The sequence below is a fragment of the Vigna unguiculata genome, chromosome 2 (genome assembly GCF_037176805.1).
Source record: "Vigna unguiculata cultivar grain cowpea cultivar isolate G323 ecotype 2 chromosome 2, ASM3717680v1, whole genome shotgun sequence".
Taxonomy (NCBI): Eukaryota; Viridiplantae; Streptophyta; class Magnoliopsida; order Fabales; family Fabaceae; genus Vigna; species Vigna unguiculata.
The window spans coordinates 17,092,333-17,164,421 of record NC_140793.1 but is presented as its reverse complement, the minus strand read 5'-3'; the positions used below and the strand labels follow the sequence as shown (position 1 = coordinate 17,164,421).

The following is a 72,089-nucleotide window of genomic DNA, read 5'->3' as shown; positions in this document are numbered from 1 at the left end:
GGTTCAACCTGAACCTACGGCCTGCCACCTCCATAGGACACCCCACGCACATAGAAGTGGTGGATACCTCTCCAGATGCTGGCGTCGCCACTAAAAGCTCGCACCCCAGCTCTCGCATCGTGAGTCCGAGCCTCCTCACACATTCATTAGACACAAACGAACGAGTGGCTCCTGAGTCGAACAACACCACTACCTCATGGTCACACAACAAACATAGAAACTGCAAAAGATTACCTGACTGTTTCGCCTCTGTGGTCGTCAAAGCGAACACACGCCCCGGTGCTCTGGGTCGGTCTCCTACTGGCCTCGTAGCTGGCGCACCACCAGCTTGTCTTCTGTTAGGACACTGACGTGCAAAATGTCCTGTCTGCTGGCATGCGTAGCACCTACCAGTACTACTGCCTCCACCTGTACTGTTGGCAGGTTTAGTACAATCCCTCCTCAAGTATTCCCCGCCACAGTTATAACACCGTAATCTTCCCCAGGTAGTCGGCGGTCTGCTATAAGGTTTCCTCTGAGGTCTGACATCTGGGGTAGTCCTCTGCTGTTTCCCCCCCACTACTCGACCCAGTCTCCAACTGCTCCACAGTTTTGGCCTACTCGACCAAAACTGGAAACTCTCTAATCCGAAGTGGCACAATGAAGCGGTGTATCTCATGTTTTAATCCGCCCTCGAACCTCCTACACCTCCACTCCTCGGTGACTACTGGAGTGTAGAAACGCGCCAGATATTCGAACCTCTCTATGTAGGCCGCCACCGTCATGGTCCCCTGCTGAAGAGTAAGGAACTCTGCCTCCCGTTCGTGCCTCGCACTGTCGGGAAAGTACTTCTCCAGGAACCTCGTCCTGAAGGCAGCCCACGTCATCTGCTCCCCACGGGTCTGCATCAACTGCTGCATCCCCTGCCACCAATACTCTGCGTCTGCCACCAGAAGAAACGTGACAAACAACAGTCTCTGCTCATCTGTGCATCCCAGCACCCTACAGATCTTCTCACATTCCCGCATCCAGGCATCTGCCTCGTCAGGAGAGGCCTTGCCAGAAAACTTGGCCGGCCGGTGTTTAATGAAATCCTCCATAGCTACTGGCCGAGTAGCTGCCACTACAGCTCTGGGTGGCGCCGCTATGGGCTGCATCGCGTCCACCATACGATGGATCGCCTGAGCTATGTCATCAGCTCCAGCGGGGTTCCTCCTCCTCCTGTTAGCCATAGCTCGTGCACGCCACATATTATAGCTGGTTCACACACACAGCCCATATTAGGATTAGGATTTCATATTCAGAAATAAACTAATAACACAGATAATTAGTCACGCAAACGTAACACGGTATGCTCACTCCCCATAGACCCTAAAAATCATTTTGAAAACCATTGCTCTGATACCAAATGTAACATCCCGCCAGGATATTACTGATATATAATTAAATAAATGAAATAAATAAAATCTTGTATTTAATAATACCTCATTTTCCCAAGACGCGGGAAAATTTAAAACTTTATTAAATGGGCGAATAAAGTATACAACATTCATTACAACCCAAAATCCACAATATTATCAAGTCACCCGTCAGGGTTTACATATGTTTTCAAAAACAAGTAAATAAACACAATAGTTTCCCCAAGTCAATCCCCTCTCCGCGACTATGCTGCACCAGAGCCACCTGCATCACCAACATCTGCTCCCGTGTACCGCGTACACGATCATCGCCAAACACACGCAGATAGGGTGAACTTAACAATTAAATCACATGTATAAAGTTGCAGAAATATAAGCATATAAACACAAGATATCATACATAACATCAACATATCACATTGCCCAGTTCTTTAATTTCTACCATCTGACCCCCAATCAGATTATTCGGGTTCTACAACGTCTAAGGATTACTTCAAGGTGACTTGCTGCCATACCTATCAGCCACAACCGATAGAGCACGTGCGGGAAAAACATGCTACGGATCATACACCGTAACGCCAGGTAGAGTTCTCATATACGAACATAGTCCGTATCGTCCCAAGACTACCAAACTCGTCAGCCAACAACTGAGGAGGGCAATCTATCCGGACCCATCCGTACTGGCCACAACCAGCACACTCACACCGACAACACTCGCCAACCCGAGCCACAACTCAAGGGTTCCTCGTGTTCATCCGCCATCTCGAGCCACAACTCTAGAGATGCTATTCCGAGCCACAACTCAAGGAATACCACGTGCTTAACCCCTATCCCGAGCCACAACTCAAGAGATACGTTTCGAGCCACAACTCCAGGAACACCAGCAATCTCACCCTTAAAGCATCACTAGACGCACTGTAGATTACAAATTCATAATCAAAACTCAAGCTGCAACAGTATAAATCGCCTGGCGGGGGACACGTACCGCTAGGCGCTGCCAGCTTCCAGACCTCCTGGCGGAGGACACGTGCCGCCAGGCGCCAAGCGCCCCATAAATCACGAATTCTGCAACTACCGCCTGGCGGAACCGTTTCTATCGCCAGGCGGACGCTGTTCCAGAGACCACGAATTTCCTCGCCATCGCCTGGCGGAACCCCCCCTGCCGCCAGGCGCCTCCTGCACCAGAACCCCACTGTTGCCTCTCTACCGCCTGGCGGATCTAACTCTGTCGCCAGGCGCTGTATCAGTACTTATGCAGTACTTGTTTTGGTCAATTACTCTTCGCATCTTGCCCTCACAACCATCCTCAATCCATTATACTCCTAGCTCAGGGCATGGTACTGTTCACTTAGATGAAACTTTACCACTTTCCCTCTCTACTACAACTCTCCACAAAATAATCACAAGCCAAGGAACTCACCCATGGTTGGGTGTCATTCTTATTTTCCCCAATTCTAACTGTCCCTATTCTAAGACTTTATTTCAAGCAGTACCATGAACCCAAGTAACCAAATTACTAATACCCATATTAGAAAAATTAGTTCAACATCTCAGGCCTTTCTTAAGCTCGCTAATTCATAAAACATACCCAACATACATGACCATAATCAAGGCAGAAAAACAATTCGTGACCCATGGATTTCCCAACACTTATTCCACCATACTGAACCAATTCCTTCCAAAACAAACCCCCCCTCAAATCTCCAACATTGGTTTCATCCAACCTGGTTACAATGTCTGCGTCGACGCCTGGCGGCAATCCTCGTACCGCCAGGCGGTGCATACCATCTGGCATTTCCAGATTCTCCCCAACGGCACTGACTTCACCATTCTTCCTACTACACGACTCCTCATCAGCCCCCGCTCATATTCCAGCACAATCAAGATAATTCAGACTCAAATACAATGATCAATTAATCCCACTATACTCTACCAGTATCCAATTTCGAATCATAACTAATGGAATCCCAACATTTAACCCTAGAGTTCTTGTACACTGTTCCATCAAAGTCATCTGCTAAATATACGGAATCTCCATAAAATATGACGTTACATCATCTCTAACTCACCAACCCCTAATTTCCCTCCGATCAGAATCACGTTATAACACCCAGAATTGACGAAAACCATAACTCAGTCTCGCGTCGCCTGGCGGAAATTCATCACCGCCAGGCAGTTCATCACCAAAAACCCAGAATGCTCACGAACCTTGAGCCACCTGGCGGTTCAGGGATTCACCGCCAAGCGCTGCACCCAGAAATCCCCACAATACACATTCAAATGCATGAGCCGCCTGGCGGCTAAGTATAGCCCGCCAGGCGGTTTCTGGAAAAATTCCAGAATTCAACGAAATTATGATGCAGACACAGAACATGCTTAAATTACATAGTATTTCCATACAATTCATACCAAACAATCAAAATTAACGTAGAAAGCTCCCCTAACCTGGAATTTCCTTTGCTTAAATTGAGTTGTGTGAGATATTCCAATGATCTCTATGTCTTCCCCTTCTTGATGTGGTCACTCAAACCTCACCAGAACCTCACTCAAACCTCACCAATCTCTCTGATTTTTGTGCTCTAATTTAGGTTACTATTCCAGCTTGCCAAAACCTTGCCTAAACTCCAACTTTTTCCTTTTAAACTAGTACTTTAGGTTACTTAAAATATTAAAACGAATTAAATTTCATTTACCTTCTAATAACTCTCCATCTCTCATCATGAATGGGAATGCAGCCCCCCCCCCCTCCTTAGCCGTACTGCTTCCCATGGCCTCTGTTAACCTTTCCCATTTCCCTCTAAAGTCACCATTAGCAAAAAAAAAAAAACAAGCATAATTTCCATTTAGCATTTCCAAGGTTTGAACCCATGACCCCTTTGTTACCACTCAAGTGCATAACCATTTCAACCAATCATGTTTCATGCTAACCATCACAATTCAAGGATCATATCATAACAGAACATGTTTTCATAGATTGAAATAATAATAATAACACAAAAAGTATCATGCATAGGACTCGAACCCAAGTCCTATCACACAATTAAAGTACTCTCAACCACTTGAGCTAGTACTTTACCACATCATACCAACCATAATTTAATGTCATAATTATTACCCCTCCCGTATTTATTAATTAATTATTTATTTAATTAATTAAATTCTACGGGTCTTACAAATGTAGTGGTGATTTTACCAATCTATTGTGAGCCCAACTCACAAGACTTGGTGTTGCAATAATGAGGCACCTACGAATTCTACCTCCATCTTGAATGAAGGTTTGATGAATGCACCAACCTCCACGTTGCTCCGCTCTATGCCATTGTTGAGAAAAGTGAAGTGCAATGGTGATTTTTGTGTTGTTGTAGACGTGTTTCAACAATTTTTTTTTGTTATTGTTTGAATACTACATCAGTTTAAATAGAACTGATGTTAAGTATGTTCAACTTATTACATCAATGAAATCAACATCAGGTTCAAAACCGATGTAATATGTCCAAAATGATCAATGTAAAATGTCTTCTTTATAGTAGGCATATGTATAATCTCTCCCTGGTAAACCCTTAGAAAAAAGTCATAAGTAGTATCAAACAAAGTTAAATAGCATATAAGAAAAAGAAACAACCCATAAACCCAATACCTCGATGTTTTAGGTTAAATTTTTTGGATGTGTCAAATGTGTTTCATATTAGTATTTGAGTTATTTATATCATTGACACGTTTTCGTTTCAATGTCAATTGAAAAATACATTTAACACGTCAACAAAATTTAACAAAATTGAGTTAAAAGGACTATATTCATTTATTTTTAAAGTTTGGGGACCAAAATATATCAAAATTTTAAATGCGGATGAATTATAATTTTGTGTCAAAGTTCAGATACTAAAAACATCTTTAACTATATATAATACCTCCATAATGAACTTCTAGAAATAAAGGAAACCCATCAAGAATCGACATAGATAAGTTAATACATTTATACTTATTTGACATTTTTTTATTAATGAAAGAGTGAGGATATATATATATATATATATATATATATATATATATATATATATATATATATATATATATATATATATATATATATATATATATATATATATATATATATATATATATATATATATATATATATATATATATATATATATATATATATCAAATAAGGTTAAAATGTGTGAAAGTAATTTTTTCTAAAAAAGTAACAATTGGTTGATTATTCATGAATCTAACCTAATATAATAACATTAAAAAAATAACTAGTAATATAAAAGAATGATTTTAGGGTAAGTTGAGTCTGTCTTGTTTGATAGTTTCCACCATTACTTTACTATTCTAACTTCGGTCAATTGACAAATTCATACAGATTTTAGTGTCACAGAATCATCATAATATTGATTATTAAAGTTTGTTGTAACAATTTTAAAGTAATTTTGACCAAGAAATACAATTGTAATTGTTAAAAAAGACAAAGATTAATTTGAAAGTAAAATAAGTTTGTGACACTTTAAACAACTACAGACATTTTTGTTTCTAGTAGCATCTTTTTTAATTGTCATTATATTTATGTGATATTTAAAAAAAGGCGCTAGTGCAAAAATCATTTTTTATGATGACTTATTATGGTGATTATAAGCCACTTGTCATAATAAGTGACGCAGTGACAAAATTACAAATATGATGAGACTTTCTACACCGGTTGGACCTAGAACTGATACAGAAAGGGGTGTGGTGACAATTTTGTAATAAATTAAAAAGATTTTCTATACGGGTTGGACCTAGAACCGGTAGAGAAAGTGTCATTATGGCAATTTTGTAATAAATTACAAAGACTTTCTATTCCAGTTAGATCGAGAACTGTCATAATAAGTGATGTTTAATTTTTATCCCAATATAGACGAGCTTCACTCACACTCCCTTCTCTCTGCAGCTTTGCTTTCCTCCTCCCTACACTATTTTTGTTCTCTCCTCCTTGCACAATCCTCACGTCTTAGCTTAGGTGGCCTTTGTCTCCTCCCTTTGTCACTCTCGTGGTCATCGCTATTTCTTGAGTTCTAGTCGTGTTGTTGGTCGAGCTCTTACAGTCACTGTCGCTCTCGTTCGTGCTCCCATTGTCACTCTCGTAGTGCAAAATCTGGTAGGTACGATGTCGGCACCGTAGTAGGACAAAGACACAAACTTGTAGTGTTAGGGATCGGATTTTCCACGACACCATTCAATGTCATCATGTTTGATGCTGCATTTTTCAATGAGGTATCTTAGTTCCAGGTGTGGATTGCGATCACGTTTGCTTAGTCAGTGTTTTTGCATCGTATGGGTCGTGCGTAGTGGTACTCTCGCGACTAGCTTGGTTTGTCATGCGTAGGTGTGCGACTAGCGTTGTTTCTTCATGTGTGGGATGTGAAGCTCGTGATTTACTCGGATTTGACACACACAGTGGTTGACGTGGCACTTGGTCTTTATTGGTGAACATTGGTGAGTTACATGTTTGTGTCGTAGGTTGTTACTGGATCTATAGTAGACTAGCATGTTCATGGGGTGGTGGTCGCATTTCTACTATGATGGTTGCAATATTGTGGTGCCCAGAGCTCTTTGTGTGTGGTCATGTGATGGGGAAGAAAATACCCTTTGAAAAAATTGAAGGAGGAAGGATATGGGTAGTGAGATTAAAGCTTTGTTGGGTGAATGAGAGGTTGGATTCCTTCCTGTGCGTGATGAAGAAGTCGACACTTTCTATACCGGTTGTAGTTTTATCCATCATGACAATGGAAACTTGTTATACTACCTATATCTATGTTGGTTCTAAAGTTGGCATTAAAAACCTTTTTTAGTTGGTGTAAAAAGGCTTTCCTATACTAGTGAATAAACGTCTTGTAAATAGTAAGGTTATTAATATGTGTAAAGGAACACACATCAATATGGTTTATATACTCGTACCAATGCTTAACATCATCAAATGACTTAGATTATATAGCATTAGATGCATTAGATTTGAATGCTTGTAATTTTATTTGATTTTTTTTATCTTTTGATAATAGATGGTGAATATGTCAAGTGATTGTTTTGTTGATTCTTTGATACTTAAGAGGATAACACATAAAAGGTGATAAAACCTTACCTTTCCCACCACTAAATAACCAAAAATCCATCAAGCCATTACAAGTTTAATGACTAAAAGGTTTTCTTCTCTTCAAAGTTCTTACAAAATAACTTATATATTTTACTTGACATCATAATGCAGGGTTTTAATAAAATGCATGATTAAAGGAGAAATCCTATAATATATTAGGAAAATGGAATAACTAAAACTCTTGTCAGTTGTTCAACGGGTAATTTGTAGTAGTTTTATACTTCAAGGTCAAGTTTCATTAGAGAATAACTCATAATCAGTTCAATGTTGTCATGGTTATCTTTACATGTAGTATTGACACTACATTCATAATAAATTTTATCTAGATTTGAAATATACTTTTCTATACAAGTTTTTTTTTCTGGTTAATTATTTATATTTAATATCTAACTATTCTTTGGGCAATAACTAATTTGCATTAAACTTTATTAGGAGAGAAGAAAAAACCTTAAATATAAGAAAACAGTAACCTAAAATGTCAACCAAACAAAAACTTTTGTTAGAATATAATCCAATACACCATCAATTTTAAAGCATAAATAATAAAAACACTTTTTTTTTGTAAGGCATAAGTTTTATAAAAGATTGATCATGTGAAACGTAGTTTGCTTTGTTTGATAAAGACTACAACAATGTGTTCTCCTATGTGTTCTCGTTGCTTTATTTGATAAGTGAAAGTCAATAAATGAAATGCATGCAAACAACATTTCACGTAAAAGTTATACCTAACACAAATCTTTATCAACTTATTTGGTATCATAGAGAATGCTTTCATCTTCACATCTACAAAAAAGAAAAAATCTCACAATGTACAAGAAAATGTAAAAGATTTGTTGAAGGATGTGGTAAAGTTGTTTTATGCCAACACATATTCTCACACACCTTGTGTCAACTCTAAAAGGGTTGTTCACCTCACACAATCATATGATTTACTTCATTTTGGTTGAAAGCTCTCTAATTGAGTCTTGATAATTCATGCCAAATATCAAAATATTGCTTAAAGAAGAGATGAACATTTAATATTGCATGTAGCACATTCAATGCATCTCTACGTTCATGCATGAACAGACAAAGTCTTGAACATGAAAATTTGAAGTGAAGTCTCTCAATGAGTAGAAATAGATTTACAATAGGCCTTTTCTTAACTTTGTATTTAAAGAAATTTTCCAAATCGAAGACAAGAAGGACTAGTGATCAGCAATTGCAAAAATGATGTCACTTTTATCGTTCAAAGCTTTTAAAGATCAAAACATCACAAGAACATTGTTTGTGCTTCAATAACAAACTAGTAGATGTTAGGAAAATAGGGATGGCTTTGTTAAATCTAAATGTTAGCGAATTGCTTTTAAGAAAAAAATTCTTTAATGAATTTTATTCTTTTTAACTTGTAAAACAAAATGCAATTGTTTTGAGAATCTTATTGATACAAGAACAAAAAGGAATGTAAAGGGAGAGATAAAGAAAGATAAAGAGCACACAAGAATTTATACTGGATCCAATTCAAACAACCACTTGACACTGTTCAAATGAGAAGCCAAGGTGGTTTGCTTCTTGAAGATTTGATAAAGATTGAATGAAGCCCTTTTGAACTATATTGAAGTCATTACCATTGATATGAAGCCTACATTGATGAAGGAAAGGAGATTTGATGATATCCATGGTGATCAAGGCTGGAACATGTGCTCTCCATCTAGTTACATCATTTAGAAAGTGTATTTTAAGTTTGTAATTCATGTTGTAGACCTTATAGCATTAATTAGATGTAGTTTGGTCTTTATTGTGTTTTTAATTTGTTGAATGGTTTTTCAACAGGTTAAAATGTCTCTTTTAGTCTGTTGAATGGTTTTTCAACAGGTTAAAAGATTGGCTGCAGTAGTCTTAAACTGCAACAAATTCAATCAGTTGATTTAGTTTTTAATTGACTGATTTCACTTAAGTCAAGTGAAATCAACCGATTGATTTGAAAATCAACCTGTTGAATTTCGTAACAGTTTGACTATAAAAGCTATGATTTTGAAAGAGAGGTTTGTTGATCATTTTAGAGCACGATTTGGTTTTAGAAACTTGTGGAAACTTTCTCCTTCGTGATCATAGGTGTTGCAGCTGTTGAAGATTGATCTTGGATCAATTCTTGGAGCTTTTGGCTTGGTTTGAAGCTTGGAGAAAGTGGTTTGTGGTAGGCTAGGTTGTGCTACCACTGAGGTTTGATCTTTCTCAACATTTGTGTGTGTTCCTGGTGGTTTTTCAAGTCTGCAAGAGGGTTCTTGCTGTGCTGGTGTGATTCTTGTGTGATTCAAGAGTCTTTTGTGGTGTTTTTGCATATTTTGGAAGTGTAAGGGTGGATACGTTGTAAAACTTTTGAAATAGTGCAAAGTCAAGCTAAGGTTGCCTTGACAAACTGGATGTAGCTCAGGTTTGAGTGAACCAGTATAAAAATCTCGTGGTGTCCTCTCTCTAACCTTTCTCTCTTGCATTTTCATTTTAAAGTTTCAAGAACTTGTGTTTTAATCATCTTTTTCATGTTCTTGCATGTTTTCATGGCATCTGCAGGATTGAGCATGTTTGTATAATCATTTGGAACTGATCTTGATCATTTTTTAGCATTGTTTCTAGTTTAAAATTCAAATTCGCATTTCTGCATTTTTCCTAGTATTTCAGTCGACTGTTTTTCAGTTTCAATCGATTGATTATACCAAAGCAGAATCTGTTTAGTAAAATCAATCTGTTAACTCTGTTTTTGATCGATTGAAAGTGTATAGTTCAATACTGTTTGCATCCTAACTTGGTGATCTATTTGATTCAATTAAAGGTGGTTTTTAGCTTGCAAAGATAGCCTAAATTTTTTTAACTAGCAAATTCAACCCCCTCCCCCCCTTCTTGGCTTTTCAACCATTTCAAAACTAACAGAAACACTCTAACAAAACAACAACCAAGAAAAACTACAAGAACATTTTAGCAAAACAACAATCCGAAAAATTAGAAGCAACAATAAGACTTTGTAAAATTAGCAAAGTCCTTATTTACTTTGAAAGCTTTGAAAGTACTTCAAAATTGCATGCATAGCTAAGAAAATATTAGTGTGATTCACTATATATGTTTGCAAAATTTATTTAAGATATTTACAATGAATCTCTATTATATGGTTTCCAAACCACATATTTCAAACATTTTTGAATTCATTTAAAGCTTTTAATCGATTATTCTAACATAATTTTGAAAATATTTACAACATCTCTTTGTAATAATAAAGTACTACATATTTTAATCAATTAACCATACTCTTCATTAATTTTTTAAAACAAGTTTAATTGATTAAACAAGATTTTCATTGATTATTATACTGAGAGTTTGAAAACACTTAAAGCACTCTCTAGATTAATCAGTTATTTCACTAGATAGTTGATTATCTTGTTATGGAAACTCTCAAGAATAGTTAATTGGTTTAAAATGCTAAAATATTTTAAGATAGATTTTAGCTTTAGAAAAATGTTTCTTAATATAGGTTGTGTGTTGAATTAGAAAGTCCTAATGAGTACCTTGTGTGAAAGACAAAAACATATAAAAGAAAGTTAGACTCTAAAACTTAATCTTCATTGTTAGCATCTGCAAACATCATCAAAACATCTTCATCTTAACTTAGGTCTTTGAATCTCTTCCTCAACATCAACAATAGAGCTTTTGAACCTTGTATTTGTTGGAAGGTGTGTTTTCTCTACCTAATGAGCAAACCTTTGTATCTTTTAGATCACTCCCTTTATTCACCAACTCTTTAGTCAGAAGTGAGTGTTTTCCAAAGAATACTCGTGTTTTGTCAAAAGTGACTAAATTAAAAATAATATTTTAATTTGTTAGTTAGGAGTGATTAGTTTCCAAACTATGCTTGAATTTTTAGTCAATAGTGATTATGTGTTCAAATAATATTTGGCTCATTTTAGATAGGAGTGGTAGGGCTCCAAATAATACTCGATTGTATCTTTACATCATTAATTTACTTAGTGAAAGTTAACCAAGTTTATCCAGATCTAAACGTAGTATGCATTTACATATGGACAAACATAAAAGATCTCAACTTAAATTCCTTTTATCCTTAATCTCTTGTATATTGCATGTTATAAGATCTAAACTAACTTAGGGGGAGAGTTTTTCTTTTAAAAAGGTTTTAACACAATTCAACCATCTCTTCTTGTGTATTTCCCTTGTTTTCACACTTTTCATAAAAGCTCAATCTCTTAAGGGTTAAACATCTTATAATGAGTAGAGGAAAGACCCAAACAATGGTAGGTATAGAACAACAACTAATAGTTAAAGGAACATCTCTCACTATGCCTCTAACCTTCCTTGGACAAGACTTTTCTTATTATAAAGATTAGATGAAGATGTACTTGAAGTCCCCACACTTTTAGTTGTGGCAAATTATCTCCTAAAGATTTTATGATCAATACTTTTGAAGAAGAGTGTAATAGAAAAGAGTCCAACTCAATAGAGTTGAATAAGTCTCGTTACACTCTCATGGGTGTTATTTCAAGAAATAAGTATAAAAATTATGTAGAATTGTTGTTAGCCAGGGAGATATGGGACTCCATAATGATAAATTATGAAAGAAATGATTATGTCCAACAGAGCAAAGCTACCACTCACAAGATAGTATGAATCGTTCACCATAAAGGATGGTGAAACAGTGGATAATATGGTTGGAAGGATGTAAATAATCTTCAGCTCAAAGCCCTTAGTTAAAGCTTTTCAAAGGCTTAGATAATTGTAAAGTTGTTTAATAGTATGTCAAAGTTATGAGAACATGAGACAACAACCATTGCATAAATGCATGATCTGAGAAAGATCACCTAGGATGAACTTTTTGAATTCTTGAGAGTGGACGACATGCATCTTCAAGATCATGATCAAAAGGAAGCATCCACCTCGTCAAATAAAGTTCTTTAGGCTAAGGCAAAGTTGGTATAAGTCAAACAAAAAGTGTAAATAGATCTAAGGTCTAGTATAACTCTCATTTATGTCATAAAAGTGTAAGTAGATACTTAAACAAAAAGGATAAGGAAATAAAAGGTTTAGGAAGAAAAAGGATAATATCTTAAAAAAGGAAGAGGAAGGATAATGGTAGATCTACTATGAATGCATAAAGTTGGCCACACGAGGTTGTATGCTCCGACAAAGACAACGTCTGCATTGCCCCACTTTCATGGACTAAAAGTATAGTCAAGAGGATAATGAAAAATAGTGTGAAACCTGTGTTTTATTTTTACTTGGCTAATTGTGTGCAAGAATCCAAGGTTACCATATCACCACCCTTTAGTCCCCTATCCATACAATCCTTAAAATAATATTACTTTCTTTTACTATCCATTCATTGCCATTCATTTTAAATTTCAATATCATATTTCCTTTTGCAATCATCCTCTATTAATGTTGCATACAATTCCTAAAAAGGAAATTTATAAAAAATTTAGTCAAACCTTGGTATTTACAAATACAATTCATCCATTAGTTGGCTTATATATATATATATATATATATATATATATATATATATATATGTGTGTGTGTGTGTGTGTGTGTGTGTGTGTGTGTGTGTGTGTGTGTGTGTGTGTGTGTGTGTGTGTGGATGTGTGTGTGTGGATGTGTAGGTGTGTGGGTGCGTGTGTGCGTGTAGGGGGGTGTGGGTGCATGTGTGCGTGGAAAATTGGACATAACCCTTCTAGTGTTTTCTATGTACATTTAAATCCTTCATCCATTAGTTGACTTAAAATATTATACAAGGTTACTATAAAATAAAATAATAAGTATAGAAACTTAAAATAAGAACAACAATCAAAAAGGAAAAAATATAGTTCTCTCATAGGTAAAACAATAAACTTGTTTTATTTGTAATTTTTTTCTATAAAACTTAAAATAATGTGAGTTTTGAATCTAACCCTTGGTTTTAATACCTTGGGAAACTATTTCTAAAATTAAAAATTCCAAATTGTGTATGTAAAAATATAGAATAAAATGAGCAGATCGTATACTGAAAGAGAAAAATGTGTCAAAATAAAGAGTATATTGGAGTTGACCCCTTACCTTGATGAAGTGAATGAAACTCTAAAATTAAAATGAAAGACTCAAAGTGATGTACTTTCCTATTTAAGTTGTCTCACAATAAGCTTTAGAAGAAAAGAAAAAAAAAAAATATATATATATATATATATATATATAGTTTATAATGTAGGACTTATGAAGAATCGAAAGGAATAAATCCTAGCTCTAGCTCTAATTGAATGAAACTGGATAACTAAGAATTCAAATTTTTAAGAAAGGAAGAAAAAAGAATAAAAGAAGAAATCTTACCTTAAGTCTTTCTTTCTCTTGTTGTGTGAAATTATGAGAAAGATGTGGGAGAATACCTTAAGTCTTTCTTTCTCTTGTCGGAAATTATGAGAAAGATGTGGGAGAATACCTTAAGTTTTTCTTTCTCTTGTTGTCGGAAATTATGAGAAAGATGTGGGAGAATATGTTATATTTATAGGCAATTTTTTCACAAAAAGAACAAAGATAATTTGTAAAAGAAATATGACTTTGATTCTAGTAATTACATTTGAAAGGTTACCATTGGAAGAGAAGAATAAAAATCTACTCAAACTTACATTAAATTTGTCATGTCATAGCGATAAAAAAATCTTCTTATTTTGTTCTTATCAAGGATGCACAAAAGTGAGTTTAAGTTCATGTGTTTGTATACACAAATTTTCTATTTTAACCCTTATTAATTCCAAAATCATGTATTTCATACCGAAAATAAATAAAATAAAAAACAAGTATTATTATAAATTTAATAGTTGTAAATTGAATGAATTATTTTCATTAAAATTTTAAAGTGTTTAAAAAATTCAACATAATTAGTTGAGACTTAATTGTAATTATTAAAAGTTGACAAAGGACTAAATTATTCATGACTAAGTTGCAAATAATAAAAAGTAATTAAAGAAAAAATTGAAATTATTATAAAATACACAAGGATCAATTTGGAATTTAAAGAAATTAAGAAACTTATAGAAAATTATAAAAAAAAAAACTTTTTGGAATTAACAAAAACTTACAAAATTTTATTTTTTGAAAGATTTAAACTAAATTTTTAAGTCAATAAGAAAGACAAAAGCAATAAATATTAGCTGCTATATTAGGTTCATAGAAAACAAAAAGTGTTATAAACTTTCTTTCTCAATAGATTTGATTTCCCTATTTGATACATTTGATTTCTTAAAAACATTTTACATGCAAAAATGATTTTTTTTTAAATCTTTCTTAAATGAATCTTTTGCATTCTCAATATACATAATGTTTTAAGCGAAATGCATCCTCAATGTTAGGCATGTCAAAGTAGGCTAGATCCGCCATTCCGTCAAGAGAAAGGCGGGTTGGGTTGTAGTTTCTAACTCGTTGTGGTTTGATCCGCTTAACCAACCAACCTTTTTTTATTTTTATTTTTGTTTAAAATATAAAAATAAATAAATTTTCTAAATTATATAAAAAAAATTATACACAAAATTTTTTAAAAAGTTAAAAGAAAATTAAAAAATTAAAAAAATTAAAAAAAAATAAAAATAAAATTAAAAAATAAAAATAAAATAAAAAATAGGTAGCGGGCCAAAGGCAGGACAGGCCAAAACGGGTCGGGCTGGCCGTTTTACCACCCTTACTCAATGTTTTAATTATCCAAGAAATGACCAAGCATTGTATGTACCATCTTCATTCATGGCTTAACTATATCAATAGTAGTTGACTTCATTTAGCTGTGGTATGACAAAATATGGACAAAATATGGAGATAATCCAAAATATCCCACAAGATTTAATATTTTCATATTAACGGTAATTATGACAAATATCGGTATTCTGATTACACCATAATATTTCTTAATATCATATACTTGTGAATACTTAATATAAGAAGTATGTTGGCACAATATTATTATCATTACTAATTATAAGATAAGTTATTATTTTGTATGATATTCGTTACTAGTTTTATCATTTGATCTCTGGATCCAAAAATCCTATAAATACCATCAATATTCGCTGAAAACCCTATAAATACCACTAGTATTATCTTGGAAAAACATACACTCTTATATGCTCATTCTCTCTTACAAAAGGATCTTTACTCTCTTACTGACTTGAGTGTCAAAGAGTCTTTTGTAGATGAATCTTATCCTATGTTTCGACACTCTAAAACATCTCATCAACGTGTATTAAAGTCATCAACATCTTGTATCGTCTCAGGTTGTGCATAAGAACAAGAATCATTCTTAGATTCTCCCTTTGGTGTAAGTAAAATGGGTTAGAATGATTTTGCGAAAGATCCATGAGAAAAGAAAACTACAGAGAAAAACAGAGCACACCCAAGAGATAGAGAAACAACGAGAATAACCAAGAACGAGCAAAAATTAGTAATTGAAGAAAGAGTGAAAGCACGAAAGCAAAGCGGGATCCCACTCTGATACCATCTTTTGCCATGAACGCGAAAGATGAACACAAACGCCAAAAACGAATAATATAGAGAAACGAGAAGAAAGAAATGAATTAGAGAGAAAATGTAATAAACTGATTCTATTTGTTTTTTAACATACAGCACATGTACAGTACGTGATGCATGTCATATTTATATACATGCAGATACGTGAAAAATGGAGGCCCAAGGCCCATAATCGTAAAACGGCAAGAATAATTGTTTGCGTATTGGACGCAGCAAACTAAGCTAAGACTTGTGAATGAAAATATATATTTGTTTACATTAAAACTCATTTTATGAGTATTGTTGTGTGAATATTAAAACTAAAAACTTAAACATCGTCTGTTACTAATTTGAGTCTAGCATCAATGCATCTCATTCCGTATCGTCAACCTTTATTAACTCTGCAATATTTCTTACTCTTCAAAATTGTTTAGATATCATTTTATAAATCCTATAGATAGCGCTTTTGAAGCATATCTTTAGACTCGAATTTGCATTTTATAAAAGTTAGTCAAATTTGAACCTCCATTGCTTTAAACATTGAACCACTCTTAAAACACTAAAAAATGTTTAAACATTAAACCACTCTTAAAACACTAAAAAATGTTTGCACATGGCTCCAACACAATGTAAAAGTATTTTATCCATCAAATCTGGAAGTTTTCTGATTTTTGCTCCTTTCAGATGATGGTCGGATTTTCAAATTAAATATTTGGGATCATAACATTTGCTCATCTCATCAAATCTTTTGTTGTTTCTAATTTAATGCGGTTCTCGTTTAAACTGTTGATTCGGAAATGAGTTACTGTACTTAGTGAAAATCATCGTATTATATGTTTCCAAATTTCAGAAAATCCAACACATACTTCAAACAAAAAAGTCAAGATTCTTCGTAGAAGCACTTTCTCAACATTAATGTGCAGGTAGAAAAATTCTAATGCAAGATGTTTTATAAAATAGCATGCTCATCAAATAAGAATAGACGCCAGTTTTTCCTGCATGAATCCCTTTCTAATGAACATAAAATTACAAATTGAATAAGGTAATAATTGGGAACTTAATTTGCACTGAACTCATCGACATGATGAACCTAATACAAAAAGATGCAATGACTATACCTCATGGTCCCAATCACTGTTTTTACAAATTAAGTCGACAGATTATGCTGATGCTATTCTAATTCAGAATGCATTGTTTCCAGCTTTGGAATGAGTATGCACACACACTTACTCAAGAAGCTTATTGCAGGTGCCAACACCAACAGCAGCAGCAAGATGCCATGCAGCATGAAGGTAAGGAGTTTTAGGAAATAAATCATCAGCTACAAAAAGCATACAACCAAGTAATGACGACATCTTATGCACTGTGTGAGCCATCCTCAAGTCTGGATGCTTCAATGCCCTTTTAGCAAATGCTACCTGAATTAGAAAAATAATGGTGAGAAAAGCTTAATTCTAAAATGTTTACCTCTAATTTTTCAAGAGATCATATCATGTTACTAACAATACATACAAGAGCTGTGCCAGTTCCAAAAACACCTTCTTAAAGAATATATTCCCAGAATGAAAAGGTATTAATGATAAAACATTACACTTTTGATGCCCAAACACCAAAATGGGAAGTATTGTAGCTAGATATACTTTTATATACTAATTATTTTACTCAAAACATTTATTATTAATTTATTTTTGCAACTTTTAACTTTGTCATATCCTCAAATTAATCGACAGAGCTGTAAAGCATTTTAAAGGCCACAGTAACAACATTTCCATACATTTGCATGAATGCTTTCTATGCTGTTAATGTATTCTCATTCTTATTTTTTATAATAGGTTTTTGTGTATTATTATTTTTGTCCAATTCCTTAACCACTGTCTTTGAGACATAGTTAGATAAATCCATTTATATTTAGGCAAAATTTAAATATATAAATTAAAAATATGTAAACAGGAAAAGAATATTATCATTAGAAAGCAATGATGAAATCGTGTTTGATGAAGAAATAAAGTATTAGTAGGAGATATTTCATTATGTAAAAAAAAAGGATTTTTATTTTACTATAGAAATTAAAATAAGCTCTTTAAATTGCTACATACAGGATAACTTAATGAGTATATTTTAAGAATACTATTTGAAAAAAAATTAAAAAAAAAAATGAGAGTCTGTGGTGCAAGTCATGTGACACATTGATAAAGTTTAAATTGAGAAAGGTCTAGCCAAAATTAATATATACAAATTAATAAGTAAATTATACAATACTACATATTTCAATCCTTTTATATAAAAAAGAGATGGTTCATATTTATCTTTTTCTTTTTGAACAAATTGAGCATCATGGCAAACCATCCTCCACTTTACAATATTCTTGTGGAGTCCTAATGGTTAACTTCGTAACCAGGCTTTACAAATAAAATGTAAATCATCATAAATAAATAGTTGTAAGACTTACCTCCATCATCCCAGTGTGAATAACTGAAACCATCATCGGATTAACAGGAAGAAATATTGCAGATGCTGCCATCAGTAACTTGGGATTCTCATTTCTGAGGGCCATTGACAAACACTGCAGAATGGATTTTATATTCAAATATGATATCAAATTGATTTACTCACAAAAAAGTATATAACAATATCATGCTAGACAATAAAGAAAAATGCTACACATACACAAAAACATGTCCAAATACGCAAGTAATGTGCCTTCTTTATTTCGTTGTTATACTTAAGCAAAAAAAACAAAAAAGGAAACACTTGAAGGGACAGAGGATAATAAAACCATGAGAAAAACAACAAGACATTAATCAGAGATAATCAATGTAATCTTCACAAGGCTTCCTCACTTTTCAAATTGGGTTTTTAGGATTAAGGTAGACTTAAAAGTTCAGATTCTAAGATTATAAAAGCCTATTTTTGATCTATTATTGGATACTTGTATTTGTCTATGCTCTAGATGTCTATTCATAAGTGTGAGAGGGTGTTATTATTGAGCCACCCACATTTGTCCATGTTCCAGATGTCAAGTCTTAGGCATTAAACGGTGTGGTTGAATAACACATTGACTGCAATATTGTCAATATAATCCTTATACAACTTGAGCAATCCTTATTCATTGTAGTGGTGGTATAATTTCCAGTCATTAGGTCAAGACAATATTGATAAAAGCTTACTAGTACAGAATATAGCAAATATAATGAGGGTTTTGCACATCATTGAATAGCCAATTATATTCATCTGTATGTTACTTACAACAGTTGTTGTGGCTATCATTGTGTAGTCAACCCATCTCAAAAATTTCCTCAACCTTCCTCTTGAAGAATGATACATGCTTGAGGCCACTCCAACTCCAATTAATGAATTAGCATACAACTTTGAATTGACATTCTTCCTACATTACACAGTTACTCATAAGATTACATAAGCTATTTTTCTAGCCAAAATAATTTATGATGCTAGAGGGAAATATTACCTGGGGGCATGGATTCCAAGAGCTATAAAAGGAATTGAAGTAACCACATTAGCAAACCTTTCAGCAAGATTCTGATCACCTGATAAAGAGATGCAGTAATAACAATTATTTACACAAGATTGGATCATTTATGGGAAGCAAATTAACAAAACATCAAATGGAAAGAATAATTCTCAATATTACCATGACAACTAATACTACAATGGATGGGTCTTAAGCATGCTGGTCTCTGGTGCCACAGTCTTCTGGTACATGTAAGAAGTAGGTTAGTGGTGCGCATGGCGTGTAAATTTCAATTCTTTGCAATGTCATAAAAAAATTACAGTCAAGTAAAAATTGTATGACATTTCTGCTGGGTACATATTTCACTCACTGCATTAGCAGCTGCTGATTTGCTTCAGTAGTTGACGCTCGTCCAGTTGAAGTATGAAAGTCCTCACTTTGAGTAGTTTCTGTCAAATCAAACGGTGAGTGAGGTGTCACTTGAACTCCATGGACACCCTCAAGGGCTCTACTGTGATTCAATATGCTCTTTTGAGTCATGTCCTCCCCCACAGAAGATGCCGGTCAACTTAAGTACCAGCAAGAAGTTGCTGGCACTGATCGGTTGGAGAGTGGAGTCTAGCCAATGCTGCATTAAAAATAGAATTTTGTTATTACTTCACAAAAAGTTGGAGCCAGGTACGTAGTTTTAACTTTCGCCACAATCAAATTTTAACATACAAGCATGAAGAACTACTGATGGCAGTGATTATATAACAAATGAACCAAGAACCCGCAGGTGACCTTCCCCTATTTAATGATTAAAATAGTGGAAGAACTGCTAATGGCAGTGATTATAAAACAACTAACAAATCATCTAAGAATTTGACTCAGGTGACCTTCCACTTTTTACTGTAATTTGTAATTAATTGGCCATGATAAAAATTCGGTTGACTTCAAACTTCAAAATTAAATGAGATGAATATCCCGAATTCGTTCAACTTTCTTTGATATGTCCTATATAAAGTTGTTCGGCATGAACCTCTTAGTAATATATACATATCTATATCTACATATATATACACACACATAAATATACATACATATACATATATATATATATATATATAGAGAGAGAGAGAGAGAGAGAGAATCATGAGATGAATATCCCAGATTTCGAAAGAATTTGCAATTCAGCACTTCAGATAGCTGAAACGCGATCATCATCTCTCTTCAGAACGTCACAATTAAAACAACCTAAATATAATCTCCTACTAGCTATGTACCATAGGCATGCAAGTACCTTTAATTCATTGGTGAACAGAATAAGACAGGTGAATACACAGGTAGCCGTTGGTGACAAAATTCCTCTTACGAAAAAATCCAATGCATTAAGATATAACAAAATTCCTCTTATAAAAAAACACAATGCATTAAGATATAACACAATTCCTCTAACGGAAGAGCCCAATGCACAAAGATAAGACAAAATCCCTCTTTCACTATTGAACTGAAAAAAAAAAAAAAATATCATCCTTTGCAATTTGTATCCACTTGACTCAACACGATACACTATTGAGCTAGTGTTATAAAAGACAGAACCAATCCTAGATCAACCCAATAGCCAACATATGCCAGTTGATTCGTACAAATTATTTACATCATCAATGCATCGAAATCAAACTCAAAATAATATTCCTATTTATAGACCTTTACCATACACTCTCAATCCTAATTATAGGGAAACAACCCTTTAATTCAGAGAGATAATCTAAAATATTACTAAGTATTTTTACGTTTTATGTTCTCAATTGAATTCTTATAAAGCTAATCCTCATCCGTATTCCTTCATTATCGAATTAACTACGAAAAACCGCGTTCCATCGCGAGTCTCAACGCAACAACAACATAACCTGCCCAATTACTCTACAACGTTTCTCATCATCGTTCCTAAAGAAGAACAACAGTATAACCGGCCTAATTACTATATCAAGTTTCCCTTGAATTAAACTCGAACAGCAGTTAAACCATGATTCGGCTTCAACTAAGAACCAGAAAGAAGAAAACAAAAGTTTACAATAATGTGTGTGTGTGTGTGTGAGAGGGAAAGAGAGAGAGAGCACCTGAGAGTGAATAGGTAGCAATGCAGAAGCGCGTATTGTATTTATAAAGGAGAAGGAGGTGAAGGTGGTGATTGATTTTTCAGTTGATGGGTATTTTGAATTTTGAGATATAAGAAACAAAAATAAAAATAAGGGAATAGAATAAGGGAGAGGAAGATGCTGCTTACGCAAGAATCTTCCTATTTCCCTCCACGCATATTCGCTTCTTTTTCCAATTTCGCACTGGAAAACCCAAATATACCCATTTAACAACTACTGTTATCTTTGTCTTCCAATTTTGTACTCTATTTTGATAACTCAGTATTCGTCCTTCTCTCTTCCCAGACTGTTCTCGTTGTTCTGACTCCAACAAGTCAAATTATTAGGTCTGCAATATGACTTGGCATTTGGCAACTTCGTAATTCTACTCTAAATAGTCTTTTCCTTTTCTTTCAAGTTTGGTATATAATTAAAATTGGTGTGCTAACACATAAAATACAGATATTAAGTATACAGTTCATACATTTTGTTATTAATATAATTTTTAGTTTTTACTATTTTACAATATGAATATTATATATATATATATATATATATATATATGGTACTAGTGCAAAATAGTAATATTAGAACAACATATTAAATCGGTTGTCACGGATCCATGTAATAAAAAATACTATAGCAATTTGATAAATATCGGAAAGTATAATAGATCGGTAGTGATGAATACCAATTTAATATGCCTATATTAGATTAATTATGGAGGGAAACAATCTAATATATCACACTATAAGAAAATATTTCATTAACCACTGATTTTAGAAATCAAGAATTGTTAATCACTATAGTGACCAATTTAGATACCAATTTACAAAATAAAAAATTATTGGTTACTAAAATATTCACTATTATGAATAAATATTTATAATTGGTCTCTAAATCTATTATATCTATAAGAAAATGAAGTATTATTGAAATTTCTAAACCACCCTTATTTTAAAATTTTACACTTATACACTCCTTAATTAATTGGTAATTTTGCATCGACCTATTAGTCGATTTACGAAACTGACCTTACTACGTTAGATGCACGAAATTGCCACTGAATTATTACCCCTACTATCTTTTCTTATTTATGAACATGTCACTCATATAATATTTTTATTATTATTACTATTATTAAATTTATTATTAATATTATTATATTCTTATTATTATTAGGGATGGTAACGCGATAGGACGAATACAGCTATCATAACTAGAGATGATAATTAAACTCGTCTCCGTGAATATCACTAGAACCCGTCCTCGTTTTAACGGAGAATCTTCAAATTATATATATATATATATATATATATATATATATATATATATATATATATATATATATATATATATATGAGAATGTTTGGCTCTTAATTTGTAGCTCTTCTTTTTATTAATGATGCGAATGAATTTTTAGAGTTTATGACAAAAAAGAAAAAATCTAGAACTACTTATGAAAATATAGTTGGATTATTACTTTGAAGAAGATAATTTGTCAGTTACACAAGAATTTGATATCCTATCATGGTGGAAAACAAATGGGTTAAAGTTTCCAAGCAACTACAGGGGATGTTTTAGCTATTCCAATAAAAACTATAGCTTGTGAATCTGCTTTTAGTACTGGTGGTTAGATATTAATTTCTCACCGTAGTCGACTTTACCATAGAGGCGTTGATGTGTACAAGAAGTTGAATATGAAACTCAAATCATCGAGGTAAGTTACTCAAATTTATTAATATTTATTGTTAGTATTTTTTTTATGAATTCTCATTTCATATTCTACATTTGGTGTTTGTACGTGTTAAAAAATTAAAAGAAAAATATGTTCTCATGAGTGAAAATGAATTATATTCTAATAATTAAAATTTTTAATTAAAATTATTATATCATATCTAATTTTCATTTTTTTTTCTATGTGTAGGTGGATGGAATGCAAATGAAACTACTGATCATTTGTAAAATTAATAAATATTTTGGTTATTATAAAATTTTAGTAATTTGTAACTGTTTAGTTTTTATATAATTATTTGAATTTTCTCTAGTTGTTATATGATACTTTAATTTGAGATTTATACCACTATAATATTTTTCTTAATATTTGACATCATGAAAAGAAAAAAGAGTATGTTATTTTAATATTGAATATTTTGATAGTATCATGATTCCTTTGGTGTAATTTTTAATATTTTTTATAAAAATTATTTAATTGATATTTGGAATTGTACAAAAATTGGTATGGGGGTATAAGAATATATTCATCACCTAATTGGGATGTGGATGAGTCAAAAGTTGTACACCCGTTGGATTTGGGGATGAGGATGAGATTGAAATTTTATTATGGGGATGGGATCAGGATGAATTTTTATTATGGGGATGGGGATGGGGATGAGATCATGATTAGGGATGACAACGTGGCGGGGAACGGGTACACGTATCATAATCTCATACTCATCCCATCTCCATAATAAAAATTCATCCTCATCCCAAACCCAGTGCGTATACAACTTTTGACCTATCAATTGAATAATTTTTATGAAAAAATTTAAAACTCACACCAAAGGAATCATGATAATATCAAAATATTCAATATTAAAATAACATACTCTTTTTTCTTTTCATGATGTCAAATATTAAGGAAAATATTATAGTAGTATAAATCTCGAATTAAAATATCAAATAACAACTAGAGAAAATTAAAATAATTATATAAAAATTAAACAATTACACATTACTAAAATTTTATAATAACCAAAATATTTATTAATTTTTCAAACGATTAGTAGTTTCATTAGAATTCGATCCACTTACACATAGAAAAAAAATGAAAAATTATATATGATATAATAATTGAAATTGAAAATTTTAATTACTATAATATAATGTACCTTCTTCATCAGATTCATTTTCACTCATGAGAATATCTTTTTTCTTTTAATTTGAGTAACTTACCTAGATGGTTTGACTTACATATAATAAATTTGAGTAACTTACCTAGATGGTTTGACTTCCATATCCAACTTCTTGTACACATCACACATCAAAACCTCTATAGTAATATGATGAAGTCGACTACGGTGAGAAGTTAATATCTAACCACCAATACTAAAAGCAGATTCAGAAGTTACAATTGTTATTGGAATAACTAAAACATCCCTTGCAATTGCTTCAAGGGTTGGAAACTTTAACCCATTTGTTTTCCACCATGATAGAATATCAAATTCTTGTGTAACTGACAAATTATCTTCTTCCAAGTAATAATCCAACTCTCTTTTCATAAATGTAGTTCGAGAGTTTTTCTTTTTTGCTATAAAATCTAAAAATTCATTGGCATCATTGTGATGGACTTGGTACCTGCAAATCATGATCTTCTGTGCTCATTTTCTCTATAAACTAACATAGGTAACACACACACAAAAAACAAAGTAAAAAGGTTAATTTCTTTTTTAACAAAATATAAAAGAAAAACCAATAATCAAGTTTAAAAATATTTCAAATATTTTTTATACTATTAAAAATTTATATTATACCACTTAAACGAAATAACATAAATAAAAAAAATTAAATTAATAATAATTCAAATTTAAACATAGATTCTTCATCTTTTGATCTTGAATTAAATTAAGGGTTTGTACAATTGAGCACTTAAAATTGAGAGTCAAACATTCTCATGAAACAAAAATAAACAATAAATAAAAATATCATAAAGGAGTAAACTTAAATGTGTGACCCAAATTTGATTCAATGAAATTGAGAATATTCATTTGAATATAACACAAAGGAAAAAAATGTATAATTATAATTGTGATAAAAGAAAAAGTACCTTCAAGATAAACGTTAAAGAACAAGCCAAACAATTAAGAGAGAGTGTAACGTCCCAAAAACTGAATAACCTCAATTGATAACACATCACATACATGAATATTCATAGGGTATTGGGTTTAGGGTAGAAAGTATACAATACACCAAATATACCCGGATTACAAGAAAAGGGCCCCACGGCCCAAACCAGAAATGTACTTAAAAGAACACAATTAAAGATACTAGGTCTTGTTTGGACAAGAAAACATAAATAATAAAATCCTCCAGTAATGGGCCCCATAGTGGGCCCAACACCTGTCCGATCCATCGAGTTGCAGCATTCCTATTACCTTCACCACTGCCAGGGGTTCTCGCATCTGCTCACATCAACAAGGTTGATGATCATCGCAATAGAGAAGACCACACACAACATACAAGCAAGCAACAGGGTAAGCTAGAGTAAAAGAATCTTATATCATCATAGTCAACATGCAGTCTCAGGTCAAACATAAATAACAAGCATCACACCAGAACTATCAAAAACATGCATGAGACTCCAAGACTTGACTCTCCGGATACGCATATCGAGGCACCACCACGTGGCAGTGGAATTATGTCCTAGTAGTGAGGAGTCATCGCGAGGCCTTCGTGGAAATTACACCCTTACAGGAGGCACCACCACATGGCCTTCGTGGAATTACGCCCTGGCCCTGAGGCACCACCACGACCCCCCGTGGAATTACGTCCTTTTGTCGAGGCACCACCAGGAACTCTCCTTAAGAGGGTCAATGGAATTACGTCCGGCAGATGAGGCACCACCAAGATCGCTCACTACAAGGGTCTTGGAATTATGCCCTACTCATACTTTATACATGCCTCACCCACCAATCAAGAATTTTCATAACATTAATATCATGTATGAGCAACAAATCATGAAACTCATGCCTTCCAATTCATACCCAACAAGGCAACATACCATTTCCACCTCGAACTCACATATAAATCATGGCAACATCCCTCAACCCACAAAGTAAAGCATTTAGATCAACAAGAAATCACACATCAGTGTACCATTCAATAATAACATCCAAACCCACCCGCTGCCTCTCTCAATCGAGCAGGGCTCGCTCAGGTGAGGGGGTCCACTCGCTCAGGCGAAACCCCTCTCGCCTAGGCGAGATCGCGAAAAGGGAAAGAGCGGACTCTATGAGGTCTCGCTCAGGCGAGTCCCTTCTCGCCTAGGCGAGACCACTTCTCGCTCAAAAATAAAAACCTCTCGTCTAAGCGAGATCGAGCAGCAGGTCTTGGGCGAGCCTCTGCTAAACTTTCCTGGGCGAGGCAAACTCGCTTGGGCGAGAAAACCAGTGTCTGCCACTGTTCCTTCGAGCGACAGCCACACACATGCATCCACACAGTCCAACAAGCATTTCCAACCGATTAAATTCACACACAAACCGTCCAACTGTTACATACTCATCAAACGACAGATTATACCGAAAACAATGGTAAGGTCTAGCTTCCCTTACCTGGAAAGGGGTTAACACGGGACTTTGGCAAGCAAACATGGAGCGCAACAACTCCGAGAAGAGACTTAGAATGTTGAGCAAAATGAGCTTGAGCGAACCCGACGGAGGCTTGGAGATCGAACCTAGCAGAGCACTAATTTGGTGAGGAGAAGAGAGTAAGGTGGCTGTTTCTGAAAGTGAGAAGGGAAGAGTGCGTTAGGGCAGACTTAGGGTATGGTCCCCCCCTTCTTGGGCCAGCCCTAGGCCCAACCAACTTTGGGGCAACCCCTTAAGGACTTGGCAGAAAAGAACAACAATAATAAAAAAAAGGGTCTTACAGAGAGCAAGAAAAAGTGTATAACCAAAGTAACAAAAGGAAGAACTACAAATTAAGAGTCAAACATTTTCATGAATATATATATATATATATATATATATATATATATATATATATATATATATATATATAATAATAATAAGAAGAAATAAAGATAATCAAATGTGTGACAAAAAAATTATTTGATAAAATAAAATTGAGGAACACCTATTTAAACATAACCACGTACAAAACAAAAAATTGTATAATAGGGAAAAAGATTACCTTAAAAATTAATTCTCAAACAATTGAGAAAGTAAGCAAAAGTGTATAACAAAAAATTCAAAGAGTAAGAAATAGGCTATATATATATATATATATATATATATATATATATATATATATATATATATATATATATTAGATTACCTAATAAATTATAGATATTTTAGTAATTTAAATGACGACTAACAGAGATATTTATATCCTAATCCCTTTTCATCTTCATTTTAAAATTTCGGTTAATGGAGATTTTTCGTTAAAACGGGAACGACGGGTGGGGTTTATTTGTTATTAATATTAATATTATTAACACTATTATTATTATTATTACTACAATATTTAATTATTATTAGTAATATTTATGTAATTTTTATTATCATTAACATTATTAAAATTAATAAATATTATTATTTTTAGTATGAATATTATTAATGATATTATTATTAATAATTATTATTATTTTTTTATTATTATTAATATTGTTATTACAAATATTATTATTATTGTTATTATTATTATTATCAATATTATTCTTATTGTTATTATTAATATTAATAATAATAATTATTTATTTTTTGAATTATTTTAATTATTTTTAGTAATAATATATTGTTATTATTGTGAATAATATTAATAATCTTATAATTTTTATTATGATTATTATTTTTATTATAATTGTAATAATAATAATTATTAATATTATTTTTATTTTATTAATGTTATTAATAACATTAATATATTTATTATTATTAATATTATAATATAATGAATTTATTTACTATCGGTTTTATTTCAATTAATATTACTATATTTCTTTTATTTTTATTATTATTCCATTAATATTAATATATTTATTACTCCTTTATTTCAATTATTTATAATTTTTTATTTATCTTTACATTTGAGTAATTACTTGAATTCAAATAAGTAGATATAAAATAGGTAAAATAACAAAATGTAAAAATGATTTTTTTATTACAAATAATTATTTTAATTTAAAAAATAATAATTAAGAGAATAAAATTCTAAAAACAAAAGAGGACATTAAAGATATATATCTTTTTATATATATAGTTGTTGTATTATTATTTTTATCACGGAATATTATTATAGTGGTACTATTATTATTATTATTACTATTATTATTATTATTATTATTATAATTATAGTTAGACTTATTCTACTCTTATCTACTACGAATCATATTTCAATTACTTACACTTTTTATTTTTTTTATTATTAATTTATCTTTACATATTTGAATTCAAAAAATTAATTTCCAAAATTAGTAGAACTGGAAAATATTTTTTTAATTATGATAATTATATTACATTTATAATAATACTAATTATTATATTACTATAGTGGTATTATTATTATTATTATTATTATTATTATTATTATTATTATTATTATTATTATTTTTATAACTTTGAGATATTATTATAAGCTTATTATTATTTTAATTAGACACATTTTTTTTTATTACGGATCATATTTCAATTACTCGCATTTTTTATTTTTTGTGTTGTTAATTTATCTCTACATTTGAGAAATTACTTAAATTCAAATAAGTAGTACAAAATTAGTAAAATAACAAAATTGAAAAATAATTTTTTTAATATGAATAATTATTTAAATTTGAAAATAATAATTAAGAGATAAAATTCTAAAAGCAAAAGAGGAATCTATGTATATGTATCTTTTTACATATACGTAGTTACTGAATTATTATTATTATTATTATTATTATTTTTATCATGAGATATTTTTATAGTATTATTATTATTATTATTAATATTAGTAGTAGTATAGTTAGACCCACGTCTTTCTTTTAATTATTATGAAATATTTATTTGTTTTGTTGTTGATTTATATTTAAATCTTTGAATTCAAGAATGTAGTTACTAAAATCAGTAAATTAATATAACTGAGAAATATGTTTTTATTATGATAACTAGACACGTATTTTACTTTTATTTACTATGGATCGTATTTCAATCCCTTGCATTTTTTATTTGTTGTGTTGTTGATTTATCTCTATATCTGACTGATTATTTAAATTCAAATAAGTAGTTATAAAATTCGTAAAATAACTAAATGGAAAATATAATTTTTTTATTATGAATAGTTATTTAAATTTAAAAAATGATAATTAAGAAGACAAAATTCCAAAAAAAAAAGACGACACTAAATATGTATATATCTTCTTTACATCAATATAGTTATTATATTATTATTATTATTATTATTTTTATCATGAGATATTATTAGAAGACACTAAAGATGTATATGTTTTTACATATATGGAGTTGTTATATTATTATTATTTCTATTATGGGATATTATTATAATGATATTATTATTATCAGTATAGTTAGATATATTTTTATTTACTACGGGATTATATTTTAGTTACTACGGGATAATAATATAATTAATAATAATAATAATATTATTATTATTATTATTTATATTACTATTATTATTAATATTAATAATGTTATTTTTATTAGTATTATTACAATTATAATTATTATCATCAATATTATGTATTTTTATATTTAAATTATTTTCATTATTAATATAGTTATCATATGAATATTAATATTATAATAATTATAATTATAATTATTCTTATTATTAATAATAGTAGTATTATATTTATAATTATTTCAATAATTTTTAAGATTAATATTATAACTATTATTAGTAATATAAATATATTTAATATTTTTCTTAATATTATTCGTCTTATTATTATTAGCGTACACACAGGTGCTATCGCGCATGTGTGTATGCATTTTTAAAATATGAATAATAGTATGTTAGTAGGTAATAATAGTGTAATGTCCTTAAGTTAATATATAAAATAAATTTATATTTATTAAAAATAAAGTGAAATGAGTAGAAAAATTAGTTGTTGATGAATAAAAGAAAAGAAAAAAAGATAAACAGTTTTATAGAAAATAGATAAAAATAACTGTTAATTTTTTTAAAATTTAAATAAATAATTATATTTGAAATGGTAGAATTGACATTATGAAATGTGGACACAAAAAAGGAATCCTAAAATTAAATAAATAATTATATTGTAAAGGGTAGAATTGACATTATGAAATGTGACACAAAAGAAGGAATCCTCTTTATTTATATTGTAAAGGGTAGAATTGGCATTATGAAATGTGGACACAAAAGAATAAATCATCTTTATATATTACTAGAGTAAACACAGGCCCTATTGCGCCTATGTGTACGCATCTTTTTAATATACATGATATTATAATAGTAATGGATGATATTGTAATGTTATTAAGTTAATAAACAAAACAAAATTATATTTATAAAAAATAAAGTGAAATATATGGAGAAAATAACTGTTGATGAATAGGACAAAAATGAAGAAGATAAGTAAATAGTTTGATAAAAACTTGTAAAAGTAACCGTTAATTTTTAAAAAATTAATAAATAATTACATTGTAAAAGGTAAAGTTAGAACTATGAAATGTGGACACAAAAGAGAAAATCTTCTTTATATATAGTTATAGATTATTATTACTAATATTATTAATAATATATTGTATTCATAATAATTACTGTTAATATATTATTTTTTTCTTTCTATTATTTAATTATTTTTATTATTCCTATTATTTTCAATATTAATATTAATATTATTGTAATAATAACTATTATTAATATTATTATGATAGTTTTTTTATAATAATAATTATTAATATTAGTAATTTTATTTTTATTTTTATTATTATGATATCATAATTTGTATTAGTCTTATTATTTGAATTAATATTATTGTCGGGTGTTAGTAGCGTTTAGACATGTCAAAGTGAGCCAACCCGGCTCACACGGGTTGGCTCACCACGAGTCGGGTTCAAAATGAGTGAACCCAACCCGGCTCACTTTTTGGTGAGCCAGAAATTTTGTAACCCGGCTCAACCCACCACGGGTTGGTGGGTTAAGTGGGTTGGCTCACCAACCCACCTAAATTTTTTTTTTTATTATTCAAATATTTAAATAAATTTTTAAGTAACTCATGAGATGAGAATCATAGTAAAATCAAGAACCAATGTTTTGATCATGCTCACCACCAATATATGAAGAATTATTTCTAAGAAAGTATCCATTAGTCTAAGAAAGCATGACTAATATTACAAATTTTCTGTCATGCTATTCAACAAAATATAAATAAAAAAAACTATACATTTTTTTCATGCTAATTTAGAAAAAATTGTTTATAAGACGGTTACTTGAGTAATTTACTATGAAGATTATAGTTAAAGATTAAAGTATCAACATATATATAACTTGACAATCAAATTAATTAAACATTCAAATAATTCAAATATAATTAAGCAACATCCTAGCATTTAAAAATACGAAATTGTGAACAAATATAATTGGAGTAGTAAATAATTTTAAAAAATTAACAGAAAATTTTAAAAAAAAATAAAAAAAATAAAAAAAAAATTGTAAAAAAATGTTGGTGGGTTAAGTGGGCCAACCCACCTTCAACCCGGCTCGAACCCGTTTAACCCGTGGGTTAAGTGAGCCGGGTTGAGTTCAACCCACTTTTGAAAAAGTTGAATTTTTCTCAACCCAACCCGGCTCGAACCCGTGGTGAGCCGGGTTGGCTCACGGATTGAAAATAACTCACGTTAATACTAGCGTTAGTATTAACGTGGCATTTATTTATTTTTTTTATCATTACTATTATTATTAGTTGTATTATATTTTTATTATTTTCATCATTATACAGAATATTATATTATTATTATTATTATTATTATTATAAATACACATTTTATTTATTTTTATCATGAAGTACTTTTTTTTCTTTAATTTTGCTGTTGATTTATCTTTATATTCGAAGTAATTATTTGAATTTAAAAAAGCAACACCTAAGAAAATTTTTAAAAGATAAAATTGAATACCAAAAATATTTTTATATATAGTTATAAATTATTGGTGTTAACATTAGCATTAATATTAATATTGACATTAATATTTTTAGCATAAATATTATTATTATTATTATTAGTTTTTTTTTTATTATTATATTATTATTGATGATGTTGTTATTATTATAAGTATTTTTTTAATTATAAAAATTATTATTGTATTAAATACTTTTGTTAAATAAATTTTTAATTTCTTAAACAAATTATAACTTATAATTATTATTAATATTTTTAATAGTTAAAAAGTATATATATATATATATATATATATATATATATATAAATTGACATGTCTTTATATCAATTATAGTTTTCCATTAGTTTAAATTTTAAATTCGTTAAAGTAAATTTTCATATTTAAGGTATTGTCTACTTTAAATGTTGATAGTTTTATCACAATTTTATTCATAAGAGAGAAATATGTATATAATATAGAAAATGTCCTCCCACCAAACTTGAAGAGTCTCACCATTGAAATTTACGACAAAAGTATTAATTGGGATGAACACATTAATGTGCACACCAGAAGTTAGCCTTTACACTAACGATTATAGTATCTCTTATTGAGTCTTTTAGCTCAAAGGGGAAACATTGAATTAGTTCACACAACCACCTAAGTACTCCATAAATTGTTTTAACATATTGATAACAAACTTTGACGCTCTGATGAATGCATATTTATGCCTTTATTTATTTAATCTTGGATGCTTTAAAATTTTGTTTTAATTAGGATCTTTTATAATTGGGTTTATTCAGCATGAAATATAAAAAACATGTTAAAAATAGCCTTTTAGATGTATAAATGTTCTTTGAATATTTTAAGGTGTGCTAGAGCAGTTGCAACTAACTTAAGCTTATGAAGATGTAGAAATAAACCGGTTAAAGCTTCATGACACTTTAAAGATAAAGTTAATGATACAAAATAATTAAAATCACAAAAATCCAAGCCAAGCAAGACATGAAGAAGGCAAGAAAAGCATGAAAAAGTGAAAAAATTTGGCTAAGCCAAGAAGAGGAAACAAACAACAAAAAATGGACCTTTCGATTTTCTATATTTTTTTTTCCACAAAAAGAACTTTGATAATTCAAAAATATTTATGATAAAATACAATTTGGGACAAATATATCTTTAGATATTTTATTTGATATTTTTAAATAATCATCTTATTTAATTACATTAGTAAATATCAAAAGATAATATTTACCAAATCTTTTTAAATCTGGCAAAATATTTTTAAATATTTTTAGATCTCCACAACAATCAAATATATCTTCGAGATATTGAATAATTTAGAAGATAATTATAGGGGATTACATTATTAGAAAGAAGATTATGACAATATAAAAGTGCAAAACAAAACCCAATCCAATTTCTATATAAAAAGACTTAGGAGAACACATTAGTGGAGCTTAGGAACCCTTTAGAGGGACCTAATTTCATCCACTCTCTCATCTTTCATGTTCTCCACCCTCTCTTCTATTTTTTATGTTATTTCTGCATTCAATGAAGCCTCTAGGGTTGATTTTGCTATAATTTCTTAATTGGATTCTGAGGTTAGGTGAATAAGTTTGTTTGTTCTTGTGATTCTTATTGTAATTTATTTTTTCGATGTCTTTGCTTCTTAATCAAGTAAAAGTAATAATTTTTACATTGTAGTAAGTTATCATGGTGTTAAATCTACATAGCATATCAATCATATGAGTCCAAGGGTTTTTAATTTTAATTTTAATTGAGAATATGCTTTGATTAAATTTAGAAACTTTCATGTGATTGAATGAATTTTTTCCAATAATTAAGAATTTACTTTGATTAAATGTAAAAAATTTAGTAATAATTAATCAAGAATGTACTTTGGTTAATTAACTTTTTACTTGATAAAAGTGATAAGAGAATAGACATGATTATGTATAGTAATATTTAATTGAGAATGTACTTTGGTTAAATTTACTGTGATTAACCTAAAAAGTTATTGTTTTTAATTAAGAATATACTTTGAGTAATAGTGAGAATGTCACCAAATTAATTGAGAATTTACATTGATTAATTTTAAAATCTAAGATAATACTTAATTGAACAATAATCTTTATATAACAATTGATGAAGCCTATTTTGAAAAGGCAACGAAATCAACCTATTTTCTTTGTTATTATTTTTATCTCTTTTTATTATTTTCTAATTTTATTTATTTCTTTATTTTAATTTTGTTATCTAATCTTTTATTTATTTTGTTTATTTTTATCTTCTTATTTTTATTGTATTTGACTAACACTTTTAGTGTACAAATTTTATAAGAACTAATTTGTTAGGGATCAATTTTGTGTTCGTTGGGAGACGACTTAGGGTTGAATTTACCCTTTCTATTTTGTTGGCTACTATCTTAACAATACTAAAGTTGCTATAATTTAGTAGTATTAATTTGATCGTGACAACAACGACATTATCATCATCACAAGTTAACCTCATCACCTAACTTCCATCACATTCGTGAACGACCAAGAGGAAAATGGGGAGTTTTTGTGAGTGTTCATGGAAGAGTTTAAGAAGGTGGCTTTAAACATAAAGATTGGTCATTAAATTGATTATTTCTCTAAGGAGTGATTCCTTTAGGTGAAGTTGTATGCACTATGTAAAATGGTGTTTAATTATGTTCATTACAACTTTTCATGATTGGTTGATCAAATTGTGATTCACTAATAGGACTCTTCATGTTTTGAAATATTTTTACCTAATTATGCCTTTATCGCACCTACACAAAGAAAATTAATCAATATTTGTGAAAATATATACAATTAAGGTTGTTTCTAACTAATCTCTTTTTAAAGAATCATTTTTCAAATTGGTTAAGAATTCACATTTAACACTATAGAAGTGGTAAAAACAATATGATTAATTGTGTTAAGAGTGTGCATACAATGTGTTCATTTGTTGATCATGCCATTTGGCCTAACTTGTGCTTTAAGCACACTCACGAGGCTAATATGATGAGTCCATGACTCACTATAAATCAATGGAGATAACGCTGTCGTTAGGCGATCAAATTACCACTACTTAACTTTAGCAACTTCAATATTGCCAAGTTAGTAGTGAACAAACTAGTTAGGGTTAAGATAACCCTGAGTCGTCTCACAACGAATACATAATTGATCTTAAATATTTGATCCTTATAAAAATGCAATTTAAAACTAGTATCTATAAAAATATGGGGTTTTGATATGCAAAGAATAAATGACACGCAAATAAAAGATTGTAAACACAATAATAGTAAATAGGTCAATTCCACTAATTTTTCTAAATAGGATTCTTCATCGGTTATATAGAGATAATTGTTAAATTAATTATTGTTGTTGATTTACAAATCAATCAATGTAAAGTCTTAATTAATTTGTTGGCATTCTCACTTTTAATCAAAGTACAGTCTCAATTAAAAATGAGAATTTTTAGATTATCAATAGTAAATTCAACCAAAGTACAGTCTCAATTAAATTTTAGTATGCCTAATCATGTCTATTCCTTTGTATCCTCACCAAATAGAAAACTTAATTAATCAAAGTAAAGTCTTGACTAATTTTAGATAAAGTGATTACCTTTAATCAAAATAGTCTCAATTATTGGCAAAAACTTATTTAATCAAATGAAAGTTTCTAAATAAAATCAAAGTAAAGTCTCAATTGAATTTACAAACCTTTTAACTCATATGATTAGCATGCATGTAGATTTAAAATCATTATTTTCTATTCAATTAAGAAGCAAAGGACATAGATAAACAAAAACCACAACAATAATCAAAGGAACAAATAAATTAATTCATTTAACCTCAGAATCCAATTAAGAAATTACAGTGGAATCAACCCTAAAAGCTTAGCCCTCCATGGCTTTGATAGAATACATGATAATATGATGAAGGAAAGAAAATAAAAGAAAAGGAAGAATGAGAGATTTGGTGGATGACGGTATTTGCCAAAACTAGAGAGTTGCTAAGTGTTCCTCTTCTGCTCCCTTAGGCCTCTTTATATAGACTTTAATTAGACTTGGACTTTATCAGTCGGTTGCTAAAATCTTTTATCTTTATTTAATTAATTAGCAACTTAATTTCTGTCTAATTTCCAATTCTGCCCCTCTTGTTTAACCATTTTTACAAAATTGACTAGAATTTGACCAGAATTGACTGCTGCTTTGATCAGTTGACCTATTGATTAGTTTGACTGCCCTATGAGAAACTGACACGTGGCAAGTGCACTTTCTCTCTCCAGAATTAGGATTTCTGCAAATGAAGGAATGAGTGAGGCTACAATGGTGTTTTTGTGACGACTACTGTGTTTTTCGGCTGCGTAGATGGTGGATGGCCATGACTCAAATGGTACAGGTGTGATTGAGGTGTTGCTGCGTCGTGGTGGCTGCCATGGGACGCGACCTACTAGAAGCTTCACGTTTTCTTCTCCAGCGAGGTGAGTGAACGTTGTTGTGTTGTGGTGCATGGAGGCTCGAACGGGTGTAGGGACGTTCATGAGTGCATCGTAGTTGAGGTTCTGGTTCGTTTGCAGTGGTGGAGAATGATGCGTGAAGGATGGTCTGGTTCGATGGTTCAGCTGCTGCTATAGTAGGTGCAAGTTACGCGTTTTCTAGCTCGATCTGCAGCGAAGGGGATCGTGTTTCTGATCTGCTGTTGTGTTTGCGTGGTGGTGTTGAATTTTCTCCGAGAGTGCAGGGCGAAAACCATGGCAATAGGTGCTGCAGATTTTGCTGCTGCTTCGATCTGGCTCGCGTCTTCTGATGTTGATGGTGGTCATGGTGGATGGCGACTTGTGTGTTGCAGGTGGTGTGTTGATGAAGATGAAGATGGTGTTGCCATGGAGGTCCGCTTTGGCTGCTGCTGTGTGATGCGAAGGTGTTGGTTGCAATGGCTGCGTTTTTCCGGCGTCAAGGATGATGCAGTAAAGGATGATGGAACTGTGGTGGCCGGAGAGTTTGCGGCAGCTGCCGGCATGGTGATGGTGGGAGAGGAGAAAAAAAAATTAGGGTTAGGGTTTCCTTTTGGAAGATGGTGACATGGCAAGCTCTGATTGTCAATTTGGTGAGTGGAGTTTAAGTGCAAAGAGCAACTTAGTAAAATTTGGTGGTGCAGAACAAGTTTTTGTGGTCGACTTGCAAGAGGAGTGTGTAAAATAAAACTGGGGGTGCATTTAGCTCTTGAATTATTCTTTTCCAGAATTTCCTGATTTTGGACTTATTTTGTAACTTTGAATATTTCAAATCCACACTTTTAATGACCCAAATTAAACTTCAGCTGCATTAACAAACGTTAGAATATCCAATAATATTTTATGCAACTAAAATCAATTTTTACGCCATTTTTACCTTACATACTCAATAAATCCAATAATCATAAATCCTAATTAAATCAATCCTTAAGTACAAAAATTCTATTAAATCCCCAAATTTAAACATTAAATGAGGGTAAAAATTTGAACTCATCAGAGGACCTTCCACGAAGAGTTACAAGAAGCATGACTAGAAGGGAGGCCTTTAATCCTTCTTCTTTGACCTTGTTTTTTATTACTTTATGTTGACTTTTCCTAAGTTGACTTTGGTTGACTTGTTGACCATAGTTGATTTGACTGAAGTTGACATGTTGACTCATTTGCTTGTTTGTTTTGTAGGTTAAGCTTATACTAAATAAGAGGAGGAGAGCAAGGTTGAATTTCTAAAAGAGGAGGTCAAGGCCACGCATTTGGAAGTTTTGGAGACCAAGTTAGGGTTGTCTCCATTTCAAGACACCTCCTTTTAGACTAGTTTCCAAAAGCTTAAGTTTTTATGTTATTACACCTTTATCTTGAACTTTGTTGTTTTGAAAAAAGGCCCTTTATACAATCTATATTTGACCATTTGTGAGAGTGCTATCTTAGGAGTGTCATTTTCCCTGTCTTATTTTGAGAATTGCTCTCAAGTGGTGACATACACCACTAATCTTGAGTATGGTGCGTGTTGTGCCCCCTCAAGTGGTGTGTCATCACTATTGAGCCCCCTCCCCTCTTCTTTCCTTCCATCTTTTACCATATTTCTTCTCTTTTGTTGTTTTTATATCCATTATGTGCGCATACTATGTTTCCATTTGTGTTCTTATTTTTAATTTCCAATAAGTGATTCTTTATTCTTCTCTAAAGCTCCTTGAAGTGCACATTCGCAACTTGATAAATTTTTTATCTTAATGTCCAGTGGGAGTCTTTATGGAGCTTTCTTAATCATTAAAACACCATATAAGGCTAAACTCTAAAATGGGTTTTCATCATAATGCATCACCATGTGTTTCATTTGTGCATAGAGAAATTTGTAGTTTTTGCTTTGATGATATTTTGATTTGTAGTTTGACCATGGATGAACATGTCAATCATATTAAACACGTGTTTAAGACGTCTAGAATGTCAGCATTGTAGGAAAATAGAAAAAAAAATGCATCTTTGGAATGGATCATATAGACTTCTTAGGATTTGTAGAGAGCTTTAAGAGGGTTGATGTGAAAGCAATTAAAAATTGACCAACTTAAAAATATTGGTAATAATTAGAACTTTTCATAGGTTGATTAATTTTTATAGAGTATTTTATTAAAAATTTTAGTAAAAAAATGTTGCACCATTGAATAAGATAGTAAAAAAAGACGTGTTGTTTAATTGGAGAAAGATCAAGAAAAAAATGTTTCAAAGCTCAAAGAACATATCAATGCCTCACCTATATATAATTTCTTAAATTTTCTAAATCATTTGAAATTTATTATGATGTTTCTAATCTAAGAGTTAGGATCATTTTACTTTAGAAAAGGCATCTAACATCTTACTTGAATGAAAAACTCAAGGGTAATCACATAAACTACTTCATTTATGATAAAGAACTCTATGATCTTGTTATAACTTTGCAAGATTGACAATATTATCTTTTGTCCTTGAAAAGCCATACATTGTATGTATCTATTTGAAAGGGCATGTGCAACAATATTGGTCTTTCCTTGCTTGTGTTTGATTACATAGGGGAATTAATCATTATACCCATCCCAATTTCACATCTCTTACTAAGTTTGCCTTTTCCTTTCGAAATTTAAGAGGTTCACATGTAAAATAAAAACATGTGACATATTCACATATAATACCTCAAGGATCTTAAGAGAAACACATGAGGGAAGCTTGATGAAAATTTTTAGGCTTAGAATATCATTGAAGTATTATATGCACACTTCTTTTGATTATGTATGAGAAACAAGTTCAATTTCTTTTGTGGATAGTGCATTATATTAAAAAAATAATTAGTCTAAAGTTCAATACAATGGACTTTACACCTGTCTTCCTATCCTTAACCTACCTTGGATGAGTATTTCAATGGATTTTATATACGAGTTTCCAAGATCAATTAACCCATTTCATTTTGTGACACAAGGTTGATATATGCATGCTACATTGTGAATCTCTTCTTTAAGGTAAGATTTCATGACTTCCTAAAAGTGTAGTATCTAATATAGATTCAAAGTTTTTAAGTCACTTTTGGAAGATATTACGAGAAAAGTTTGGAAGTAAACTTCTATTTTCTATTATATGTCATTCTCAAACTTACTTGGGAATAAATTTTGCCTCATATTGATTTTACATGTGATAGGATGGACAACACCACAAGTTTCCATTGCCAAACTTTGACTCCATGTTATGAAATAATGGTTTAAAAAAACAAAATTTGTAAAGGCATACACTTATATATTATCTTGGTCTCAATTTCTCAACTAATATATTCTTTGACATTTTCAAGGATCATATAATGTGACAACTATTAAAATATGTCGAATTTGTCTTGATCAATAATCTATACACACAATCCAAATAAATACAAAAAGTAATAAAAGTGATAATAGAGCATATAGGTAACTTTATTTTATAAAAGTTCACTAAATAAACACATTTAATTTTGATTTATTTTTCTATTACTTTGTATGTATTTCTATGAATTATAAAATAATTATGTTTAAAATAATAAAAAAATTCAATAAGAATCAAAACAAGAACTTTTAAATAAATGATTAGATATAGTTTAGTATATCATTAACAAATAAAATAACGAAAATATAAATTAACAATAACAGAATATCAATGCACATTCGGAGATAAAGGAGAAAACATAATTATAAATTTAATAAAAAAAATTGGTGCATAAATTGTAATAAATTAATAAACATAACTTGTGAGTAACTAAGATACATTGAATGATATAATTATAAATAAATAAAAAAGACTAGTAGGTAACTGAAGATAAATTAAATAATACAAATATAAATCGACAAAGAAGACCGTAATTAAAAAAAGTTTAAATAAAAGTATATAAAGAAAGGTAAAACAATACATAGTGCAAGATAAATTAAAAGGTTGATAAAGCACACCTAAGTTTATTATATTTAACATAAAAAGATTTTAACCTCACTCCTCTATTACCATATTGATTAGACTCAAACCAAAATTAGATCTCTAAGTGTTTTTAGAATGTTGAAATTTTTTATAATTGCATTCTCAAAATTCCCTTTCTTTCTCTCTGCCATTCTCTCATCTCCTACCTATCCTTCATTTTTTTTCATCTTCTTTTTCACTTATAAGGTTCTTTTAAATATTTTTTTTTCTAATAACTAACACATACACATGCACATGCAAACATGCACGCGCACATGTATGGACACATTGATGCATGCACACACGCACACGCATACACACATTGTGCGTGAAATTGTCATATTTCTATATTGCAATTTTGTTCTTTCTCCATTCATCATTACTTATTTTTATTTATTTTTTGCTTATTGTTTTTCAATTTTTGCTTATTGTTTTAATAAATATACACGATACTTACCTTGGTACGTTTACTTATGAGTTCAACAATGTATGACTTTAAAAGTCAATCTTTCCTTTTAATAAATATACACACACAAGTTTATACTTTGGTATATTTTCTTTCGAGTTCAACAATCTTTATATATATATATATATATATATATATATATATATATATATATATATATATATAAATTATAAATCATAGATTATATCAAGTTTGTTTGATGTGTTAATAGAATTTTATAGTGATATTTAACCTATTTATATCATTCGATACATTTCGATTCAAATACTAATATGAAACAAAATTTAACACATGAAAAATATTTAATATCATAAAACTAAAAAAAAAGTTAAATATGTTTTTGTCCCTTCACTTTGAAAATTAGAGTTACTTTATTTTTGAAACTTTGACCAAATTTAGTCCTCAAACTTTAGAAATGTGTGGATTAATTTTGTTAACCAAATTTTGTTAAGCTTCTTGACGTTCCAACATATTTTATGATAACATTTGAGTTGTTTACACCATTAAACACATTTTTGTTTTAATATTAGTTGAAAAATACATTTGAAATGTCAAATAAATTTAACAAAATTTAATTAAAATAATTAAATGCACACATTTATAAAAATATAAGACTAAATTGATTTAAAATTAAAAAAAAAACTAATTATAATTTTCACATAAATTTAAGAGAGAAAAACTATTATAAGACAACTCTAACATTAACTTTTAAAATTGGAGAAAAAAATATATAAAAATTTGATATATAAACTAATTCAATTTGACTAATTCCGATTTGACTTCTAATATTATGCTTTTTGGTGCGAAAATTAATGATTGACGGTGACATCATAACGATCTCAGGACACTCTTAGAAGGTACATATTTTTATTGTCACTCCTCTTCGTCACCAAAGCCAACCATGGCTCTGCACTCGTACTGGAGAACCGTGCCCTTCTACGTCGACCCTTCTGGAACCCCTTCTCCGCACAATTCCTCATTTCTCTACCCTTCCCGCGCCAAACGGCACCGTTCCGCCTCTTGCTCTATGCACGGCCAAAGCCCGCGCCACTCTTCTTCGCCAGTTACACCCAATCCATGTCACGGGTCGAACAAGCCCGTTATTCTAGACTCGAGTTCGGATCCCACGCCGGAGAATGAGAATACCCGTTCGGATAAAGACCCGAACCGTTTGAGCCAAACCCGAAGTTGCAACTCTGTGTTCGGATTCCGAAACCGGTGTCTGTGGCGGAAGATTCTGTTCCCATCGAGGAAAGTGAGAAACATCATTATGCTGAATGTCACCACTTTTATTTACGGTAACCTTCCTTTGTTTCCTTCTCGTACCGAATCCCTCTCTGTTTTTGGAAAGGTTGACGAAAATTAACTAAGGAAATTTATTGTGGCTGAAGAAGATGTTGTATCTTTGAATGATTAATGCTTTTATTTGCGTATGCTTATGGCTACGTGCAGACTGGGGTGTGTTACCAGTTATGAGCTTGAACGTTTTATTGCATATATTTAAATGTCATGTTGCTCTAAGGTTAGATGACAATCGATTTGGTTCAGTTTTTTAAATGTCTAAGTTTGTGTTTTGTGGATGAAAAAACGTGGTTGGAGGGGAGAAGTGATTGGCCAGGCTCCCGCTCCGTGGAGCTGGTATATATTCCGTAATAGTAATATGGTTACTAAAAAAATATAAAAAATATAATAAATAAATAAATAAGTAAATAAATAAATAGATAAATAGGTATTCTAACACTCAACAGACTGTGATTTTGTCTTGGTCCACAATATTTTGGCAAATGTGGTCATTTCATCCTCAATTGTGGCTGCTGAGAGTTATTTAAACCTTGACGTTGTGACTGACAATTGTGCAGCCACAATTTCATAGCCCCAATCAGAAAGGTAGGCAGCCTCAACTTTTAAGTACAAGTAGTTTATTCTATTCAATGTTGTATTCTGAAGAATGTTGGTAGTTATTGGATTTTCTCAACATCCTTGTGAATCGTGTACTTGATTTGCTTTAAGGAAATTTTGTTGTATAATATTGAGAAGTTCCGAATTGTGTACCACTATGGCTATCACGCTCCTGTTAACTATGTCTGTAATAGGAGGTGAGTTGCCACTAGAACAGCGGGAGGGGAATTAGTAGCCATTACACCTTTGATACACCAACCCACCCATTTTTGGTCAATTTCTCGTCAAGCAGGTGGCATAGTTTTGGTCAATTCGCTCTGGCCAAGATAGCAAGCTCATCCCGTTATTGGGAAACCCCCCATTTTCTAGCATACTCATTTTGATGGTTTTAGTTTGCAAAAAGGCCGAAGTTCAGGCGAGTTCAGATGCACATTTCCAATTTAGCTTACATATACATGACATTTTGTAACTATCATTTTTTGCATGGTATAATAAAGACTTAAATGTTTCTTTGACCAGTGATGATTTTCTTTGAGCTGACTTTGAGAATTAATACTAAATGAGTCTAATGATTTTAGCACTTTTTGAGTTTTGAGCGTGTTATATGTTTCAAACTACAAGCATTGGGTTACTATATCTAGAAAATATCCGGAGATCATTGTATCTGACATTATTTTAATTTTAAATATATTAAATTAGATGATCACTTAGGTGTGGTTTCCATATTTCATATATTTTCTGCCTTGTGCCATCTTTTTACTTGATTAGGATTTGGCATACTTATGAATAGCAGAAAACTTTGTGGCTATTTTATCGTCGTGGATGCCATAGCATAATAGTGGCCAAATATGGAGTATAGAACCACTTTCTCTCTTTGCACCTCAGTCCATGGTTGTAAAAAATCATGATCTTATTAGATACTAAGATCATACAGTTTTACACTATCTGAGTCCCGAAACAATCTCAATTACAGGATGGCACTCGATTTGTTGGGATGGGTGGGATCATATGCTCATTTCTACCATTCAGCAGCAAGAAAAACTGTTTTTTAAAGAAAAATCCGAAGACCCACAACTTTTCTCTATTTTAAACTTTCAAACAGTCAAATCCACTATCTTCTGTGTCTTGCTTTACATGTTTTTGCGACTGTATTTTGTATGATTTTTGGAAAGCTTTGTTTTATTTATAATAACTGAACTCTGTTTCAACAATATATTGCCTATTCATTATCTATAAATCTCTACAAGAAAATTTATGGAAGTATCAGCTGAAACTTCAAATAAAACAGGAAAATTACAAGCTAAGCAACTAATTGCATTGTTTACTTTTGATTTTGTTAGAAATATTGGAAATATACGATCATGTGTTATAAAATTTTAGAGTACTCATATGGTCTCATAGGATTTAATATTTTATTTTATGATTTGTTTCCTTCTTTAATTAGGATCTTTGTAATTATAGGGATATCTTATTATAATATATTTGTTAGAATAAGATTTATTAGAATATGATTTATAAACCTATTACATATCCTACAATTATTTCTAGTTATTACAATTAGCCTATATAAAATGAGTTCTGCTGTGTAGTTTTTATTTCAGGGTTTCAGCATTTCTTGTATCCTTTTTTGTCTCTCTTTAACAGATTTATTATAACAGACCAAAACATGGCTTCGGACTGCTAAGTAAAGCATTAGTTTTCAACAAATTATATTTTGTCCTGTGTATAATGTATCATGCATACCTGTATATTTGCAATTACATTTATTGCTTTGGGGTAAATTGCTATTAATAGATATTTTGAGTGTAGAAACATGTAATTTTTTAAATGATCTAGGTGCTTTTGTACGTCTTGTGATCTTACTATTTCCTTGTCAATTTATTTTTAGCAAGTAACATTCCAGTTGTCAAGGAGGTTCAGGCAGTTATGAATCCAGCAGCTTTCACATTTGTGCGCTTTGCTCTTTCTGCCATTCCTTTTATCCCATTTGTAGTGCGAGGATGGGGAGATTCTTTTACCAGAAATTCTGGCATAGAATTGGGTATCTGGGTCAGTCTGGGATATCTCATGCAGGCACTTGGACTACAAACCTCTGATGCTGGTCGTGCATCATTTTTATCTATGTTCACTGTGAGATAGTTGAATTTTATTTATTGTGTGAGTGACCTTTCCTTCATGAGTCTATTTTAAACAAGTTCTTCATGAAAATGAGGGTGAAATAACAGGTAATTGTGGTTCCGTTGCTTGATGGCCTTCTTGGAGCAGCAGTTCCAATCCGAACCTGGTTTGGAGCCCTGGTGTCGATTGTAGGAGTTGGAATGCTGGAATCGAGTGGTGCATCTCCACGTGTAAGAGTGATCTTCATTTTCATGTTTTCCTTCATCTTTTATTCTCTTTTACGGTGAAGTTTATGATACAAAAAGCTTTTAAGTCATTATTCTCTGTTTCATGTGAGTAGAAAGGAGAGTAGGAATAGGGGATATATTGGGTAATAAGAATGGAAGTATAGAGTACCTGAATGTTGTGCAAGAAAAAATGGCTCTAAGGTCATGGATACTTAGAGGGTAAGAGTTCTTTTAGTGCGTGTTTGAATCGTGGAACACAGCCTTGATATGAAGGGAATTGATTGGGGAGTGGTATAGGTGGTGCACATCATGTGGATTGACTAAGGTGGATGAAGCCGAAGGGCAGGGGTAGTATTTGGCTTACCTGATATGAATTTTGTTTTCCTAATTTTGTACATTCCAGTTAATAACTCCAGTAGCTTGCTCCTAGTTCTTACCCTCTCTATTTTTCACTTTTTTAATTTAGAACCTATCATAATAATATTATATATTGCTAAGGACTATTGATAAACATTACCTGAATGCTGTGAATACAGATTGGAGATCTTTTGAACTTTTTAAGTGCTGTGTCTTTTGGCATTCATATGTTAAGAACTGAACATTTGTCAAGAAGCATAAATAAGGAGAAGTTTCTGCCCCTCCTTGGATATGAGGTTAGTTAGTTACTTGTCCATGCAATGTCACTTCTTTCTTTCCTGTATGTGTGTTTATGTGTATTTCAATGCGAAACCCTTCCACTTAACCTTTTGCAATATTTACCTTTTTTAAAGTTTTAAATGTAGATTTGCGTTGTTGTTTTGTTTTCTGCAATATGGTATCTTCTTGGAAGTTACATTAATGGTTCCCAGCATCCCTTACCATCATCTTGGACGTGGAAAATGCTTAGAGACTGGATGACTGGTTTTCCATGGATACCAGCAATTTATACAGGGATATTTTCAACTGGTTTATGCTTGTGGGTTGAGGTAAAGTCATCATTCTTCCCTCACTTTGTGGGTGTTTATTATTACTTTTTTGTTCATTTTTAACAATGAAAATACTTATTGTCTCCACTTCATTATTTGCTTTTAGAAACAAGAATAGTAAACAATAACATTTTTTTTTTTTATTAAAGTAAACTAAAAGGAACATGAGTATTATGGGGTGCCCAAGCCCCACGTTGGTCTTATTAATTGGTATCATGTCTCAGAAAGTACTATGATAGGAACTTGGATATTATGGGGTGCCCAGTCTCACTTCGAGTAAGTGTGGGATGTTAAGTGGAGTATTTAAGTAGCTACCTTTAAAGGGTGGGTTCCCAAAATGCTTGGGTACTTGTTAGAAACACAAGTGAATAAAAGCAAAAGTCAAATCAAACATCCATAGGTTTTCCTTTTTTAAGAATTCGTCTGTCTCCGTGATCTCAAATGGATGTCTGAGTTTTGAAATTAGGATTTATTTCCATAGTTATTTGTTTCAGGATTCTTTTTTTTTTTTTGTGAGAAAGTATTTCAACATCATTTTTGTGGTCATCCAACTTTCCTATTACTACTTTGGGGTTGGCTACTTCGTGCCACTATTTGGGATTGATTGCCATGCAATGCCGGATCCATTTTGAGTCTCGAGGGAAATTCCCCACACGAGTTTGTTAATTTTTTTAATATAGTATATATTTTATAAAATTCCTCACTTAATTTGTGTTGGAAGTCCCACATTGACTAGAGATAAGGCCAATTCATAGTATATAAGTGAGGTGCAAACCTCACCTTACAAGCCGGTTTTGTGGGGTTGAGTTAGGCTTTAAACCCACTTCTAACATGGTATCAGAGCCAAGTTAGAGCCTATCCTAGCGAGATTTCTTGGACATTCTGTTCTACCCGATATCGGGCCATTAAAAGGATCACCCACTAATTTCTTGTCCCACGCACGAGATGAGTATACCTCAGCGTGAGGGGGGTGTTGGAAGTCCCACATTGACTAGAGATAAGGCCAATTCATAGTATATAAGTGAGGTGCAAACCTCACCTTACAAGCCGGTTTTGTGGGGTTGAGTTAGGCTTTAAACCCACTTCTAACAATTTGAAATATTAAAAAAAGGATTAATCCTTATTATGAATATCTTTGAGCATTAATACGACTTAACTTTTTGAATATGTTAGAGATTATTCATTTTTCTGATATAGATTTCTTAGATTCAATTGCAGTTGTCTGCAATGTGTGATGTATCAGCTACAGAAACAGCTATAATTTATGGTCTGGAGCCAGTTTGGGGTGCCGGTTTTGCATGGTTTCTTCTTGGTGAAAGGTGGGGTCTCACTGGATGGGTTGGTGCTGCCCTTGTGCTAGGTATGATAATGACTTCAATGTTCCAGTTGTATTGTTCACTATTTCCTGATTCTCTTAAGGTATGTTAGAGAATATCAGAGGAATATCTCTGTTTTGTCTTTCCAGTTTTTCTCTCTCCATTCTGTTTTACATACGTGTTATACTTGCTGTTAAGGTTTTATTCTTTCTGTTAGTGGAGTGATTCATATCGTTTTTTTTTTTCGTGTGAGTCACTCATCTAGGTATCTTTATATAAACCTATGTATTATTGAATGGTTGAATAATGAGAATGATAGACTTTATCTCATTCCTGGTTATCAATTTCTAACATGGTATCCAAAGCATTATTATTTTTTTTCGATCCTGGAGCTTTTGTCAGTTCTTTTTGCTCATCATGGGTACTCTTGTAGAACCCAAGATTGCATCTTAACCTTTCCTTTTCTCTTACACTATATCTGAGAACCTCACAAACACAAATTTCCTTCTCTGGAAGCAATAGGTGGAGCCTGTAATCAAAGCCCACTACCTCCACCGCTGTGTGGTTAATCCTCAAATACCACCTCAGTTCCTCACACCTTCTGATCATGACACAACTATTGAAAACTTTGATCTCAGTGTTTGGGAAACCTAAGATCAACTCCTCTCATCATGGTTGCAATCATCCTTATCAATGTCCTTCCTCACTTGTGTTATTGGTTGTACCCATTTGTTTCAACTATTGGAGAAGGTTCACCCTTACTTCAACTCACAAACCAGAGCCAAAGCTCGGCAACTCTGAACTGAGTTATGCACCTTGGAGAAAGGGGACAAATCCATCAATGAGTTTCTTCTTTGCATCAAATCTCTCGTAGATGCTCTAACCACCATTGGTGATCCTGTACCTGAACAAGAACAATTGGATATTCTTGTTGAAGGTCTTCCCGCTTAATATGAGTTTTTCATCTCACTCATCAACAACAAACCAGAGTTGTTCTCCCTTGATGAAATTGAATCACTTGTTGCTCAAGAGGTTCGTCTTGAACGGTTCAAATCCTTGGACACTACAAGCTCACTCAATCTCGCTCACACAAGTTCTCAAACACCTTCTATGCACAATGTTCAACTTCACTCGGCAACTGCCACCTCCTCTCCAATCTCTCGTCACAACTATTTTCAACAAGGAATAGGCTATCGTGGTCGTCAAGGTGGTCAAACCGGTAAGGGCTTTATTCAGTGCCAAGTATCATCTATTCAAGCTTAATTTCAGTCATCAGGAGTATCTGTTCCAACCATCGCTCGCCTTTATATCCTTCACGACAAACACAACCTTACCACTTACCACTAACACAACAATCTCAACACTGGTTCATTGACTCTAGCGCTTCTCATCATCTCATCCCTGATGCAACCAATTTAATGGATGCAACCTCTTCTCACAGTGGGGAGAATGTTTTCTTAGGAAATGGACAAGGTTTGCCCATTCAGTCCTCTGGTTTTGCTTCCTTTAAATCCAGTTACAATCCTTCTGTTACCTTGTCAAAAACTTATTACATGTGCCCTCTCTCAACAAAAAATCTTTTTAGTGTTAGTCTTTTTGTTTGTAACAATCATGTTTATTTTGAGTTTCATCCTTTGTCTGTTTTGTTAGATCTCAGGTTGATGATTCCATTTTATTAAAAGCGTCTCTTGGTTCGAATGGGTTTTATCAATTTCCGCTGCTTCAACTCTTTGTTCCTGCTTCACCAGCATGTCTCTCCTCTGTTGCTCTATCCACTGCTTCTTCAAGTCTTGTGTCTTTGGCTATCACAAACCCTAAGTTTAGTTTATATTCCAAATGGCAAAATGGGCTTGTCCATCCATCTCTTAATGTCTTAAATCATGATGTTAAACTTGGTAATGTGTCTTCCATCAATAAAATGTCAGTGGATTTTTGTGTAGCATGCTGTATGGGAAAGTCTCATCAATTCCCTTCTTCTCCTTCTTCTACTCTCTATACCCATCCTTTACAACTTATGCTCTATGATCTTTGGGGGCCCTCTCATGTCACTTCATCCTTGGGTTATAGTTACTATGTGTCATTTATTTATATGCTCATAGTCGCTATACCTGGATCTATTTTCTCAAAAATAAATCCGACACCTTGCACATATTCAAACAATTTCAACCATTGTAGAATTGGATTTAAATCAAAAAATCAAAGAGGTTCAAATTGTTGGGAAGGTGAATTTCGTCCCTTCACTCACTATCTCAAATCCTTAGGCATTCCTCATCATATTATATGCCCCATACACATCCTCAAAATGGGCTCGTTGAATGTAACCATCATCACATCGTTGATATTGGGTGCACATGGATCTTTCATGTTAAAGAAAATGCTAATGGGACTATCAATAAATATAAAGCACAACTGGTAGCAAAGGGCTTTCACCAAAAGTATGGTTGTGATTTTTCAAAAAACATTCTCTCCGGTTGTAAAACCTATCACAGTTCACATTATTCTTACTCTTGCTCTCACAAATGGATTCTTGAATAGTATTCTTCAAGAAGAGGTCTACATGGATCCCCCACCTGGCCTTGTACCATCTAATTCAAGTCTCGTGCAAACTACAAAAATCCATTTATGGTTTGAAACAAGCTCCCCAAGCTTGGTATGAGAGATACACTTCCACTCTCACGAGCTTTGGGTTTGTTCACAACAAATGTGATCCATCATTGTTGGTTCTTCACACCACTGCTGGCTGTATATATGTACTCATATATGTTGATGATATTATTTTGACAAGTTCTTCTCTTTCTTTGTTACAAACTGTCATTTCCAAACTGAACTCTGTGTTTGCTCTCAAACAACCGTGTGATCTTGACTATTTCCTTGGCATTGAGGTCAAAAGGTACTTTAATGGTTCTCTACTTTTATCTCAATCCAAATACATCCGTGATCTTCTTGCTAAAGCTGACATGATTGATGCAAAAGGCATATCTACTCCTCTTCAAGGAGGACTGAAATTATCTAAACTCGGGTCGACTATATGGATGATTCTCTTCTTTATCATTCTATTGTGGGTGCTTTACAACATTTTACTATTACACGGCCTGAAATAAGCTATATTGTGAACAAGGTATGTCAATTCATGGCCCAACCTTTATTGGAACATTGGAAAAGCTGTCAAACACATCCTACTACTTAAAAGGATCTCTTTCTCATGGCTTACAACTTTGTCCTGCTGCTCTCACTAATGGCTGTTACACTTTAAATGCTTATTGTGGTGCTGATTGGGCATTAGATATAGATGATCGTAGGTCCACATCCGGTTCTCGTATTTTCTTCGGACCTAATTTAGTCTCCTGGTTGTCTAAAAAGCAAACTCTGGTTGCCTGTTCAAGTGCTGAGGTAGAGTATAGAAGCCTTGCTATCATTGTGTCTGAAATTTTATAGCTGTAATCTTCTTAAGGAACTTCAAATCAGTTGTACTACTCCCGTGATTCACTCTGACAATCAAAGCATAGTAGCTCTCACTCACGATCCTATCTTGCACTCTCGCACAAAACATATGGAGCTTGACATCTTCTTTCGTGAGAAAGTTCTCAACCACTCCTTATGTGCACTCACATCCCTGCTACTGGTCAAATTGTAAACCTCCTCACCTAACCACTCTCTTGAAGTCGATTTTGTTTTCTCCGGGACAAACTCAATGTTATTGAATATCTTCAATAACCTTGAGTTTGAGGGGGACTGTTAGAGAATATCAAAGGAATATATCTCTGTTTTTGTCTTTTCTGTTTTTCTCTCTCTATTCTATTTTACATAAGTGTTATATTTTTTGTTAGGGTTTTATGCTTTCTGATTGTGGAGGAATGATTCATACAGTGAGTCACTCATCTAGGTATCTTTATATAAACCTGTGTATTATTGAAGGTTGAATAATGAGAATGATAGACTTTACCTCATTCTTGGTTATCAATTTCTAACAAGGTATGACTTCCTCGTTGACCATATATTTTAGTGAGTCTAAGGTTTGACGTAATGGAATGCACTAATAGCTATTAAACACCGTGACCTATGTAGATTTGTGTGTCATTGTGTTGACACTTTTTGGGCATGACATTTGTCAGACATGCTTTTGACATGTGTCTGACACTCCTTACTGTGTCAAATTATTTTTTGAGCTTAGACACTTCAACACAGTTTGGGCACAAGTAAAGGAGTGAACAAACACTTTGTCTTGGTTAAACACTTCAAGACAGTGCTATAACAAGTCAGAGAAATTAAAGAAGACAACTTATATTTAAAATATTATAAGGGTCATAACAATGTTTTGAGGTTTGTTTTTGTACGAAGACTTAACTAGTTATTTTAACTATTAGGAAAGTTGTTAAACTTAGCAAATCTATTTTTAAGTGAGAATTCTATAAATCTTTGTTCTCAATAACCAAGTTTGTGATGTTGATTATATAAATATATCACTGGTGTTATCATGTCCTATATTTAAGTTATTAATTGTTGCAGTGTCGGTGATACTGTTTTTTCTTGTTAGAGTTAATACTTCGTAGATTTCGAGTATAGCATATGATACAATCCAGCGACAATCAGCATAAAAGGGAGGAAATTAGAAAGGGAAGTCCATAATAGTGGGAAAGTATTTACATGACTGAAAGTAGAGAATTTAGTGACAAAATAGAAAGTAGTTACAGATATAGAGAGAGAAAGGGAAGTTTGTGAATAGAAATGATGGAAATAATGTAAGGTGTAGAAAATTTTGTTTTGATATTGGAAGCTAGAGGGAGGGCTCTCTGACTTGGGCCTTAGGCCATACTTGTATTTTCTTTCGTTACAAAATTAATACTATTTGTAAGTTCTCATCAACAGTGAGAGTTTGGGAGACATGACTGCACAACGTTTGGTTGCTTTAGAACCTTGCCTTTGTGTTATTGAGGTGAGTCTTCAAAATTAGGAGGCACCAATGAGGGAACAAGATACTGGGTCCATGCTCATGAAGTGACTCCAAAGACAAAGTCATTGATGCCAAGGTTGGACGTGGGTTCACATGGTTTCACGGATGGCAGTGGGTTTTGTCCTCACACTATTAGACGATCTTCTTTTATCAGCCAAACGAGTTGAATTGCTGCAGTTCACCAACAACTTGATAGGATGGATCATGAAGTTAGAAACCTATATTTGCGGTACAAGGAACTACATCGAAGATGAAGATTCAATTAGCAAAAATCTGTTAGGGAGGCATGGCCCGGGATTGGTTCAAAATCCTACATGATTTTGATCCCCAGTTAAATTTGGAAGTCCTTATGTGTTCAATGACTAATAGTTATGATTATCATCAATTAGGAAATCCCTTTTTCCCTACTAAAGCTCCTTCTTCAAACTGGTATAGTAGAACAGTATGTTGAAGCTTTGAAGTCCTTATGGCCCATGTTCCTCCCATGTCAGAAAATGAATATAAGGGTTTTTTCTTAGGGAAAGGAGGATATTCGACTATCCTCACTAGTTATCTCAGTTTAAAATGGTGAATTAGAAGGGATGTTGTCTAATCTTCCTAACCTACTCTTACTAGACGGTGCTTGCTTGGGAGTGGTTGATTCCCTGAGATTCGAGGTGACCAAAACAAAAGAATTTGGAGTATGTTTGGGAAATGGGAGCGGATGTTCATCTAGAGGCCTCTGTGGAGCCTTGGAGGTAATAGTTTGGCTGTATACTTTTCTAATAAAATGCTTATGTCTTGGATTTGGAATGGCATAACATAATGTTGGGTGTAGAGTGGTTGGAAACCTTTGGCAAAACCACCACAGATTGGCAGTAAAAGTCAGTAAGCTTTGAGGATAGTAATAGGTGTATCATATACAAGAAAACCATCATACCCGAGCATTGTAAAGATTCATGCAAGCATGTGTGTTATCTATGAAATCTTGCAAAAGGTCAATGGACAAGACGAAGTACAATTTGAGTGAGCAAACTAAAGGAGGAAAGGAACATCTGAAACAACCCTAATTTTGTCTCTTTCTTATTCTCTTTGGGCCAAACATTTATCAGACTAGATTTTTTTTTTTTCATTTCATAAAGGTGTTGGATAATACAATCTAGCACAATCCAGCCATTATAACATTAACCTAATCTTTTTAATGTATTTATTACTAAGAATATTAATTACATCTTTACTTGTTTTGTTATATTTTTTAAATGTTTATGAATCTTACTATTTATGATACGAAACGATTATATGAAAAATAAGTTATCCGATACATAGTTTGTAATGCTATTGCAGCAACATTGTTGTCACAAGGTGATAATTCCTGATATGCGTGCCTATGTTTTTTTTTTTTTTTTTTTTTAATTTTATATCCAATATTGTGTAGGGGGAAGCTTAACAGTGCAGATATTTGGAAGCTCAAGTGTTTCGGATAAAGAACAAAAACAAAGTAAGAAAGTTGGCAGCCTAACTATTTCTGACAAAAAGAATGCTTTGTCTACGTCCACGGTAATGGTTAGATCCAGGACGGATGTCTCTGATTTTTTCAAGTAGTATCCTTCCTTTCATCGCTTCATCTATATATTCTTAGCTGACTTTAATCATCCCATCATGACCTAGCTATAATCATTTAACATAATTATGTAATTATTCTTAAGTGTAATGTTCTAATTTTTAAAGCTGATAATGAAAATCAGAATAAAAGGTCTGGGTAAAGATTATATATATAGATATTTGACATAATCAAATAATTATATTTATATGGGTTTGTGTATAGTGAAAATAGGTACTATAAAATCCATGATGCATATATTCAATTATATAGTTGATTTTCACAGTCATTCATTAAATCAAATATACTAACTTTGTCTAAATTTTACAATACAGGTAAGTTAATTCTCTCAAACGATACACATTCATTGTATTTAATTTTTAATATTTTCTTGGTACAAGTTAATATCAAAATTTAGGGATTTTGAAGCATAAAATTTAAATAGAAAAACACAACAGAAATAAAATCAAAATAAAAAAGATGTCAAGAGATTAATTCATAGATTAAAAAAATTAAATAATCTTTTTATCATAGTTCTATGAAGATTTAGATTCAAGTTTAAATAATTAATCTATTCAATTAAGTAATTAAATTGGTTATACAAAATAAATCAAAGTATCATTTAATAATTAAATCAATATTCAATTGATATCTAATTTGATTTCAAAATTAGAATTGTAATTTGCAATCAAAAAGATTAAAACTCATCAAAGAAGAGTGATAAGCGGTATAAAACTCAATTGTTTATTGATTTTAGTTATGTGAATTGATCTTCATATATTAGTTCTTCATCAATTAAAAATAACAAACAAATTCAAAGAAATTTAGCGAGGAAGAGGAAAACTTGTATGTTAGTTCTCCATGAATTAAAAATAACAAAGAAATTTAGAGAGAAAAGGAATAGACAAAACGAAAATAGAGAAAAAAAAATGAAAAAACAATTCCTAAGATTTTGAAATTCAGTAAATGATCTCTGTGTATGTGTTTAGAGTATATTTAGGTTATTTAAATTTAAATTTAAATTCTCTAAAATTTGAAGCAAACATGAGGTTAAATGGTAGTTTTAATTAGATCCGTAAGCCCAAATATAAAAGTTTAAGTTGATGCAATTTTTTTAAAACCTGTATAGGTTCCTTTATAAAACTTCGTAAACTTCAGTATATATGCCTTAAATTCAAAAAAATCATACAAAATACTAGAGGACTCCAAATTCAGCAAATCATTTGCTCATTTTGAAAATTTGAAAATATAGAATTAAATGCAACTGAAGTAATCCAAAAATAGTACCTACAATAAAAATTATGGTTAAAATAGTGAATAAAGGTCATACGAGCTAAAGTAAAGATGTCTTATAATCTTGGAAAATAATTTTTCTAGCATAAGTACATTCGTAACAAAGAGTCAAAATTTAAATAAAAACACAAAAAATTCAATATGATTTGACACATGAAGACCTATGTCAACAAATATTCAACAAAAATATTATTACTTTACATATAAGTTTTTTTTGGCAAATGTTGTAAACTTTGTGCAAATTTTCTAGTAAAAATTACAAATAATCTCATGAAATTTTTCTAACAAAAATTGTAAACCATCTTGTACACAATTTTTTTGGGACAAAAATTGTTTGGGATGTTCTATTCCCTAGAAACATGATTTAGTTGGAAAAGATCAAATCCCTTGATAAGGGCCTGTACAAATTAGGATTTTGTCCATTAGACATTGGTAGATTGTACCGACATTTTTTAGTTTGAAAGGCATGACTCAATACCAATAATTATCTAGTATCGCTATAAAATCTATTTTCAGCTCATCCTCTAGTTGCATTCGGATTTGGTTACATTCGAAGTAGGCATCCAAGAAGTTGTCAACTGACAATCTGATGCGTTATCAACTAACATGCCAATAGTGGGAAGGGGGCACACATCCTTTGGGTAGGTGTCTTGTGGTCGGAGAAATATATACATATACGTCACTTTCCACTCGTCTTTTTGACCATCACCATATTGGATGGCCATTCTGGGTATTGTAATTCGCATACGTGTCTTATAGTGACTAACTTCTGGGTTTCTTCTTTCATGGCCAAATTCTTCTCCTCTCCCAACCTTCTTCTTTGTTGCACTACTGATTCGTTGGGGTCCACCATTAGTTAATGACAATGAAAGTCAGAGGTCTATGCTTGGCATGTCTTCGAGTGACCACATGAAAGTAATATGGTTCACTCTGATTATGTGCATTATCTCTCTTTCCAAGATTTCAGATAGTTTGAAACCCATCCTAATGGTCATGCCCTTTGAAATTGCTATCTCCTTTTTGTCGCCTACCAGCATCGATCGATGCCTTTCTGGACTCGTATCATCTCAACGTCGCATTCTTAGGTTTATAGCGTTGGAATAAGCTCTTTGGAGGGTCCATAGTAAAACCTTCGTGTGGTCCTTTAGTCTACCCTCAACTTTGTAACCTATCCCCCTAGAGTGGGGGAACTTAACCTTCAAGTGAACTGAAGAAACCATAACCCCAACTTATTTAAGGAAGGACACCCAAGTAGCAAATTATAGGCTGAAGGTGTGTGGACTACGATGTACCTCATGATCGTCGTACTTACGAGTTTACTGTCAGTAAACATTGTTGTCATGTTTACATAGCCCCAAACCTCTACTTGCTTCCCCGAAAACCATACTAACACACCTGGGAAGGGTTTTAACTAGTCTCTTAGTACTTGAGTGCCCCGAAAAACACATTAAGCTGAAGGGGATGGGTGGACATTCAAGATACTTATCTGTTTTTCTAATTATACTTGATAATACTATTCCACCATCCATTTACCTTTCGATGTCTATTCGGCCACTCGCGTGTGTGACATCCATACCCACTTTCAAATAAATTTAAAATAAAAAAAAGTAAATATGAAAAATTATAAAAGATTAAAAATGGAAAAATAAAAGTTAAAAAAATAGTTTATTTTCAGTGTCTTCCAAGACACTCGTGTCGCATGACACAAATTTTCAAATAATTTAAAAACAAAAAATTTAAATAAAATGGTTTTCAAATTAAAAAAAAATCAAATCATTTTCCAAATAATTTTTCAAACAAATTTTTTCACTAAGAACTACGTGATCCCTGATTTTCTATTATGAATGGAAATACGTAGGAGCAAGGTGAGTCCTTGTCGGGTTCACCAAATAAAAGATAAATCATTTTTTAAATAGTTTTTTCATAAAGAATTACGTGATTCCTAATTTTCCATTATGAATGGAAATACGTACGAGCGAGGTCAATCCTTGTCAGGTTCACCAAATAAAAATTAAATCATTTCTCAAATAGTTTTTTCATAAAGAACTATGTGACCCTGATTCTCTATTGTGAATGAAGATACGTAAGAGCAAGGATTAATCTTTGTCAGGCCCAAAGAAAAAAATATTTTTGTTTCTTTTGAGTATTTATTTATTTTTATTACTTTCAGAATAAAAATTAAAAAAAAAACCACATCCATTTGTATGTTTAATTAAAAGTACCTTCCTAGGATAGGCAATGTAGGGTGCTAACACCTTTTGAACAAGCTTACAATCTCATCAAGCTTCTTCTCTAACTCATCTATTCTTTCATCTTTGTTTCCCATTTGCTACATAAGTCTCCATTTTGTGAACTCCCCTAGACAAAGTCAGTGAATTTGCTCTCGTTTCAAATTAATGGCTATCAAATGCCTTTTATTTTATCAACTTTCTAACAACTTTTGGCAATTTATCCAAGAAAGATCCTCCCGCTTGCAACATCTGCCCATTGCCTGTCTAACAAATTCATGCCTTCGTAAAAGTATTGAATGAGGGCATGCTCTTGTATTTGATGTTGCAGACATGTATATAGTATTAATAATGATCACTCACACTCGGCATGTTATAAGACCACTTCATCAACTTTTTCCCATCATTTAAGTTACAAAATACACATCATTGGTAAGATCAAAAGGTCTTTCATAGGCATTTAATGGGGCTTGGTTAGAAAAAATATTGGTTTTTCCAGGAATTCAAAAACACCATTAAGCCTAAGAGAACAACCACATGTAAATGTTTTTATAAATATGGTTCACTTTTTTTCATGCATTTCATGCGACCTTTTTCATCAAATAAAATTATTATCTTTCCTCTTTTTCTTTTTCTAGGGTAGGATTAAAAATCCTACCCCAAACTTATTCACTTTCTTGGGTAGGGTTTGTTCACAAAACCCTACCCAAAACTTATTCAATCTAATACCTTAATAGGTAGAAATAGATGGTAGGGTGTTTACGCCCTACCCCAAATTGATCTCCTTTCATACCTTTATTTCACCTAACATGTACTTGTTCTCTATTCTAAGGTGTGGAACAAGATATATTTTTCTGGCTAAGGTTAAAGAATGAAACAGTTATGCACAAAAAGGTAACAACAAATAAGTAACTTTTGGGTTGACTATTTGGCTAAGTGGCTCTACATATCAAACAATGCTTTTATTCTTTCTAACCAATTATGTGATTTCATTAAAAAGAATCAGGGAAAAATCAATTTCATGGCAATAAGCTCTCTACACACAATCTTTTACTCAAAGCATATCACAAAAATATTTCAATTAGTATGCACAATCAGGATGTAAAATAGTCAATGCTCATGTCTATTTCATTTTAATTTATCATTACATCAGTTGACAATGCACATTGAGAACATGGTTATCTTAAGATGAAGTTAAGATAATGGCATACACATGCAAATAGAAATACAATGCAGAAACAAAAGACAATAATTAAAATGCAAAATTTAAATGAAGGGTTGCCTCTTAGTAAGCGCTAGTTTAATGTTTGATTGCTTGACCTTTCTTCTTCTCCGAAGGAGGGCCCTTTTCTTCTTCTTTCATTTGTTGTAGAGAAAAGAAACTGGAACAATTTTTCAGTAACTTGGAAACCTGTTCTGGCTTACTCGTCACAAACAAAACTTCCTTAGGAGCATTAATATCCTTTGGTTCCAGATTATGAATTCCTTCGAAAATTTTGAAGTTTACCTCCTCCTCTTGATCTTTGATTTATAACTTGCTGCCATCAACATCTGTGATAACTTTGGCAGTTTTCATGAATAGTATTCGAAGAATGAGAGGAACCTCAACATTTTCCTCCATGTCAAGTATGACGAAATTCACTAGTAAAGTGAACTTATCTACTTGCACAAGTACATCCTGAACGACTCCATTTGGGCATTTGATTGATTAGTTAGTGAGTTGTAAAGTCCTTCGTGTGGATTTGACTTCGAAGCCCTTAATTTTATTAAGCATAGATAAAGACATAAAATTAATGCTAGCTCCCAAGTAAATCAACGCCTTCCCAATAGCTAAATTCCCAATTATTCAAGGAATAATGAAGCTACCAGGATCTTTAAACTTTGAAGGGAGAGTCTTCTGAATGATAACACTATAGTTTCCTTGGACCTCAATAGTGTCTTCCTCTATGTACTTTCTCTTCTTGGTCATCAAAATTTTCAAGAATTTTGTATATGTTGGCATTTGTTATATTGCTTCCGAGAAAGGGATTTTGATTTCTAACTACTTGAAGATCTCCATGAATTTGGCAAACTGCTTCTCCTTATCTTGTATGGTACCGCTAGACGATTGAGAGCTTTCTCCTTTCCATGTAGCTTGAAGCAAGTGTCCTTGGTGTGGCCAGATTTCTTGCTATGAGAGCACCAACAGTCTTCCTTACCTTTTAAGCTAAGTTTAATATTTGCAAGATTTGAATTCCCAAGTTTGAAAGTCTTTCCAGAAAACATGGCAGCTCCTTCGGTGGAGGGCTTATTCGTCATGACTATTCGACGAGCATCCTAACCTTGGACAATGAAGAAGACTTCAGAAAGAGAATGAAGTCTTTCCTTCCCAAGAATTTGAGCCCTAATAGGGTCATATTCAAGACTCAATCCTGATAAGACCTTAAATATTCGAGATCGTTCAACAAACTAAGTAAGAGTGATAACATCTTTACTATTTTCAAGCTTCAAATTTTGATACTGGTCCAACTCAATCCATAAACCCTTCTCCCAAATTTCATGGGCACTTGAGTAGAACATATAGTTTCTACTTATCTCTATAGACATGGAACCCCATAACCATGTAATGATTCATGAGTCATCATTATCCCAAATCTGAAAATTGGGATTATCTGAGGAAATGGCCTCTCCTTCAATATTGTGGAGAATAAAGAAAATAGGGATTGAGATTAATCTCCCTTGTGTATAAACCACACATAGGGTAATCTATTTATAATAGACAGAGGTACAAGTAAAAAGAGTAACTGAAAATAAAAAGATTAAATAGAAGATATTGTTTGATATTGTGGTTATCAATATCTAACAATATCTTAATAATATCAAATAATATCTAACACTCCCCCTCAAGCTGGAGCATACAAATCGTATGTGCCAAGCTTGTTACAAATATAATCAATTCTAGGCCCCCGTAAAGACTTTAGTAAAAATATCTGCTAACTGATCACTTGAGTTAACAAACTCAGTCTTGATGTCTCTAGACATAACCTTTTCCCGAATGAAATGACAATCAATCTCAATGTGTTTGGTCCTCTCATGAAAGACATGATTAGAGCTAATATGAAGAGCAGTCTGATTGTCACACACAAGTGTCATTTGAGTAACATCTCCAAATTGTAACTCTTGAAGCAATTGCTTGAGCCAAACAAGTTCACAGGCAGCTGAGGCCATAGCTCAATATTCTGCTTCTGCATTGGATCTTGCTACAACACTCTGTTTCTTAATTTTCCACGAGATCAAGTTACCACCAATTGAGATACAATACCCAGATGTAGACCTTCTATCAAAAGGAGATCTTGCCCAATCAGCATCTGAATAGCAAACAACTCTTGTATGGTTATTAGAACCATATAACAATCCTTTTCCAGGAGATTTTTTAATATACTTCAAGATGCGAATGACTGCATTCCAATGATCTTCACATGGAGAATTAAGAAATTGGCTTACCACACTTACTGCAAAGGAAATGTCAGGACGAGTAACGGTAAGATAATTCAATTTCCCAACCAATCGTCTATACTGCTCAGGATCAGATATAGGTTCCCCCTGATTTGGTAGAAGTTTAGTATTGGGATCCATGGGTGTATCAACAGACTTTGAACTCATCAACCCAGTTTCCTCCAAAATATCCATGGCATACTTTCTCTGAGATATAACAATACCATCATTAGACTGTGCCACCTCAATACCTAAGAAATATATGAGTTTGCCAAGATCTTTGGTCTGAAAATGGTGACAGATATGTTGTTTCAATTGAGAGATGCCATGGTTGTTACTCCCTGTAAGAACGATGTCATCAACATATATTATCAAGTAAACACATCCAGCACTCGAGTGTTGATAAAAGACAGAATGATCTGCTTCACACCGAGTCATACCAAATTGCTGAACAACATTGCTAAACTTTCCAAACCAAGCCCGAGGAGATTGTTTTAGGCCATATAGGGATTTGCAAAGACGACGTACCATCCCAGAAGACTCCCCTTGAGCAACAAATCCAGGAGGTTGCTCCATATAGATTTCTTCTTGCAAATCACCATTGAGGAAAGCATTTTTAACATCTAGTTGATAAAGAGGCCATTGTTGAAGAGCAGCCATGGCGATAAATAAACGAACAAAAGTCATCTTTGCCACGGGGGAAAAAGTATCTCCATAATCCAACCCAAAAATTTGAGTATAACCTTTGGCCACAAGACGAGCTTTAAGACGATCAATATTGTTGAGGATGAAGAAAATAGGGATTGAGATTAATCTCCCTTGTGTATAAACCACACATAGGGTAATCTATTTATAATAGAGAGAGGTACAAGTAAAAAGAGTAACTGAAAATAAAAAGATTAAATAGAAGATATTGTTTGATATTGTGGTTATCAATATCTACAATATCTTAATAATATCAAACAATATCTAACAAATATGATTGTGTCTTCTAGTACCCTTTAGTGTGCGTCAGATAAATTGAGCCCATTGGAGATAATTTCGACCATTAAGGCGGTTGCCATCTGGCAAGTGTGGAAGATTGATGTTGCTTAGTGGAGTTGCCATGCCAAAAAAATAAAAAATAGGAATTCCTTAGCCTTCTCCTAAATGAAAATGAAAGGTAAGGCAGAAAGTGACAACAATGCAATAATGTGACATCAATAGTGATGGTAGCAATGTGACAACAACTGTGATGGAACAACGATAGTAGCGACGATGTAGCAGCAACAACAATGACATTGCAGCAACAATGATGCAGCAGTGATGACAACAACAACGATGTAGTAGGGACAACGACAACAATGATGCAACAATAATAGTGAAAAAAAAAAACCACAACTTAGGGGCACTTCAAGCAACCCAATAACTAAAAGAAATGGCTGCACCTCAGACAAAACTAATGAGAATTGTAATTAAGACGGAAAAGAAGAAATGCGGAAGCATGGCTCCCTAGATCGAGAGCTTTGATACCAACTTGAAAGGAATAATTTGAAAGAAAGAAGATTCTTATTATTTTTGTTAATTCCACTGAAACAGTACATCAACTTCTCTATATATAGATATCTGAAACCTTAAAGTAATAATTACAAGAGATCTCTAGAATCTTCTACAAGCATCTAATAACTTATAATATCTTCTAATAACTTCTAGTAATACATTTAATATACTACGAATAACTTTTAATATTGCATTCAATATTCAACTAACAACAATAAGTATTTTGCCGCTCAATCTTTGATTTTCATTTTTATTTATTATTCATTTTTATTATTGATGTGATTAAAATGTTTTCATAGTTTTAGACGTGTTCCAATCATTAGACATAGGTTTAGAAGTTAGATTTCCAATTTCTTGGAAGTTAGGTAATTTTTTAAAATTTCCACTCCTGATCAAGCCTTGTTACCAATTTTTAATTTTTTTGTTTCTCTTATCTAATTAGTGTTCAAAGCATTGTCACAATTTTTTTATGCATATGAATCATGTTTGAATTTCTATTTCCATCATTGCATTCATTTTCTAACTTTCCACCCATTCATAGATATAAGGTTTTCTAATCTAGATTGAATTAAGAATTTCATTTTGCATTGGTTCCTTTGATCACATAATTGCTTTAGAAGTTAATTAGCTATTTAGATTATTAAATCACACATGCATTGCATTTTGTTCAAACCCGTATTTGCATAAAAACCATTTGTTGTCAAAACTATTTTAGTCATTTTACTTTTAAAACTTGGTTTAATTGGTGATTTTGAGAATTCTGGGAATTTTGGTTATGACATATGTTTCATCAAACACTTAGTGAAAATTAGGGTGTCATTGAGGCATTTTAACAAATAGTTTTAGATTTTGGATTTAGGCATCATTTTAGGTATGGTTAGGAACCAAAACATATTCCATTCATGTTATATGTTATTTTGCATCTTAACCATTCACAATACATCATTTGCATATTGAATCCATCATTAACTAGACAGGACTTGCCATGCAAATTTTTTCATGTTTACAACTTATACATTTTGAATCATTATAGCTTTCTTGCATTAGTTTAATTCATATTTTAGACTAGTATGCATATTACTTTTCTCCATGATTAGTTTCATTTTTCATTGTCAACACTTAATTTCGTCCAGATGAATAAAAATTAATAAAAAAAAAGAAAAATCAATTAAAAATAGGTTTTATTTACTAATAAATAAATGTGTAAAATAAAAGTTTCTTTAAAAACTAATATAACCCGATATATTTTTACAACTTGCAAACCTATCTTTTTAATGTTCTCACCCACTTCTATTTATTGAGCCAGAAACCTAATTTTTATTCACCTACTCACATCCTTTTTTGTTTTCTATATACACCCCTATCCTACTAAACACACTCTCCCCTCAACCCCAACCATCACCCATAGGCGATCTCTTTCTTCCCCATTTTCAACCCGAATTTCTCCAACTCACACTGAGATATTCCCTCTCAATCTCGATCCTCCCTATCCATTATCACCAGCATGCCCTAGGAACCGTCGTCGTTGCTGAACTTGTAGTGACTGACATCACTACCATTTTCGGTGATTTTTCCGTCATGTAGTGTCTACGCCTCAGCTCGTTATCTGTCATTGTCTCCAATTCAGGAAAGACTAAGTCACCTCCAAGAACCCCTGGAATCTTCCCCGACACTTGGAGCTCGCATCTCTGTCGTAGCGCTACCTATGGTGGTCGTCGTCGTTTCCTAGTATTAGAGGCCTATAATCACCTCTATCTAAACCCTAGCCTCTGATTGGTACCATTGGTATTGTTTAGATCGGTTCATCTGCATTTTATTTGAATAATGAGAAGTGAATTGAATATGCCTTATGCTATGGTCTTCATGGGGTTTCTTTATTTTTGATTTTTTAATAAGGTTTTTGCGTATGCATTTTTCTTGATTAAAAACGTTTGGATGAAAGTAATAATTTTGAATTCTTGTTGATATCACATTTGATTTGTTAATATCATGTTCAATATGTTAGTATGTATGATCTGGTTCGTTGCAGATGTATCTTGTTATTTGAATATAAACTGCACAAAGTTTGTTGTGTTAAGATATTTTGTGCATGTTATTTTGGGACTGAGAGGAAGGGAAGAATTGATTCAAATTGTTGATAAAATATTGAGTGTAAATTGTTTATATGCTGATATAAATGATAATTTTTCTATTTTTTGAATTTCATTTTGCTTTGGATTCTTGTAAATTTTAAATTTATGGTTGAATTGTGATGGTGTAGGAATCTCTAGGTTTGATTGTAGTAGAGGTAATCTCATGTTTTTTTTTTTCTTTTGATAATTACATGACTTATGAGTGGTGATTATGACTTTGAAAATATATGTAATTTATAAATTGGGATGTGTAGGAATTGGGCCTTAGTGACAAATATTCACTAGGTTGTTGTTTTGTTAATTTCCTTATCCTATATAGTTAAGGTTTGTCTACAAAGTTTAGTAATATTCTACGTTGAATATTTCTTTTCCCTTTCTTGAATTTTTTAATTTCATACTTATATATTTAAAAGGTTCGGATACTTGTATGGCCGTCTACATGGTCTATTATTTGACTCTTTTATCCAAATATTTTAAAGACAGTTTTTTGGATGTTTGTATGGCCGGTTGCATCACCTGGCATCCCTAATAAAGGTTTGGATTCTTTATGATCATTCTTAAAGTTTGGTATCCAACCCTTTTATCCAAATATTTTTAAAGATAAATTTTTGGATGTGTGTATGATCATCCACATCATTTGACACCCGTAATAAAGGATTGAATACTTGTATTGTGGCCCACATCGTTTAGTATTCGACTCTTTTATCCAAATATTTTTAAAGATAATTTTCTGGATGTTTGTATGGTTGTTCACATCGTTTGATATCCCCTAATAAAGGTCTTAGTACTTGTGTGATCGTTCGTGTTATCCTAGTACTTGGTACCTTTTCTTAAGAATTCTAAAAATTATTTAGAATTTTAAAAATTAAAAATATCAACACTCGTTCAATTAAGCTAAGTTTTCACTGGCATTATCTTTCATTCAAGCTCAACTCTCGTTGGCACAATTTCTCATAAATGTTTTTTTTTAAAGAAATATATAACCCTGATACTCCATTATGAATAGAGATACGTAGGAGCGAAGAATTATCCTTATCAGGCAAAAAAAAAGAAAATTTTTTAGTTCTTTCCTTATTATTTTCGGGGAAATTTAAGTATTTTGAAATCGACATCACTTTTGCATGTTTGAGTAAAAGGAATCGCTTTTAGGTAGGCGCTGTAGGGTGCTAACATTTTTCCTACAGGTAACCCGACTCTCGAACTCAAAATCCATTTTTCGCAAACTTTAATTTTTATTTTATGGTTTTCCATAGTTTTACCAGAATAAACTATGGTAACGACTACCGAATTTTTTTTATTTAAAAATACTTTATTTTTTTTAGTTACCCATCCCGTTGCAAGTTAGGTTGTGACACTCATGATTAACATAACACAATATAGCTACTAAGATTGGAGTTTCTTTGGATTGACACCTAGGTTGCCACTCTATTAATTTAGAGTGAGAAGTTTGGATTTTTTTTTTCTCTTATGCAACTAAATGAGGATTAACATTCCACAATATCTTGGATTTGTCTCCTTAGTCCACTCATGAAACATGTTATCTTAGACTCTTCAAACTTATCATGCATATCCGTTGTTATTAAAGATATTTCTAAGTCCTTATAATATCAACCACACTCATTTCTTTATTGAAGCCATTGGAGCTTTAACAAGATTTCCTTCCTATAGGAATGAACCGCACACACATGCAATATTGTTTTAAATCGTTCCAAGATACCACAATTAACCTCTTATTTAGCCCAATGTCCATAATAGTTTTATGCCACCAATCCAGGACATAGTCTTCTAAAGGTAAGGAAGCTAACTTTACACAATGATTTTCATCTATTTGATACACATCAAATATTTGTCCTACTTTAGGTTCCCATCCTTGGTATACATTAGGGGTCATTCTTCCCATTGAATGAAACTAATTTCAATATAACGCTTTGGGGAAGTCATTTGCTATTGTTGGCATTTATAGTAATTAACTTTCCACTCTCCCTCTTCTTTTTTTGAATGACCATCATAGAAAAGAGACCTTTGTTGATGTCTAGCCTCATATCTTTGTCCATGAGCACATTGCCTTGAGACTCCTCCAAGCACTGTAACCTTTCTAGTAGGTTATGCATGTGCTCATGTGTTTAGGCTGATATTTTTTTCCTCTTCAAGTTCTACAATAATGTTAGCTTTACGATGTAAACGTGGTGTAAAGTTGTACCTGAAAGAACTCCTAAATATTATATAACCAGAAAACACAAGTTAGAAAAACAGAAACCAATATTACACTCTCTAAGTGTTTTTCTCAGTTATATTGGTGCAAGGAGGTATTCGCTCTGAATTTTCACTCAAAACCAAAATGCCAACTCAACTTAGGCTAATTTCTTAAGCTAACATCTCAAGTGCAGAGGAAAAACTCCACTCACACACTCTCGACCAAACAAATTCAAAAGCAGTTTTAAAGGACAAGCAATAAAATGCACAAAACCCAAAAAAAGATAAACCAAACATATTGATTTAATTTCAGACAAAAATGGCTCATGAGACAAGTAGACAGAGCACTTTAAAGGACTCTACAGACAAGTTAGTCAAACCAAAAGTGTGTTAGCACAAGTGAGCTTAGTACATGGATTTGATGAAGCTAGAGCATTTGATGATGTGTGATTGATGAAGAATTGAAATGATTCATTATTGATCAAGCTTGGGGTTATTGAATCTAAAATTCAAATTAAGATCACAAAGCTTGAAGATTGGACTCAATTCATAGATTGTATGACATAGTGTAGTGTCTTTTGTCATGTGTTTGTCCTTTTCAATATGCTAAAAAGGGTTTTTGTATGAATTTATTCAATTAGGTGAATTGTTATGCAATCGAGTGATTTCACTTAAGTCAAGTGAAATGAAGAAATTGTACAGACAAATCAACCTGTTGAATTCACTTATGTGCAAACTATATTAACTTGTTTTTCAGAGACCGCAGTAACTTTTGTGATTTTAGAGTGCGAAAATAGTGAAACTAATTTAAAAAACTCTCTCTAATTGCACAGTGTGTAGCTCGTGCGTGAAGATCTTTGAATCTTAGAGCAAGTTTTGCCTGGTTTTGAAGCATTGAAGAACATGTTTTAGTTGGCTGGGGATAGCCACCACTAAGATGTTAGTAATGTAATGGTGGTTTAAACCAAGAAGGGTTGGTTGAATTGGCTATATAAAATTTTTCAAAAGAAAAGGACCCATTTTCTTTGAATCAATTAGACTACAAAATTCAAATGCAAAAGCTGTAGGACAATACACTTTCAACCGGTCAAAAATAAAAAACAACAGGTTAATTTGTTCATACATTATGAATCAACAGATTAAAATATGAAATCAATCGGCTAAAATTCTAGAAAATTATGTAGAATGTAGAATTCACAAATCTCACTCAAACAACATTTTTTCTTATACAAAATTTGTTCCAAATAATGTTTCTAACAAGATTACACTATCAATTTACACAGAAACACATGCCAACACAACAAAGATTGATTTGCTTGATTTTCTTGAATTTTTAAAGTGAGCAAGATGAGGGAAACAAAGTTGGACAATTATTTTTATATCGGTTCACTCAAGCACAAAGCTACATCAAGTTTACCTGGGAATCTTGAGCTTAGTTTCCATTATTATCAAAAGTTTTACAAATCACAAACCAAAATTATACTTTTGAACAATAGAAACACCAAGATTTTTGACTCATAAAAATCTCAACTACAACCCTGTAAGAAACACACTTATAGACATAAAATCACACTAGGAACACAACAAAAGGCACAAGAACTATAAAACCTGATGGTGGCTCTCCCTAGCCAACCAAACTCGAGTTCTCCAAGCTTCTACCAAGCCAAAAAGCCTCCAAGATCAACCAAGATCTTCAATCCAACACTTGCAGCTGTGTGATTCAGAGAGAGAGAGATTTTTCTAGAGATGGATGACTATTTTTTGCACTCAAAAACTAAAAAATGTGTTCTACTCTATGAAAGACAACTTATATAGTTTGGTCTTAAGTGAATTCAATAGGTTGATTTGTCCGTAGAATCTATTGATTTCACTTGACTAAGTGAAATCAATCGATTGAAAAACAATTCAATTGATTCAATACATTCATACCAAAAACTATATACAATAAGCCTTTTAACTTGTTAAAACTCATTTTAACAGATTAAGACGGATACACTAAGACTAACAAGACATCTAACCTATGTCATATGGCCTACGAATATGGTACAACATGTAAACATCATATTCTACACTTTATTTCCAAATTTAATACAATAGAAACATGATCATCAAATGGATCTTCATCAATCATCATCAACTACATGTGATCTCATGTACTTTGCTTTATGAAATCCTTGCACGATGGTTGCTTGTGTTAACACAAGTTGTTCTTGTGCTTTGGAGTGTTTCTTGGTGTGATTTCAGATTTGCAAATGGGATCTTGTTGTGTTGGGTTTGAGATTCTTATGGCATTCAAGAATCTTAGTGTTTTTTTTAATTCAAAAGTGTAATATTTGTGAGATTGTGTAATTCTTTTGATATAGTGCATTGTTGGGCTTAGATTGTCCTAATAAACTAGATGTAGCTCAAATTTGAGTTAACCATTATAAAAACAAATTGTGTGATTCCATCTCCCTTACCTTCATTTAATCCTCAAGAAAACTCATATAATCAATCTTTGTAAGGTTTCTACTTGATTTGATGTAATTTGGTGGTGCAACTAAGTTTGATATATCAATTCGAACCAATCTTGTATGGTAATGCATGTTGTTTGAGTGATTTTTGTGATATGCATTTTTCTACAAAATTTCCCAGAATATTAGTCTGTTGATTTTATATTTCAATTTGTTGAATCATATTGTATGAACAAATGAAATTGTTATTTTTGTTTTTCAATCGACTAAAATGTATGGTCTTATAATAATTAACTTATGATTTGTTGGTCAATTTAATTCAAACAGAAAGCGTTTTGACAAGTTTTAACTGAGCATATTTTTTAGTACTCAACCAATTCAACCCCCCTTCTTGGCTAAGAAGGCCATTTTAAACCTACAAAGTGAACAATCAAATAGTATTCTATGAAAGCAAAAAAGACTATACCTATTATTGCAACATTGTAGTTGTCTTTCAGTTCACACTTTGACAAATTGATTGTACCACTCTTGATGAGTGGGTGGTTCATGTATATATTGGGCATTCAAAATAGTTTAAAAAGATAAGATAACAAGGGGGAGATTGATAGCCTCCTCCTCAAGCTAGGTTGGGCCAAAGCTCAAAATGGTGACTATGGTGGATGGTGGATTCGCGGAAGCTTGGTGTTGAGAGAAAATGGCTCTCGGTTTTGGTGATTTAATGGTGGGATGAAGGTGGTTTGTGGAGCTCTAAGAGAGGTTAGGCCAACTCTAGAGAAAATGGTGCTAAAGGGACCTCTTGGGATGCTTTAGCAAGTGACTAAGAGGGGCTCAAAAATAATTTTAGCAGCATAACATTATCATTCTCAAAGTAAGAAATAAATGGTGGAGACACCTCTATTTATAGAGTAAGGTGTCTCCAAAATGGTTCAAACCCTAGAATGCTAACATGCACAAAAACCTTAAAAATTCCATCTTAGTGAAGGAGGGCTTGACATGTGGCAATCCTCACTCTGACAAAATGAACCACTCATGAGTTGGCATGTATAAAGCTACTTTATGAAAAGCCTCTCCAATAGGATAATGACATATGGTCACTACCTATGTAAGAGAACTCTCCATTAAAGGATGTAATGTGTCATGTGTGGGACGTCCTCCACCTTAAGCTAGGGTTAACTTGATTAAACATCAAATGATTGCTTAAGCTAGGCGCATATGATGCTCCCTACTTAAGCAAGATTGTTTTTAAAACCCTACACTACTTGACCCTTAATACAAGGCCTCCAAAGGAAAACCTACACTACATGACCCTTAATTCAAAGTCTAAAAATTCCTAATCTAATAAAGATACTCCATTGTGGCCTAAAAGAAAAGAAATTTGCTTCACCTTGCAAAGAAACCCACAAACACATAAAAAAACACAGAATCAAGGAAGGGGGGAAAACATGAACCATGGGTTACATCGAAAACACGAATCAAATGGAAGAACGTAGCGAATGGGAGAAGCCACGCCACTTGGGGACAATGCCAAGATGAGTGAAGGGGGGAGTCGCCATTCGAGCTGAACACTCAAGATAAGATGATATTTAACACAATCAAGGTGTAGAAAAAAAAAAACTCTTAATTTCATTAAATATGTCTTTACAAACAAGGTAAACCCTATATTTATAGTTTAAGGGTAAGTTGACCTAAAAAGATTAATTCACACTCCTAATTACAAGACATTAATTAAAGTAAAAGTGCAAAACATATAGGCCTTTAGAAACATGTGATTGGGCGAGCCCGCTGGGTACTCTGTTACCATTTGGGCATCCTCGAAGAAGCACCTAGATTGGGCTACGTTGGCCACAAGTCTTCATATTGATCATGCCTTCATCATCCTCCCCTATTTAGAGAGAATTCAACCTCAAATTATGGAGCTTGATTACCTATAAACAAACATACAAACATAAGTGCCAAAGACACAACCAAATAGTCTAAAAAAAAATGCTACCTAAAAATGAGATTTGGATCCTATGATAGGCCAATCTCTTATTATCAAGGTGCTTAGAGATCGTTCTCCAGGATCAAAGACTAACCTGAAAAACACATCAAAGAGTTTCATCATAAATATTCTATGCAAAATGGAACAAGAAAAAAGAATATCCATATAAATCACAAAGGAAAAAGAGTGTCTCGGAATTCCCATGGGATTTTCATGACAAGAGAAACATAAGCATATGACTAGAAGCATTTTCATATTTTCCCAATCTTGTTTCTTCCTTTGCTATCGTCTTTTCTTTACCCCATTTTTATGCTATTTCTCCTTGATGTACAAGTCTTCCCTAGGAAAACAAA

General features: G+C 32.3%; 2 protein-coding genes across 5 annotated transcripts; one reads left to right on the top strand and one right to left on the bottom strand.

The window, feature by feature from the left end:
- Positions 1-16,964: 16,964 nt before the first annotated feature.
- Positions 16,965-21,743, bottom strand: LOC114170481 (fold protein). Of its 2 annotated transcripts, none has more exons than XM_028055971.2 (7): positions 21,604-21,743; positions 19,872-20,129; positions 19,682-19,743; positions 19,499-19,577; positions 19,279-19,417; positions 18,482-18,595; positions 16,965-17,450 (listed from the first exon to the last, which is right to left on the bottom strand). In XM_028055971.2, the coding sequence occupies exons 2-7, from the start codon at positions 20,039-20,041 to the stop codon at positions 17,259-17,261; spliced, it is 756 nt and encodes a 251-aa protein (XP_027911772.1). In that variant the 5' UTR covers positions 20,042-20,129; positions 21,604-21,743; the 3' UTR covers positions 16,965-17,258. The 2 variants fall into 2 exon arrangements, with proteins under 2 accessions (XP_027911772.1, XP_027911779.1); XM_028055978.2 differs by having other exon boundaries at positions 19,682-19,740.
- Positions 21,744-42,254: 20,511 nt separating this feature from the next.
- LOC114167104 (uncharacterized) lies at positions 42,255-54,651 on the top strand. 3 transcript variants are annotated; one of them, XM_085669892.1, is made up of 7 exons: positions 42,255-42,686; positions 45,176-45,417; positions 45,513-45,635; positions 46,169-46,285; positions 46,415-46,597; positions 47,804-48,016; positions 54,279-54,651. In XM_085669892.1, exons 1-7 carry the CDS (start codon positions 42,290-42,292, stop codon positions 54,288-54,290), a joined length of 1,287 nt encoding a protein of 428 aa, XP_085526018.1. In that variant the 5' UTR covers positions 42,255-42,289; the 3' UTR covers positions 54,291-54,651. The 3 variants fall into 3 exon arrangements, with proteins under 3 accessions (XP_085526018.1, XP_085526017.1, XP_027907862.1); XM_085669891.1 differs by having other exon boundaries at positions 42,258-42,686; positions 47,804-47,957; XM_028052061.2 differs by having other exon boundaries at positions 42,259-42,686; positions 47,816-47,957.
- The last annotated feature ends 17,438 nt before the right edge of the window (positions 54,652-72,089 follow it).

Bases quoted from the DNA above. Each gene is read 5' to 3' on its own strand.
- LOC114170481 (XM_028055971.2), bottom strand. From the start codon at position 20,041: ATGACTCAAAAGAGCATATTGAATCACAGTAGAGCCCTTGAGGGTGTC. The intron at 19,744-19,871 runs GTGAGTGAAATA...TACATGTACCAG, and splicing joins AATCAGCAGCTGCTAATGCA to AAGACTGTGGCACCAGAGAC. The intron at 19,578-19,681 runs GTAATATTGAGA...TCTCTTTATCAG, and splicing joins TTGTAGTATTAGTTGTCATG to GTGATCAGAATCTTGCTGAA.
- LOC114167104 (XM_085669891.1), top strand. From the start codon at position 42,290: ATGGCTCTGCACTCGTACTGGAGAACCGTGCCCTTCTACGTCGACCCT. The intron at 46,598-47,803 runs GTAAAGTCATCA...TAGATTTCTTAG, and splicing joins GTTTATGCTTGTGGGTTGAG to ATTCAATTGCAGTTGTCTGC. The intron at 47,958-54,278 runs GTATGATAATGA...AATATTGTGTAG, and splicing joins TGGTGCTGCCCTTGTGCTAG to GGGGAAGCTTAACAGTGCAG.